General features: G+C 54.8%; 1 protein-coding gene across 11 annotated transcripts; it reads right to left on the reverse strand.

Moving 5' to 3' along the window:
* Positions 1-4,794: 4,794 nt before the first annotated feature.
* Positions 4,795-54,219, reverse strand: Elfn2 (extracellular leucine rich repeat and fibronectin type III domain containing 2). Of its 11 annotated transcripts, none has more exons than XM_041671982.1 (4): positions 53,689-54,219; positions 22,150-22,268; positions 17,469-21,834; positions 4,795-10,981 (listed from the first exon to the last, which is right to left on the reverse strand). In XM_041671982.1, the coding sequence occupies exon 4, from the start codon at positions 10,581-10,583 to the stop codon at positions 8,121-8,123; it is 2,463 nt and encodes an 820-aa protein (XP_041527916.1). In that variant the 5' UTR covers positions 10,584-10,981; positions 17,469-21,834; positions 22,150-22,268; positions 53,689-54,219; the 3' UTR covers positions 4,795-8,120. The 11 variants fall into 11 exon arrangements, with proteins under 11 accessions (XP_041527916.1, XP_041527914.1, XP_041527913.1 ...); XM_041671980.1 differs by lacking the exon at positions 53,689-54,219 and adding an exon at positions 53,268-53,471; XM_041671979.1 differs by lacking the exon at positions 22,150-22,268.
* Between the last annotated feature and the right edge of the window lie 16,452 nt (positions 54,220-70,671).

A 70,671-nucleotide genomic window follows, 5' to 3' on the forward strand; every position in this document is an offset into this window, starting at 1 on the left:
AGAATTGACCTTGATTTCAAGGTCTAGAATCCAAGGCCCAGGGCTGTCACAGACTAGTACTCCTCCACTTGTTGCTGGCCTCCGGATTGGTGCATTCTGTAAGGCCGTCCCCACCGAAAGGGATGCCAGAAAGAAATTATATAGAAGAACAAGAAAAGCCTTAGGGTCAGATGAGGTGGGCTAACTCAAGGAAGCAACCTCTGGCCTAGTGTTGTCTCCCTTCCCCCTCTCAAGGCACAGCAGAACTGAACAACAGGAGGCCTTGCCCCTATCCTGCAAGGGTCCCTGGGACCACAGAGGTTCACAAAACTTGTCCAGACCTGTCACACTCCTCCTAGGGCCAGGGTTGGGGTGTTTTGTCTGTAGATCAGGCGGCCTTTGTAAGACCTGCACTATTAGGCTCTACCCTCGGTCTCTAAGCCACCCAGCTTCTAGATCCTGGCCATCCAGACAGTGTCAGGCATGGGCTGAGTTTGAGCCTCAAGTTAGACCAGTCATTGATTGGCCACACCCACCAGCTCTGAGCCACCATTGTTCCAGCACATCTTGCAGGCAAAACAGGAAAATGTGGCCTACAGAATTAACCAGGCGGGGCTCATAGGGGCTCTCCGAGGCCGAAGAGGCAATCACGAAGCCTGCATGGCCCTCTACATTTGTGCTGTGGTTTTCAGCTTGTGGTTTTTGTTGGACTCCAACAGTGGGGGTGGGGGTATCTCTGACTCTTTTGCCTGCTCCTAGGAGGAACCCTTTCCCTCCTACTGGGTCACCTTGTTTAATCTTGACATGAGTTTGTACCTAGGCTTACTGCATCTTGTTAAGCCATGTTTAGTTGATAATTCCTGGGAGGTCTGCTCTTTTCTGAAGAGAAACGGAGGAGCAGTGGATTTGGGGGAGAGGAAAGTGAGGGGTGACTAGGAGGAAGGAAGGGAAGGGAGGTTGTGGTTAGGATGTATTGTATGAGACAAGAGTAGTGGCAGCCATGACCCTGGTGACAGCAGCCAGGGGCCTCAGGGTGGACTAAAGAGACAGCAGTATCTACTGCAGCCCAGGCATGTGTAAGAGTGACCTCTGTGCGAGTGTCTGCCTCCCAGCCAAACCGTCTACCACCTGGTCTCTTCTGACTCTACTCATGCCAAATCAACTAGAAAAGTTTGCTGGCTGTAACAGAACGGGGGAGTCCCACGGTCGTGTGTGTCCAGGTAGGTCGGGGGGCAGGCTGTAACTCTATGTGCAAAATGCAGGTAAAAGGGGGGTGCCTTCCCAACAGAAGGGCCTGTGGGGGAGGGGAGCTTGCTGGAGCAGGTCGAAGAGGACACTGAAGGTCAGGACACAGAGGACACTGACAAACTGCAGCATCCTGAGTCGCTCTGTGTTTGCTCTAACTGTTAAAACTCATCCTCACGTGAGCCTGGCAGGTCCCCAGGGACCAAAGACAGGCCCCCAGAGTCTGTTTCCTAGGAGTCCAAGACAGGGGACACGGCTGCAGCTGAGCACAATGAGGACTGGTCAGCTGCTGAGGAGACCAGCCCTGGTGTCCTACCCAGGCTGTCGCTTGGACCTCAGGAAGGAGGCCCAGGCCTCTCCTGGAGACCATAGGAACAAGCTTGAGTCCCTTAGGCATTGTGTAGGGGTTAGTAAGGCCAGTTTAAAAAAAAGGGGGGGGGCTCTTCTGAAATGCAAGACCCAAGGACGCATGAGTGGGAATGAGCCAGGAGTTGGAGGGGTAGAGGGCAGCCTATCAGCAAAGACAAAGGCAGGAATGGGAGGGAGTCCAGACCCTTCCTCATTCTGACCTAGGCTCACCTTCCTGTAATCAAAGGACTGGTAAGGCACCAGGTGCTACCTGTAAGAGCAGAAGAGCAGGCTGGGAGCCGCAGACAAGGAAGGGGCAGGGCTTGATTACCAACAATATAGACAAGGTCCAAGAGAGAGCCAGACCCCACAATGGGGAAGAATTTGAAGAAAACGTGAACTGGCAGGTCACCCACAAAGTCATTGTGGAGGAGTAAAATGCTAGACCCTTTCCTGAAGGAGAGAGCCTTTGGGGTCCTGCTCATGGATGGACCTGAGAGAAAGGTGAGCTGGATACAGGGACACCAAAAAGACAAAAGGTAGAGCCTCTCACCAGCCGAGAGAGGAATTTGATGCAATAAAATTTACTGTGAAGATCGTCCATAAAGAGACGATGCTCCAGTCACATATACCCCAAATAAAACCACCAGAACAGGCATGCACGTGGTGCACAGACATAGATGCAGGCAAATAACCATACACGAAATGACACAAAACAGCAACAAGCCATGCTTAAGGCCTAAAGCCTCCCTTCCTCCTCTCCCATGAGAATGGCTTGAGACTCACACAAGCAACATTATGAAGCATGAGTCTCAGCTTCTCTTGTGAACTAGCATGGTAAGGGTTCCCTTGACCCTTATGACCTATGGCTTCACCATATCAGCCTGTTATCCAATACACTGTCCCTCAGAAACCACCAGAGGACCTCATTTACTAAGAGAAGAAAGGTCCTTAGAAACCCTTTGAACAATGTAACTCCGCAACGCACCAAAACTGTATTCATGGTTATTAAGATTTTTAAGTGGGACTCTCGTTGGAAGCCCAGAATATATGTACTATTCTTTTCTGGACTCTTTCTCCCTCAATGTCCTTGCTTAAATGTATACTAAAACCTCCTCCTCCTCCTCCTCCTCCTCCTCCTTCACCTCCTCCTCCTTCTTCTTCTTTTACAAGATCTTGTCTATCCCAGGCTGGCCTTGCACTTCCCATATAGCCAAGGCCTCCACCTACAGAGTGCTGGGATTACAGGCATGTGCTGTCTGTCATGCCTGCTACTAGGGAATGGAACCCAGGCTTCTTGTGTGCTAGGCAAGCACTCTACCAACTGAGCCACATCCACAGGCCCCACAGCCTCAGTAGACTCGGGCTCTGCTTTGTGTGGACACACCGTGATTCTCTTCTGCAGCAATGAGTTGGGGCTGCCCTGAGGCCTGGTCTCTGAGAGACACCTCTGGCTCTAGGCGGCAGACTGTCTTCCAATGGCCACTAGCAACATTCCCATGCAACCGCCCTCACAGGGACTAGCTCAGTCCTGGGAACCCACTTTAAAAAGGTCTTCAGTAATCCAGCCCAAATGGACGTGGGGCACACTTGAGACGGGGGAGTCTGAAGCAGTTGGAGGAATAGGGAGAGCCTGAGGGAGGGGAAGAGCCTCTGGGAGGCAGGGGCTGAGTGTGGGGGGTACTCTGGCCCCAAAGGGTAAGCCTGAGGCTCCACCTAGCATGGTAACCCACATTCTGCCGGACTACAGGAGCCCATAGGAAGCCTTGATTCTTCAAGGCAGGGATGGTTCGCAGCTATTAGGGAAAAGTGGCTGACGGTAAAGAACGTGGAAGAGGAGTGATCAGCGGGTGACCAGGGTCCAGGGATGGGTGCCCAGGCCAGGTCTAGAGGCAGCCTAGGAATCCCACCTTGCAAGAGCAGGGAACATGGCCTGGAACAAACGGGGCTCCGTGATCACTGTCTAGGATGGTTTTCCTTCTGCTGCCCGTGTGCCTCCCCAGGGATGTGCACGAGGGAGGCCAGAACCACAAACAAGGCACCAGGTCACCGGTACTGAGTGACTTCCAGGTTCTTGTGACAGGGTGGGGTGGTGGGAATGCACGACCATCCCACGTTCCCTGCTAGGCACTCCATGATGGCACTACCCACTCAGTTCCGTTAGCCAAGAAGAGAGGACGTGAGACGCTGGGGATGCAGTCAGTGCAAACCTCGGCCCCGTTGTTTTAAATAAGAAATTTATTGCAAATATAGAAATTGATTCTCTCCATACAGGAATCTCCAAGGTGAGGAAAATGATTTCGTGCCATTCAGTTTAAAACAGGAAAATTGGGGGGAGAGGCAAATGGAAGGAGGAAAAATAAATGAAGTTACCCCCTAAAAGAAGACAAGGAGAGGGTCCGAGGCCCCCAGGAGGAGGCAAGTTCCGTACACAGCGAGGGGTCACAGGTTCAGAGTCCAGGGCCCGGAGCCCAGCTCTGCAGAGCTCAAACCAGGTGCCAGGCCACCGTGCCTCCGGGGGCTGACAGCTCCTGAGGAGGGTGGGGGGTGGGAAGCAGGGAGGAGAGGTGGCTATCAATGCCCAGACCTCTACCGCAACCCTGTGCTTGCCTGGCTGAAGAGGGAAGAGGAGGAGGACACCCCTGTGGGAACCTCTGGTCTCCCTGCTGTTCAGCAGGGAGCAGATGGCATCTGGGGGAGGGCACTGGGGCAAGTAGGGGGAGATATTGGTTCTTAGAAGTGGATGTAAAAGTCATGGAAGGTGTCAGTGTGTGACATGAGCAAGGAGACTGGGAGAAGATACCCTCTCCTGGGGCTGAGGGGGGGTCCCAGAGAGCAAGCCTTGTCAAGAGGGAAAAGCATCAAGGGGGTAAGGTCACCCCACAGGTAGCTAGACACCCCATAACTTCCCACACTTTTTCCCACCCACCCACACCCTGAAGAGGCCCCCAACCATGTCAGGATGTGCTGGGGCAGAGTGATAGAGTGGCCAGAGAAGAGGTTGGGGACAGCCAGCAGGTCCAACACCTCTCCCTCCTGTTTCTGTCATCTCCTTGGAGGGATGGGAGACCGCCTGCCCCACCTTCCCCCATCCCTCCCTTCATTCTCTGCAGGGGCCTAGCACTGTTGGGGAGCCTGCATCTCCCCCCCACCCCCGCAGTTTCAGCCCCTCTTGAAATGGGAGGTTGAGAGGGCCGTTGCTTCTGTCCCTGTCTGTTCCCCTCTGGGCCTGTCTAGGGAGTTCCCTTTGCCCACTTTAACTCCTTAAAATTCCTGGATTGTCAGCACAGGTGACTTCTCATCATGAACATGGAGGCCCAAGGGCCAGCCCAGACCACCACCATCACTAGCTGCCTCCTCTGCGCAGCCCAAGTCCTCCTAAGGTGGTCAGGGTTTTCCTCCCGCTCTGCATAGGCTGCCCCAAAGCTTCCTGCTCTGTGCTCAAGAGGGAAGAGAGTCAGAGGGCCGAGGAAGTGGCAAGCTGATACAGGCTCCCCTGTATCCGGCGAAGACTAAGCTTTTTATTTCTGGAAGCCACATGTTCTAACAAAGGCGGCTTCACAGGTTCTTCTCTGCCAGGACTGTCTCCAGATGACTCCGTGAACCCCCTGTGTTTCCCCTCCCTGTGCCCCTAGAACTACAAAGCCAGGGGCTTCACTTGGACCCAGGGAGAAAGTATGTATTTGTCTTTTGTTCCAGAGGGAAACTCCAAGGGCCTTACCCTGGAGGACTGGCCAGGGCCGCTGGAGGGCCAGACCGGTGGAAGTGCCTATGCCTTGGACCCTTGCTCTGTCTCAAAGATCCCTGTGACCTGGGCCCCACTGTTGGAATAGACCCTCTCTTTAAGGTCCTCCTGAGTGGCATCTGAGGTTTTATAAGTTGTCTTCAACCAGGAATGATGGTTGAATAGTGGGAACAGAGCCCAATCCTCGGTGGGGACCCTCCCTGGGCATGACAAGGCCCATTCCCCTCTTGCAGGGCCCCTCCAGGAAGCCCCAAGCTCTTGACCTCCTATATTCAGTATGGCTGATAGTTCCCCATCCTGTGTGGCTGGCTGAGCTGCCGGATAAGGTGCCTTTTTATAGAGGGCCCCAGCTTCATCTCCAAATGGGAACAGGTGGACAAGAATCCTGTAGCCCCTTCCGCAAGAACGTGGCCTTGGGGACACTCTTCCAAGACTGCCTTCCCTGGTGGAGAGGGAGGAAAAGGACCAACAGAGACGGAGTGGGACAGAGAAGGGAAGGGGTGGTGATGGAGGAAGGCAGGCAGCACTTGTGGGCCCAACGCCCAGAAAGATGGGAGAAGGATACGGGACGGGGTGGGGAGGGGGGGTGGGAAGGCAGGGCTAAGTTGGTGGCACCTGTTTTGGGTCTTCTGCAGAGCTGGCCCTCCCTGGATTTCAAGAGCTGCTCGGATCACATGGAGGGCAGTAAGGGTGGGGAGGGGAGTCTGGACAAACTGGCACACACGACAGATGTTTGCTCAGAAAAATACAGTAAAATCGTCATGCAAAGATAACAGGGGTCTGCTCGCTCATACCCCTGGCCTCTCGGCCTGCCTGCTCTTCTTGGGGTGGTGGGTGTAGGGTGGGGTGAGGACAGGTTTGTGGCTGGGGGAGCGCTGCTCTTCACACCCAGGCTGGCCAATCTCCTCCTCTCCCCAGGAGAACAGTTTTTTTTTCTTTTTTTTTTCTTTCTTTTTTGCAAATGTCACCCCTGAGTGAGCCCTGGGCTCGGCCCACCCCAAAGTCGATGTAATAGAGGCGTTCAGTCAAGTCTCCCACCCCAGTCCTTCCCTGTACCCCACCCCCAAGGATAGCCCTAGCTTTCCTGGTCAGAGTCCTCACTGGTCAAATGAGATGCCACCCCCATTCCCCCCCCCCCCCCACTCCACAGTCACACTCTCCATCTCAAGAAACCCAAAAGAGTGACAGGAGTGAGGGTCTTTGGAAGGGTTCGGGTAGAGCCAAGGAGGTTCCTCCCTATCTCAATGGCAAGCCAAAAGGCACACGGGCAGGGGGTAGAACTGCCTAGTGCGACTATCCCCATCCTCCATAGGCCCACTGCCTATTCAAAGGCAAAGGCGGTGCCATAGGCTAGCCTCAGGTCTCCAGAAGAAACTCCAGAGTTTATCTCTAGAAGCTGCTGGCTCTTGAGCGAGCTGCCACCTGGCCAGGCCTCCTTAACCACCCTCTGCTACCATCCACACTGAGAGAACTTCAGAGCCCAACGGTTGGTCAGTTAGTCCCTCTGGGCACCAACTGCCAGGCACTGGGTTGCCGTGGCAACAGACTAGCTAGGAAAGGGGAGGGGCCAGGAACCTGGCCTGCTCCCTGACCAGGGCCGTAGGGGGCACCTCACTGTTTGTGCTTTGATTGGTGTTGGGAGTGGGTCAGAAGAAGGACTGTGGTCATTGCCATGGAAACATGGGAGCCCCTCTAGCCAGGGGGTGAGACAGGGTGGGGTGGAGGCAGATGCCTTCCTAGGCAGGCCAAGATGCTGCACACAGCAGGGGCCAAGCAAGTGAAGGTACAGGGTGCAGGGAGGAATCCCCACATTCCAGATCACCTCCACACTGGCCCCAGGCCTTGCCATTCACTGTTGCCTCTCTGTAGTGGGTAGGGGTCTGGGAGACCCAGAAAAACTAAGGGGCTGTGGCATGGGGGCCTGCACCTGAGATACCAGTGGGGAGCAGGTCGGCCCACCACCCCAACCCCAGGCAGCTCCCTGGGGCTACTTGGAAGACACGTGAAGGGGTTTGGTGGCACCCTTTGCCTCGGCTTCTCTCTGGTCAGCAGGACATTCCTCTCCCCTGACCATCTAGGGCTAGGGACCACAGTCTTTCACTTTGTGGGTGCCCATGAACTTTATAGAGAAGAAAAGCACCTGCCTACCTCAGTCCCTAGACCCCCTGAGACCACAGCTTTGGAAGGAGTAGTTGGTGGAGGGGGCAGGGCCCAGAGGAGCAGCTGGAGGAGGGGCCAGCACTGGGCCAGGAAGCTGTGAGACAAAGCTGTAACCTGGTGGGTGAGACCCCTGGGGCTTTTCCTCTCTGGGCCATCCATAAAGTGGGAGGAGAGGATGCCCAAAATCCACATGCTGCCAGATCTTCAAGGGAAATGTTCCCCAGCTTGGAGGATACCCTCCCTGAACAAGAGGGCTAGCTATGGTTTGCTTCTACCCCAATCTCTTTTTCCATCAAACCCGCCTGAGTCCCAGACCCCACACCTTCTCTGGTCTCTTTCCCCAGCCCCATGAGTCCCTTGGGCAGCACAGTAGAGACAACTGGTTTCGGTAGCAGGTTGTAAACTTTAAGGAAAATATTTGTTTTCCTGCCCGTTATTGTTGGGTGTTGCTTCACAGTCAGGTGGTGGTCAAGTGTATGTATGTGTGTGCGTGCGTGCGGGTGTGCGTGTTCGTCCACTCCTAGGCCCGGGCCCCTTGGTCCGGACCCTTTGGCCTGTCCCCCGCCTCCCGGCCACCCTGGCGGGGCCCATCCCCCGAGTGCCCCTGCCCTCCCCCTCACCTCACCGGTGGGGGAGGAGAGGGTCACAGCTTCTGCTGGGCTGAGACCCCCTTCCAGTAATCAAGGATGTCATGCAGGTCCTCATCCTTGGCGAACTGGACCTTCTTGCGCAGGGCATGGCCAGCAGCCATGTACACCTCCTCACGGTGGTGCTTCTTGTAGGGCCGGAAGCGCTCCCAGATCTTATGTGTGCTCTCAGACGAATACTCAGGGCTGGAGGAATACCCTGAGTAGTAATGTCTGGGGGAGAGCTGAGAATAGGTGGAGTCACGCTTGGAACGGGTCAGTGGCTTGAGGAAGGATACGCGCTGGCTCAGGCTGTCATTGCCCTCCTCGTAGTAGAGAGCAGGAAAGCTGTGCCGGTGCTCGCTGCAGTGGTAGGCCGGCTTTACCTCCAGGTGGTGAATGCCACCACCCCCACCACTGCTACCACTGCTGCTCGTGGGCACCAGTGGAAGCCGGTCCAGCGGGCTGTTGAGTGGGCTGCCTTTTTCTATGTACTTGGAGTCGGCCTTAGTCAGCCCAGGGGTACTTGGATGGTCCGGCACGTCCAGGCTAAAGACCTTGGCACTCTTGATGGAGCCACTGGATGACACGCTGCAGGTCTTGCGGGACACGGCGGCATCAGCGCTCAGCTGGCGCTGCAGCGGGTGGTGGGAACTCTCCTTGTAAGGGGGTGACAGGAAGCTGGGCCGCTCTAGAGCCCCAGGGGTGGCAGCTGAGGGGGCAGCAGTAGCTGCAGGGAGGGACTGGCACTCGAAAGCCAGATCAGAGTCCCCACCACCACTGCCACCCCCTAGGAAAGAGGCTGAGTCAAGCTTGAGGGCATCGATACAATTGTTAATGATCTGGTTGACCTTGTCCACTTCCTTGGCAATGGTGGAGATCTCAGCCGCTGAGCCCTGGCCATTTTCAATGTCTGGGAGATCTTCCTCAGGCCGGGCCAGGCTGTCCCCTGCAGTACCCGTGCGCACCTCAATATAGTTGCCTTTGGTAGCTACCTTGGGCGTTTCTAGCCCGGCCTCCAGCCCTTTGGAAGTGGGCAGCTTCTCCCCGATTATGGAGGGAATAGAGGACATGCGGGCCACAGGCAGCACGGGCGGCTCACCCAGCTTCTGGGCCGCATGCACAATGGAGCCGGCATCCACATCGGCACCATAGCGCATCTCCAAGATAGTCTTCTTGACATTGACAGACTTCTGCTTCTCCTCCTGCATGCGTCGCTTGCGCAGGCAGTAGTAGACTGCCCCCAGCACGATGACCATGCCGAAGAGGCAGCCCAGGATCGTCATGATGTAATGCGTGGTGGTAGAGGTGCTGGGGGCCAGGTCCCCAGGCACGGGGTCCCGCGTGGTGAAGGTCAGACAGGTGTGGTTGAAGCGGCGGCTGTTACGCAGCGAGGTGACGCAGAAGGTGTACTCAGTGTGCGCCCGCAGCTTGTCCAGCGTCACAATCTCTTTCTTGTTCTTGAGCGTCATGACATCAGAGAAGTAGCTGTTGTTGTACTGGACCAGCACGTACATCTTGCTGTAAGGATGCGGGATGATGACAACCAGGGTGGCTGAGGTGAAGGTGACTTGGTGCAGTTTGATGGCAGGTCCAGCAGATGCATCTGTGGTAGACGAGGCCGGCGGCTCCACTGAGAGAATCTCATCAGGATTGAAGCCTGAATTCTCATCGGGCTCCCTCTGGGCATCCGTAGAGTAGGGCGTGGGGTGACTCACAGGCCGGGCAAACAGGGAGCCATTGCGGCACTTGGCCTGCAGGACAGTTATGGCATTGAGGCTATGGTAAGGTCGGGGCACAAGCAATGGGTAACCAGCAAACTCCCTCGGTGACTCACACTGCAGGCGGTCATAGTTCTTGGTGACATTGTTGAAGACCACAAGCCAGGCGAGGAAGCCGAAGAGGTCACACTCACAGTTGAAGGGGTTGCCGGCCAGCTCACACACCATCAGGCTGGCAAGGCTGGCAAAGGTGGCGCCATCAAGACGGCTGAGGCGGTTGGAGGACAGATCGATGCTAATGAGGCTGGGGCACTCGGAGAAGGCGGTGGGCGTCACCACCTCGATGAGGTTGTGCTGGACAAAGAGGAACTGCAGGCGGCTCATGCCACGCAGCATGCCCTCAGTCAGGTTGCTGAGCCGGTTGTAGCCCAGCTGAAGGACCTGCAGGCTCGTCTGGCCCAAGAAGGCACCGTCCTCAATGTAGGAGATCTCATTCTTGGTGAGGTTGAGGTCCGTGAGGTTCCCAAAGCGATTGAGTGAGGAGTAGAGCACAGCCTTGAGCTTGTTCTCGTTGAGCCGCAGGTCGTGCACAGTGCTGTTGATGTGCTGGGGGATGGTCTCATATGGCGGCTGGTTCTGGCTGCAGATGGCCAGCCACACGTAGCCCTTGTCCCCCTCGATGAGCCAGCAGTCAGCATGCACAGCACCCGGCTGGCACACGCACAGCAGCGCCGCTGCACACAGCCCCAGGCGCAGCATGGCCCACGCTTCAGCCCCTTATAGACCCAGCTGGGGTGAAGGGCCAGAGAACAGAAGGACCTAGCGGCTAGAGGACGGGACCGGTAGCACAGTCCTCCCTGGAGCCGCCACCATCTTGGGGGTGACCTCCAGCACAGGAGCCCTGGGCAGGGTGGACACAGCTGGCTCCTGCTGTTGTGAAGGGCTACAAGCAGGCACTAGGCGTTGCTTTGTGGCTCTAGGTCACTGTCAGAAGTGCAGGTTCCCAGGCTTTGACTTCTTCTTGCTCTTCCTCCTCCTTCTCTTTGGGTTCAGGGGTCAGAACTTCAGGCAGTTCCCATAGGAGCCAGAAGTGCAACACTGGGGGACGGTGAGCGAGGTGGAGACAGGGAGGAAGAAGCCCATCTGTCACCTAATTCCTGAAAGGTGGCATCAAGAGAGAATGGCAGGTCAGTGTGGGGGCCCAACCTCTCTTGTTCAGATCAGTGTAGGCTCCCATCCCTCTTTTATCCTCCTTCAGAACCAGGGACTCCGCACCAGCAAGTGCCCCAGGTTCCCTGCTTCCTCAAAGCAAGGGAGGGCTGGGGTTGTCAAGGCAGGGAAGAGAGAATCAAGGAAGAGTTACAGTAGGGATGGGGATAGTCTGAGCACCAAGACAGAGAAGGGAAACTGAGAGGAACGGGTGGGCCCGAGTGCCTTGACCCCCTCCAGGGCACACCCAGCACACGGTGTCCACAGGCAACTGCTGGCCTGCACAACACCTACAAAATCAAAGCTCACATGGGAGGCACGCACACACACACATACACCCCTAACATCTGTGTGCATGACAGGCATGTCCACACATCTTAGTGGGCACCCCCAAATCCAGATGAGAATTAAGAAGCCCAGCAAAATGCCTCATTCTCCAAGCCCAAAGATAAATAATTCATTTGTTGTGTAACTGCTCTTGTTCCAAAAATAATTCCCTTGTCTCAGCTTCCGTGGGGGAGGGGAGCAGAATGTGCTGGTGGTGGGCCTCCCGTGTGGTGGGGTGCAAGGGCCAGGATCTGGCAGCAGGAGGGCTGGTCCTGTTAGCATAACTAAGCTAAAGGAGACGGGTCAAGAGTTAGACACATTACCTAGTCGGGTACTCCCAAGGACAGCATGCCGCCCAAAGGGGGGGTCAGGACTTGGGACCAATACGATTGGATCCCTACATCCCCTTCCAGAATCAGAGACTCAGAGAAGGACAGGGCTTTGTCCCAAGTAACACAGCAAAGCCTGGGCCAGGATCAAGGCTCCTGAGACACTCAGGGTCAGGAGTCAAGAGGCCCTCCCTGCACAGCCTGACTGTGGGTAAATCACTCTGTCTCTTAGCTACTGCTCTTCTGTACAGTGTGGGGGAACCCAGCCCTTTCCTGGGTAATTTGATGGGAAGCAGCATGGTGACTTGACTGCTCACCCTGAGCCACAGAGGACAGGACAACAGCAGGGGTCACAGCCCACAGCCCATCTGATTCATCCTTCCCTTTCCCACGAGGAAACCAAGTCCCAAAGTCTGCCCTGGGGAGATCTGGCTAGGTCCCCTGCAAGCTGGACTCGGCCAGACCTGGCTCGGGCTCACACCCTGTGCTCCAGACTCCAGAAACTGCAGAGGCCCTAGACAGTTGTGTTCCAACAAGGACACAAGATGGTCCGAGAAATGCACATTTGTCAAAGAAAGCCTTGAAATAGTGTCCACAGAGCCACCTCCACCTCGGCTCCTCCCCCAGGGAGACTCCAGGAAAGAGCTTTGAAAAAAAAAATGTCTAGACTTTGTGTTAAAGTGAAGCCAATTTAAAACTGTGACCAGCAGAGGGAAAGAGGGAGGGAGGCGGTGGGGACACATTGAGAGGACGCTCCGGCAGTGCGCGCTGAGGTTTCAACCTGGGTCAGAGGCCAGTCTGACACACCTTTCTCCCTCCCCACTGCAGGGCCAGCGTGGGTGTCACAAGGCTGCCCAGGCAGCCAACAGCTCATCTGTCCTCACCCGTACCACACAAAACTGTCGTAGCTGCAGAGTTTGGCTCCTGTGACACAGGGCCTCAGTTTCCCCTCCCACCAGCAGACAGATTGTCCCAGAGGGGGTAAAGTCCTTCCACTTGCCATCTTGAGAAGCAGGAACCAGTCTGTCTGAGAGCCCTCAGTCTGTAACGCAGGTCCTCCTTGGTCTAGGAACCACATTGGCATGCAGGTGCACACACAGGTGTATGGCTGACTCAGTACGCAGACACAGGGTGCTGATATATATGCACCGAGACAGCATGCAGGCAGGCACATAAGCATGAGTGTGTGTGTTTGTGTGTGTGTGTGTGTTCTTTGTGCACACACACACAGGACATGTGCAGCTATGATCAGCCAAAGGGACCCATGCTGGTGTGTGGAGGAGTGGCAGGCATGCATGTCTGGGGCCTTGGTAAGGCAAGCAATTATCCACCCCCTCAATGCCATTTAAGCACATGTGTATTGCTCATACAAAACCAGCCACACAAAGAGTCCCTCCCCCTGCTTAGATCTGAACTAAACCAATATCACCTTAGCCAAGACCAGGCTGGCTAGAGCTGTGCAAGATACCAGCAAGTAGGGGGTAGGAAGAGGCCGAAGGAATAGGTTTAAGGGGGCCCTGGTTCAGAGAGGTGCTGGCCTCACTCGGCCCTGCCCTTCCAAGACAGGCCAGGGTAGGCAGAAGGCTCATGGTTCCCCAAAACCCACAAGGTGACCCTGCAGTGGCCCTCTCCTGCTTCCCTTCTCCAGGGATGGCTTGGGCTGAGGCCCGGCTCCTACTCTCCCTGTGACGCACAGTGGGGATGAGGTTCCCATCACTGTGTCCCGTGTGTGTTAGTTGCCCTGTCCTCATGCTGGGCTGTCTGCCCACCACCCGTTGAGGCCTCGTACTGGCAGGGATAGGACAAGGCCACAAAGATGCTGACAGCAGCACCTGGCTCCCCGCCCAGTCGTTCACCCAATCAAGGTGCAGGTGTGCAAGGGGTGGGGGTGGGGTCTCAGGGGTCAGACAGGCAAGAGCATCCTCCCCTGCTCCCCATGAGGGTGCTCCTCAAACACACAGACACACCTGGGAGGAAGGAGAGAGAAAACCACAGCAATGGTGAGCAGGGAGACAAATGGAGAGCCCTCCACAGAGGACTGGCCACAGGGCGAGGGGGATGAGTCTGGGCATGACAGTGTGGCACAGGTACCCGCTGCCTACCCCCAAGACTCAAGGGGACACTTGAGACTGGACTCAGCTAAGCCCCGAAACACATCTTAGAGCAAGTCAGAGGGAAGGGCAGCTGCCCAGAGCCTAAGATCATGACAGTGCCGAGTCCCTCGGGAGCCATGCAGCAACACAAGCAAGACCACACCAATCCGTGCAGCATTGGCAAAGAGCCATCCAGCCGACTTCAGGCTGGATGATGTCCCTTCCCATGAATCCTTGGATGGAAAGGAAGGAGAACAGCCAGCAACACCAGTGGGCACCGGCTACTGGGGAGTAGAGGGGGTAGCTCAGAGCTGGTGACCGTCTGAGTCACCTAGGCAGTGCTCTTCTGTCTCAGGCTTAGCTTCAGTGGCCAGGTTGGCCCAGCTGGGGTTATGCCCTGACCTTCAAGGACTCAGAATCCTGGTATCTCCAAACTGAAACGATGAGCCTGGGCTCAGCTGGGTTCCAGGCTTCCCGTGAGGGAAACTGGGCCAGGACGAAAGAGGGAACACGGTCCGAGTCCTACATGGATTCAGGACCCAGGATGTCAAGCCCAAGGCCCCAGTGGGATCCTCTTCTTGGCAAGTCCTCACTCCCTGTAGTGCAGGCATTGGCCTGAACCCTGGTTCTCTCACACAAGAAGCTGAATGGAAGCACCCCACAGGCATGGCTGGGGCAACCCAGGCCTAGCAGTACAGCTGATGTGACTTCTATGGCATCAGCCTGTGGTGGTCTGGATGGGAATGGCCCACCCTGAGACTCTTGGGGAACCTCAGCCTTCTCTGAGCTCAGTTTCTTATGTGGCAAAATGATGAGTGCCCAGGTTTCCAAGACCCTCCAGACACAGAGGGGCATACCTGTCGTGTCAGTGAAGAGTCACCTCAGCCGTGCCAACCCAGGCTTCCACCCCCATGAGGACACCGCTCGGCTCAAGGGACAAGGACAGGACATGGGAACGTGTGGTTCGTGTCCTGGCCACCCATGAGAGATGAGAAAATCAGTGGGGATACATCACTTGTAGCAGTTCAGACCTGGCAGATTCCTCTCAGGGCCAGGCTGGCCCAGCCTCCCCCAACGCCATCGTAATAACCACTCAAGACCATGCTGGTACTCTGGATGAGGAAGACAGGGATGCCTTAGGCCAGCCAGAGCTCCCAGCGCTCACCACCATTCCTTTCTAGAAGCTAGCACTGGGCCACCAGGCCACTACCCATGCTTCCGCCTTCAGGAACAAACCTGGCTACTTTCTGGGGCCAAGGCTCGGACCTCAGGATCGGACCCTAGGGCTTGCTGCTGCCTTCATCATCCAGGTCTTCTAGGGCAAACTGCCCCAGGTCTTTGCTCCTCCTCTATAGCGTGGGACATTGTGCTATCACCACTGAACTACCTGGTAAGTTACCTGGGTTTCAAGGGTGACGTGTCTGCCCCAAGGGAGACGGAAGTGTGCAGGCACTGGAAATAAGAGCTTCTGGGGTCAACACGGAGCTATATGACATAGGCAGGCTCATTCCCTCTCTGGGCTCCAGTCTTTTCACCTCAACCCTGTATGACGGATGCCTCCGCTAACAAGACTGGAAGGCTATTCTCAGGGCAGTGGGACGGACACACACTGACCATCTTGTGGGTTTCCTGACCCCCATTTACCTCCACCTAAGAGAAGGAGCTGTCCCCAACTCCCCAACCCCCGGGAGGCTAACTTATCTGTCAATCAAGAAGTCCTTAGTTAAGACCACTGTGTGTCTCAACCTCAGAACCTTTGCACGTGAGTCTACCTGGTACCTACTTCCTCAGCATGCCACAGCCCCTCTGCCTTACCTTAGATCTCTCCTGAACTGCTCCCTACCCTCACCCCTGCTTTGTCCCGAAACCTGAGAGAACCCCCCTTGTTGCCCAGCCTAGCTTTTGCCCCCTTGCTGTACTCACCCATGACATCTGACTCTCCCCCCCTCCCTCCCCCACCACCAGCACAGCACAGCCGGGCTCTGTCTTTCTCACTGGTGTAACCCCCAAGCTTGCTGCAGGCTCGGACACACCAGGTGCTGGGGTTGCCATGTGCAGGAGAGATGGGGAGTAGCAGCAGGAAGAGGGGCCAGGGTGTCAGAGGTCAGAGCTCACCACCAGTAGGCTCACCATGTGTCAGGAAATGCCCTGAGCCTCCTGGCCTTATAACTCCTTACACTTCCCATTTCAGACAAAGAGACAGAGGCTCAGAGAGGTGTAGCACTCTGTCCAAGGTCACACAGCCAGGAACCTAGGCCTGCCTGAGTGCCTGTGTCCACCACAGGACTCTCAGTCGGTGCCTGTCGCTGTGTTCTCTCCATCTCTCCCTGAACCAGGGTGCCAGCTCTTTCCTGCCCTAGGTTCAGCCACTCCAGGTCACTCCTATAGCTGGGCTACCTGGAACCCAGCATCAAGGCCAGTGTCATCTGAGCCACCGCATCTACCATGCTTTGCTTCTTATGCCTGCCTGCATGCGTCAGTGTCGTCCTCACTTTGTCCTAGATGTCACCCAGGGCCCCGGGCCCCGTGTGTTCATTGCCGGACACCCTCAGATCATCCAGGACAGCTGGGGGCCATTCCATCTCCATCCCACCCGAGGTGCTGGGTTTCATCTACCCCGTTCAATCACGTCTCATTAATCTCAGCCCACATGCCAGCTGCTCAGAGTCCCCAGGGAGCTGGCCTCAGCACCCACTCCGCGTTACCCCATGCTGGGAGCAGTCATGGCTTGTGCCATGCCACCGGGAGCACTGCAGCCACAGTCAGGCACCATGTCTCCAACACCCTGCAGGGGTTCTTCTGGTACCTGTCCTGCCACGGTAGACACACTTGCCATCTCTGAGCTTTGGTGGGCCTCCAGAGCCTAGAAAGACCCACATACATTCGGAATATGGAGCTCTTGGCCAGAGACATAACCAAGAAGGAGTTGCCATAATCGGAGCTGGCATAGAAGAGTCTTGGCAATGAGGCCATGAGGCCCGGTGGGTGGGGTCCTCAGGCAAAGCCTGCAGTCCAGGGCCTTTCGTCTCTGGGCCTCAGTTCCTGTTGAACTCAGAGAACAGCAGTGTGCATGGGTCTCTTGGGCTCTGCCACTGTCACCCCCCGAGCTCATAGGTCTTCTACATCTCTGTCCCCAAGGCACCCCAGCACAAACCACAACTAATCCTCCACGCAGGAAGTCAAGGACCTCTATAAGGCCTTGGTCATTGCTGCTGCCCACAGCCTGCCAGCGAGGCCCATCCCTGGGTTGTAAGCGGTTCTGTAATACCTGGCCTGGCCCAGCTCCTTCCCACCTGAGCCTCAACCAACTTAAGACGCCGGGCCCAAGGGCCCTTAGGTGCCCACCTCAAGGAAGCTCTGAAGGGAAGTCCATCCTAGCACTGACTCTTACAGAACCCCCCTACTCAAGGAACTGTCTTTGTTTTCCCCCCTCCTCGTAATATCTCTCCTCCCCTGGACCCACTTCTGGGACTGACTCTACCCCCCACCACTGTACGCTACCCTCTCCCCACCTAGCCTCTCCTCCCCCCTTCTCTACTCATCCCTTCCCCACCAGCCTTTCCTCTCTCCCCACCTGGTCTCTTCCTCCTATCATTCCTGACCTCTCCATCCCTGCTGCCCCTGCCCTCTCCTGCCTGGCTCTCCTCCCCCACTTGGCTCAGCGGCAGTCCCTGGGCGCTACTCACCGGTCTCCACTGGACCCGCTCTTGCACAGTGCCTGCGCGCGCACGCTGCCTCTGCCTGCATGGCCTCCATTCATTCATTCAATAAACATTTATGGAACACCTACTATGTACCAGGCACCGGCTAGGCCCACCCTCTCGGTTCTGCCTGCACAGCCTGCTCCTCCTCCAGGGTCCCAAGGGTGGGCATTTTCCTGCCTTCCAGTATCCTTAGGCTTGTCCCAAGGTAGGGCACTGTAGCAGGGGACCTCTGGGGAGAGGCGGAGGCTCCAGGTCGGAGCATACAGCCCACTGGAGCAGCCTGGCCTGTCAGGGGAATACAGGGGCAGAAAAGGCATCGGTTGGGCCTGGGAGCTTCCTGGGAAGCAGCCTCTGGGCCTGCGCTGTTCCAACCACCACTATACAGAGGCAGAGACTAGGCCTCCAGCTGCTATGCGGTGGCTTTCTCCTCCTCGGCCCCAGGCTCTGACTCATGCAATGCCAAGGGGCCCTGCTTCATCTGGACAGTAATTAAATTTTGTTTTTAGCTGGCTGGCAATGTGGAAAGCTTGGGAGGCTTTTATCTTTAAAGCATTCCTGTTTCTGGAACCCAGGAGCACCCACAGACAGATGGGGTAGCAGTGGTACTATCCTCCCTGACTATCACCCTGACCCCTACCTGGGCACTGAAATTTACAAGGCAAGCAAGTCAGGGACTCTCAAAAGTGGGGGCAGTCACGCCAGCTTGCATGGGGACCCACAGGCAGACTGCTCCTGGCCCACATACTCAACCCTTGCCTCCGTCCCTACCCCCAGTGATTCTGGGTCTCAGAACTCTAGGACGTTAGCAGCATGGGTCTGTCAGGTTGGGAGTCTCCAATGATGAGTCTAGGGTTGTGGCTCTTTGGTCCCACCAGTCTGCAGCTTTTAGGTCTGGGCTATGAGTCGTCCATTCTCCAGGACTTTCAACTGCCCCAGCCTCCCTGGGCCTCCCCTTGGCTTTCAGCTGGGGAATCCTCAGAGTTTCCCATACCTGCTGCCCCTCCGTACACCCCCAACTTCTTTCCTGCCCTCCAACAATGCTACCTAGATCTTTGGGTCACACTGGGAGTTCCAGCTGACTTTCCGGAATAAGCCCTCTTTCCTGCCCCCTGGCCTCTGCTGAGTTCCTAGTCAAGGTTGCATGGACATCAAGCCCAAGGCTGACTCCTGAACCAAGTTTGAACCAAATGTATGCGGGGTCCTGAGCAGCCAGACTTCAGGATACTATGCCATGACTCACTGCCTCTCACCTGCCTCTCCCAGGCCCCAGCACCCAAGGTCCCTGATACACACCTCCCCACCAAGGCTGGGCTGAGGATTCCTCCCAGGGCTGAGCCAGCTGTCTGGATCCTTCCTACCTCCAAGCAGGTGGTCGCAAACAACAGCATGGGGGCCACCCAAGATCACGTGAAACGCCCTCTCCTGGCCCTGAGGGCAGTTGTTCTGGGGGCTGGGGGCCAGACTGAAGGCTGCCTTGGAGGCCGCAGGGGGCCTGCAGCTGCAGCCCAGAGAACAAGGAGGCTCTGTCCGCACCCAGGGCCCCCGGAAACACCACTGGGGGAGGGCCACCCGTGACCGCGGTGATGCCTAAAACCATGGAGGCTCCTGTGTCTACCCCACTCAGTGGGTCCTGTCTTCCTGGCTGTCCTGGAAGTTGAGGGTTGTACTCAGATCACATGGGGCCCTGACATCTATCTCACCCACTGGTCCTGGCAAACTACCTTCCTGTGTGTTTCCTCTGCTGGAAAAAAGAGAGAGAGAGAGACCAGAAGGGCTCTGGCTATAGGTAACAGCTAGGGGGAGCAGGGTCTGGCACATAGTAACTGCTCAATAAAGTTAACTGCTCTGGAAGGTTCCAGCAACTGGCTCCAGGAGCACAGTGCCAGCTGGCAAGTTGACCTTATCACCTCCATGCTGGCAGTGGCTGTGCAGAGGCTGCGGCCTGGTCCCTGCCCTGCTCTTTCCTCTGGTGCTGAGAGCCCAGTACCCCTCTCTGCCTCTCTCCCTGGACCCTCAAAGGCCATTTCCCACCCCAGCCTCAGCCTGTACCCAGCCTCGGTTTCTCTCCCATTGCCAGAGCACAATGGCTGTTATAATTAACGGATTATCTCAGCGCGACAGCTGTGCCCCTTTGAAAATTAGGTTGAATAACAAGATCCTGATGTATGGTAATTTCCTCTCCTCGCCCAGCCCTGTTACGCATGCAAATATTTTACTCCACTCCCAAACACCTTCCCTTCACCGCAGCTTCCCCTTCCTAGGGCTGTGAGCAAGGGTTCTGCCTTCCCTGCACCTCCCGGCTCTCCTGCCACCCATGACTTGGCATCCATTATGCCTCCCTCTGGGGAAACACAGCCATCCCAGCCTGAGGACCCGCATGGCTGCCTTTCCCTGTGCCCCTATTCCTCAGAACCCTTCCTGGGGTCCCATGCCAGCTCTTGGGTGCTCTCAAGCCTACTTGCAGTCCCAGAGCACATCTTGGTCCTCTCCGTGGTTCCTATAGATGGCTTTGTGCTGCCCACCATCACCTAACCCCCCCCCCCAGCCCTGTCCCAGCTGCCTGTCTCCTCCCTGCCACCTAGAAGGACCCTCTTCCCCCCTCACACCCTGTCTGGCTTCTCTCCAGCTTCCCACCCTAGGGAAATGTGTGCCCACCAGCTCCACTGGGCCTGCTGAGTTCTGCTCCTTCAGCATCCTCTCTGATCTGTCTTCAGGATTAGCAACCTATTACAGCTATCCTCCATCTGGCAGAGGAAGAACTTGCTAGAACATAAATCTGAGCATGGCTTCCCCTAACAGAAAGGCTTCCCAAGCTCCTGGATGATCTGGGGAAATTCCAGCACACCTACAGCCCAGCCCCCGTGGTTCCTTGGGAGCCCGGAAACTGCTTTCCTCACCTGGTTGGGGTGCCCCTTGTAGGTCCCTATAGCCCCTGGGCTTTGTCCTTCTCCAGTTCTACTAGGATCCTAACCGCCACTGGCTTTTCCCCTTAGACTCAGTTCTCCAAGGAAGGCCCAAGTCTGAGCCTCCCCACCAACCCAGCCAACACCAGGCCTCAGTAGATGCTCAATAAATATCTCCCACTGCTAAGTGGATAGGAAAGCCAGCCCTCCCCGAAACAAAGAAACCGAGGCTCAGAGTGGCTAATGGTCTCCTACCATCACACAGTCATGCCAGGCAACACCAGGACTTGAACCCAGATCCGAGGTCTGAGTCCTTCTCCCTCCCTGATGAGGCTGTTTGGGAGCAGCTCCTCCACAGTCAGAAGTGGGGCAGCGTCAGCATCTCCAAAGCCTCAGCTGCCACTAAAGAGACAGGATCTCAGCACGGGCTGTCCCTCCCTGCATCTAACCTTGGATCCAAGCCTCAGGGTACTCACTCGTGAAGCAGGGAAGGAGCCACCTCTACTAGGCTGGTCTCTAAGGATGGCTGCCAAGCCCACAGTCTAACTAGAGGCTTCTGGGTGTCTTCCTGCCATGGCTCTTGGGAATACCTTGGGACGTTGATATAGACAGGACAGGAGAAGTCACACAGCGCAGACCCCTTCAACGAGAAGTAGTGGTAGGAGCATAGGCAGGTGGGGGTCAGATCAGACCTTGGACGAGAAGCTTCCCCCTCTGGGCCCAGTGTGCTAGCTTGGGAGCTGGGCCCATGAATACCCACCTCCGGGGCAGTAGTAAAGACTAACAGAGATGTGCCCAGCACAGCAGAGATGCCACACTAACTACATGGCTGCTGGTTCTAGAGGAGTTCCAAGGACAGGAGGAGGAGAGGGGTGAGGCCAAGCAAGATGCATCCCTGACTCCCTCAACATCCTGGCAAGACTGCCACTGCCCCCACACAGAGCTCACACCCTCAAACCTCACCTTCTCTGAGCTCACACCCTGCTGTGTCTTTTGCTAGCCCCCCATGTCCTCCAGGTCTTTGTCCATGGTGTTCCTGAGCCTGGGGAGCTGTTCCCCCCACCCACATACACACCCTGGGGCCAGAACTTTGCCCCTTCTCTGAGGAGCCTGCAGGAGAAGGATGGCCTCCCTGTTCTACCCCACCCCCAATGAGTGGCCCATGGATTCCTGGAAAAGCCTCACCCCACTTTGCCCTCCCATGTTACCGGTGGGGAAATTGAAGCATAGACAGACAGTAGCCCTCCCATGGTGCACTCGAACCCCAGGTTCTGCTGCTCAACCCTCCACGGGGCTTCTCTCTTGGTACCCGAACTATCTGAGAATGGGACCCACACTTTCCTCTCTGTGCTCCCCAGTGCCTAGCCTAAGGCCTGGCGCATAGTAGGCACTCAGTAAATGTCTGTTGAATTGAATTGCACTCAGGGCGGCCAGTCGTCTCTGCTCTGGAAGAGAAGCATAAAGTTAGTGGAGCTGTTTCCATGGCAACCAGGGACTGGACCACGCCGTTGGGGGAGGAGTTCAGTCACCCCCCACACACACACACACCAAGGACCCCATGGGCCCTGGAGAGGCTCCTGGGGAGAGAGAACATTCAGACTTAGGTGAGTCTGAATTCAAGTCATGCTTGCCCCTAGGGCCTCGTAGGTCCCATCTAGAGGTGACACTTTGGTCCCTCCAAGCACGTGACAAGGACCGCAAGAGATGTAGAAGGCATGCACGTAGTGGCCTCCAGCTTAGGAGCTGTGAGTGTTTCGCACCTGATGCCTATAAACTGCCTGGGAATCATGCCCATTCTACAGCTGTGAGGACTGAGGCCTGGGAGCTGCCCTGTGGGGCTGCCCTGGATCCACGCTGTATAGGCAGTCTCCCTGTAGAGCTGGAAGAAGCAAGGCACGACAATTCTCAGACAAAGATACCAACCCCCCAAACCCGCCGAGGGTGGCCCCAGCCCAGCCCAAGCAGCTAAAGACTGTGCAAGCCAAGGACCCAGCAGGAACTCCCAGGCGCAGAAGGGTAAGGTGAGAAGGGGGCTCACCCCTGTTTGCCTCTCCCCAGGGGGTGAGCTCAGATACAGCAGCCCCCCCAGAGGGTTCAAAGGAGTCCTCAGATCCCAGGCTGCCAAAGCCTGAGCAGGCCCAGAGTTAATATAGATCAGTGGGGTCTATAAATACACAGCTAAGTGGGCCCCACGGGACCCCAACCCCAGCCCAGCCCCATAGCTGCCTTCCTTCTTTCCATGTCTGTCCCAGCAAGCTACACCAGGACAGGGACCACCAAGGTCAACCGTTCTACCCCAGCAGGACTGGCCGGGAGAGGCCCTTGGGGCCAAGGCCAGAGCCCCCAGGAAGCAGAAGAGAGAAATGAGGCTTCCCTGGCCTCCTCGCTCTCTCGAAGCCTAAGGTGTCCAGGCTTTTACTCGCTCATTGCCTAGCAGTGTGCAGCCATAGTGAAAGAGGCCTGGGGACCAGAGCTCTGGTCTTCTCTCCAGCAGCCTTTACAGCCAGGAGTCACAAGGGCTAGTCTGGGTGGGCCAAGTCCTGGGCTGCCCTTTGTCCTCTGGGTCCACCCCGACTTTGTGAGGAGGAGGTAGGGCTTTATAGGGAATGAAGCCAAGGGGACGGTCTGAACCACCCTACAAAACCCAGGGTGCAACAGTACCCAGTGTGGCCTCCATGCCCCTCTGGATTCGAAGGATGAAAAAGGCTCCACTGGCTCGTGCCAAGGGCTCCGTCCCCACAGGCAGACGTGGGTCAGGGAAGGAGATGCACCTCCTGGCACTAGGTCCTGCATGCTCAGGATATCAGCCACACTAATAGGAATATTTGAAGGGGAAAACAAGCAAGGCTGAGCAGGAATCGCAAAGTCCACACCCACCACTTCTGGGATCTGAGACAAATGCATACGAACTCATAAACATGGTTCTGAGTAGCAATGGCTACAGAGTCTAGGAGTCACGCATGGGGAAGGAGCAGGGTCTCACGGAAATCTCAACGCAGATGGACGGACTCACACAGCAGACAGAAAAGCTGAGGAGCCCAAAGACTACTCACGGCCCCCTCATTCCCTAGGCCCAGACACTGAAGGCCCTTCTGGGTTCTGTCTTCATGTACCCTGAGTCACAGGATGGCAGTGCAAGCCTGCCTCTCACTCTCTACTCCTTGCTGCCAGCAGCCTGGACAGTAACCAGACCTCTCTGGACCTAGGCATTTCAGCATCCCCAAGGCCACCTCAGCCCCATGCAGCTGCTACAGGAAGCAAAGTGTAGACAGAGGGCCCCTGCCTGTTTATAAACTGTGAAGTGCTGTTCTTCGCTGGTTTCTGTAATCTAGTCTACAGTCTGTAATCCAGCCTAATAAATCCTAAACTTTTCCCCTTGCTCAGGTTTGAACCCAGGGCCTCACAGGTGCCTGCTTATCTCCCCTCACAAAATCCTGTATCAGTTTGGATCAGCTAGGCCTCCTAAGCCTGCCTCAGCCCACAAGGCTTGCCTCAATTGGTCTTCTGGATCCTGGGAACCAGTCACTAGTGTGTTTGCTTGTCTCATCCTACATCAAAGACGGAGAGACCCCCAAAGGTTAACTAACTTGCTCAAGCCAACTGTGCACGACCGTGAGACGGCTTAGCCACGCCTCTGCGGGCCTGCCTGGGGGGTCTCCAGTGCTCTGGCCACTGCGGTCCCCCAGTTCGCTCATGCCCACCTGCTCCCAGGTTACACATTTTCCCAGATGTGTGCAATATTCATGTTTCCGCCAGCAACAGCTCGACACCTCCTCTCCGAGGCCTTCGGGAGTCCCATTAATCATCCAGACACACCTGCATATTCATTAACTTCTGAATTAATACAGGGTCCTTTATTACCTCGGGCCTGCTGCCTGCATTAGAGACACTTCGACTTCATTCATTATTAAACTCCCCTGATAAATGATCACCTCTCTTCTTCACAAAGGAGGGGCACAGCACCCAGACCCCCCCCCCCCCCAGCCAACAGGTTCTGCTCTCATCACCAGCTGCTGTGTGACCTTGAACAAAGCCCTTACCCTCTCTGGGCTTCCCACCTGTTGACCCGGTAGAATCAGACAAGGTCAGTCTCCACTGGCCAGCTTGGTCAAGGTGGTCCTGCCCTGCCCTTTGCCCCTGCTCTGTCAGTTTCTTGGAGGCACTCCTTTCCTGTTTTCTAGAAATGGAGAGACCCTGCCGATCACCCACAGTGGGCTGTCACATAATAATAAGGGCATAAATAATGATATCCCGCAGCACCTCCTGAGCCCTTCCCAGCCCTGGATCTTATGCTAAGTCCAGCACTGTCCCTAGCCTCACAACAACGTATACTTTTCATGACGTGGGGAGGCAGATGTGGGATGACAGGGGCCAGCGAGGTCAAGGTCGTCTCCGCAGAAAGGCCAGAGCTGGCTGTGAGCCCAGGTCTCCACAAACCACCTGGTTCCGGCCTGATCCATCCAGTGCCTCCCTCCCTGCCAATTCCTTCCACATCCACACTTTTGCCGGAGCTGCACGTCCACCGGCTTCCCAGCAGACATCACATTAGTCTCCATTATGCCCAGTGCCCAGAGAACCCTCCAATGAAGCGTGAGGATACCTCAGTCTACGTCTCCCCCACCCCACTGGCTACACCCGCTTTCAGCCTCCACTGTGCGTGCACCCCAGGCATCTCCAGGCTGGGGGTCACCAACATCAGCGAGGCCAGTTGTCCTCCCCTCACTCCCGCCCCAAACTGAGATGCAGCCTGAAGCTTTGCTCCCACCCTCTGGCTGTATCGCCGTGGGCTCCTTCCCAAACCTCTGGTGCCTCCGCTCCACCATCATCCTCATGCATGGCTTTGACCTCTCCCTCGTCCCTCATCCCCAATCTGTCTTGACACCTGCCCAGGCCTCACACCTGCTGCCCCGCCATTCAAACCAGAAGCAGCCCTTTTGTAGATAGCAGCAAGACCGCCAGCATCCCCTGTCTCTCCCCCTCCCTCTGCTGGGCTGCCCAAGGACCACCCATCATGGCCTCAGAGCTGTCTCAGGTCTCGGGTTGAAGCCAGGAGCCATCCTGATGGTCACAGCTCCCCTCCCCCACATTGCAAACAGACCTAACCCGTAGCTCCAATAACAGGCAGCTCTGTTTCCTGGGGTCATTCCAGGGGCCATCCCCTGCCAACAGGATCCCTGCTTAACCAGAGACCGCTTCTCAGACGAGACAAGGTCTAGAAAGACAAAGTGGCCTAGCCAGGACAGCAGCCACAGGATGCAAGCCCTGCCCTGTAAGAATCTGGTTATAAGATCAAAACCAGGCCCTGACCACACACCGTATCATTCAGTCACTCGCACCCTAAGGGGTGGACCTGGTTGCTCTACCCATTGCAGAGATGAGGAAAGAGGCCCAGAGCAGTGAAGTCACTTGTCCAAGGACACACAGCTAAGAACAGGAACAGGAACGAGGTTCCCCAAGTTGGACCTCTGCTCAGCTTGCTGGTTGGCAGAAGGGGAGGTCGTCACAAACACAGCAGAGACCTGAGCATGGCCCTCCCTCGGCAGACATCAGCTTTCTCCTTCTTCTGTGAGTGCAGGGCAAGACAGCCCGGGGACACTTCATAAAAGAGACCTTCTCCACCCACTCGCCACAGACCCTAAGCTACAACAGTGGAAGGAATAGGGGGAAAGCATGTAGACCATCGCCGAGGGATGGGGGACTCAGGGAATCAGTGACAAGGAGCTCATGGGACAAGCAGGGCACAGGCCCTGCACCACAGGGCCACCAGGAGGCTAGAAGAGAGGCAGGAGCCGGTGAATCTGAGAAGTTAGGTACCTCAGAGGCAGACAGTCCACAGGAAACAGTACCTGCCAAGCTCAGCAGCCGCCTGGCCGAGGACATGGACAAACAGAAGAGAGGAGGAGAAGGCAGGAGCTTAGAACGCCTTTGAGGCCCAGGCAAATCAAAACCCTCACAAACACGCCCAAGTTTGGGAGTCTAAAGATACCTTCCTGGAAGTTATTTTGTAAAGAATCCTAAGTCCTCTTGTGAAAAGCCACCATTTCAGACTGGGTTTGGATAAAGCAAGGTGGCCCTCCTGGCTTCTTGGGTGCATCTGTGTTGTACCCCCTGCTGTGACCACTACAGAGGTGGTGGATGCAGCTGTAGCTCCCCAGCCCCCAGCACAAGGCAGGTATACAGTAGGTGGTCAGTAAATGCAGCAGCCAAGGCCAACTGTCAGCGCTCGTGTCCCCAAGTCCAAGATCAGGCAGCAGGCACTTTCTGCAGCCATCTTCAGACCTGAGGAACCTCAGGGAAGGTCAGAGCCATCAGTGGCCACAACCCTGAGGGGAGAAAACTGGAGCCAGAGAAGGCGATGGCCTGGACCAAGGCATCAGCACACACCCCATTGCCTTCTACCTAGGCTCAATGACCCCTGCAGGTCCCCAGGTCCCTCAGCAGCACAGCACCTTCCTCTGCCCCCTCCTCTCCATGGTCTGACATGTGCCATTCTCCAAGCCCAGGGGTTCTTGACCTTCTTAACACTGAGACCCTTCATGCTGTGGCGACCCCAGCCATAAAATTATTTTTGTTGCTACTTCATGACAGTAATCTTGCTACTGCTCTGAATCCTCACTCAAATATCTGATATGTGACCCCTGTCAGGCCAGGTGAGTACAAAGGGACAGGGAAAGGGAAGGATGTGGACAGAGCCTCTGATGTGAGCCTTGTCGGCCATAGGCAGCTGACACAGCTGGCCGTGTCGGAGCACACAGCTGCCCTCTTCTCCATGGGCCCCCACTTATACACAGGCAAGCAGCTGGCCTAGCGCTAACCCTTGCCTGCATCTGCTTCCGAGAGGCACCAGGGCCTCTGGACAGAAGAGGGAAAGAAGACCCAGTTGCATCCTGGGAGCCACGGGCTCCAGGGCAAGGACAACAAGCAGGCCCCTGCAGCCTGGACCCACACTCTTCTGAAGTCCCCAGCTGTGTGACCTTGGGCTGCCTGTGCGGCTTCTCAGAGCTGGCTTCCTCGTGGGTCTCTAGGGATAAAATGTTAGATGAGATCAGAGCAGCACGCACTGCGGAGCACCTCGTGAATCAGGCCCTTTCAGGGTCTTCATCACAAAAGCCTGCTCAGAGCCCAGCGGCCGGAACTGGGGCACCAGACCTGTTTGCCTGTGCAATGCCGCGCACGGTGACTTCAAGCCTTGCACAATGACCTCGCTCTACAGGTTCCCTCTGACTGCCCTTGCCTTTCACCCTTCAAAGGCAGCTGGGACACTCGGCTTCTAGCCCAACTGTTTGTGCCTGTGAGCTTTCCAACCAGCAGCTGCTCCAACCACCGACTGCAGCTCCTTCCACCTGGAAAGCAAGCCCTCATCTTTCCTGGATCTAACCCACCTTCCCTCCCTGTGTGCCGTGCCACCTAACAGTTACGCAGACAGCTACAGCAGCTGCCCCCTCCTGACCGCCAACCTCAGCCTATCTCCCCTCAGCCACCTGACCCCATCCCTGGCTCCCTGGGGATCTGACAAACCCCCCGTGACTTGAACCGGGAAGAACTGCATGCTCTCAGCACAAACTTCTTCCTGCCACACAAAGAGGAGCACACACACATATACACATTATGTTTATTACCATGAATACATGTATACATGCCACACAAACATAGACATGCAAGCCTGTGTGTGCTGCACTCATGCATATGCGTACCCATGTATACAGACATGCAAGCCTGTGTGTGCTGTGCACATGCATAGCATACCCATGTATACAGACGTGCAAGCCTGTGTGTGCTGTGCACATGCATAGCATACCCATGTACATAGACATGCAAGCCTGTGTGTGCTGTGCACATGCATAGCATACCCATGTACATAGACATGCAAGCCTGTGTGTGCTGTGCACATGCATATGTGTACCCATGTGCACATACATGTCACACATGTACAGGAATGCCACATACACATGTGCTCACCTCTACCTACAGGAACACCATCTCCCTTCTCTTGCTGGGCCCTCTGGATATATCCCTTGCTTTGACCCCTCTCCTGACCCTGTCCCTCCCGACCATTCTCCCTCTCTTCCTCTCCTCTGCTTTTCCCACCACACCAACAGCTCAGCTCAGCATGCCTGCTATGTTCCCCACTGCTAGAAGACCTGAATCCAGGCTTCTCCCAGGAACTTCCTCAGGCTTCCCTCCTGTCCCTGACCCTAGGGTCTTTTCGCACCTCTTGGCCTACCCAGAGAATCCTGCAGTCCAATGGCGACCTTGCCCCATTGTACTGGTAACTGCTATTTCCCACCAGGGACGCCAAGCCGCCTCCTGCAGGAAGTCCTCCAGCCCGACAGGCACCAGTCAGTCCGGAAGGCTTGGTCTCTGAGTCTGCCCTCCTCCTTGGCCTTGAGACTCCTAGTCTCACAGGCTGTGTGACTCGGCCTGCAGACCCAGCTCCCTGCACTATCTCCTTCCACATAGAACCCCCATAGCTGTGTCTCTCATGCTGCCCTAAGCTTTGAGGGGGCTGCTCTGTCTACAGTGAGCGTCTTAGCCATCGTTTCCTCCATCCCCAGGAGCCCCCAGAGTCACACACCTAAGCTCCTGCCCTGCCCTTGGAGCCACTGGCTAAAATAAAAGCCTCCTCCCATCTAGACTCATTACCTCACCTTTCCCTGGTCCCAGTCACTCCCAAGGCCTTCCTTGGCGGAGCAAAAATATAAGGGTTTAAAGACACTACTGAATCCTCAAAGAAGCCCCGGGGGTACAGATAGGGAAACTGAGGCAGAGAAGCATTCTTCCAAGTGCTCAGAGCAAGTCACTGAGGACCAGGACTGCCTCCCTGCCTACTAAAGCTAGACCCTGGGGGTGGGGGGCAGAACCCAGCAGGTCCCTGACAGGCACATGGAAGGAAGGGTGGGGAGGGCAGGGATGGTAAGAGGGGAGGGTCATTGGCCTCCCTGGCCAGCAACCTTGACCTATCCCCAGGGGGCCCCCATGTGGAAACCCAGAGGAAGGCCCGTGGTTGGCTGGCACTGGCAGGAACCCTGCTTTCTTCCTCCCTGGAGACCTGGGCTCTTGAGACTGAACCCCCTGGACAGGTCAGGGCCTCTTGTGATAAAGTCTGAGCTGCCCTCAGCCCAGAGGCAACAGAAATGACTCTAACTTTTGAGTGGCTATCATTTCACAGACTTTCAGGAAAGTGAGGCCCATGGTCCTGTCACATCTCCCCAAAAGGGTCCAGTGTCCTGTTCCTCTGGGGCTGCCCCTGGGAGAAAGAACACCCATTCGTGGGAAGCCATGAGCCTCACACCTAACCAGAGCAGACGGCAGAGAGGGCTGGCTGCAAAACCACCGTCTCCCGCCACCTTGCCCATCTCTAGGCCTGTCACCATGGCTTCCAGCCCCTACCTGGCTTCTTCCTATCTTGAGACGATCCAGTGAGGGCTAAGACTGAGTCGCTCTCAACTCATAAACCACCATACTTGCAAGGAACTTCTGGTTCCAAAAGCGAAAGTCCTCGTGGTAAGTCACTCGTGGCTTCAGCCTGCTCCTCTGGGCCCTATTCTAGGCCACACCTTGGAGCAGGAGTGAGGGACCCATAGAGAACAGACAGGCATGGTGCTACCCTGAAGAAGCTCACAGCTTCTGGGGAGACCTGCAGGAGACCAGACACTGTGAGTGGGACATGACGGGTGGGGGTGGGAGTGGGGGTGGGGCTATGGCGCCTTGGGCTTCAGGACAGCATCCTAGACCAGGCCAGAATGAGGCTCCAGAGCAAGGGTCACCTTCTTCTCCAGCTCACAGAAGACAAAGGTTGCAGAAGACATGAATCAGCCAGCAAAGGAGGGAGGGGGGCATGGTTGTCCAACAAGCCAGTGTCATCTCTACGTTCTTCACAGAGCTAGGAGGCGTGCACTGTCATTGCCCCCATTCTAAAGATGAGGAAACTGAGGCTCAGAGACCTCAAGCTACCACCTCAGACCCTTTCGCTCGCAGGCAGCAAAGCTGGTGGCCTATAGGCTTTTCCTCTATGTCCTAGGGTCTCTGAAGTGGCTGGTGACAGTTACCAGTACATACTCTCTGATCTAAGGGCCAAGTCACTGCTGGTAGCATTGAAGCCAAAGGCTTGCAGAACCAGCAGAGCAGGAGGAGGTCCAGCCACAGTGAGGGAGTACCGGGCCCAATGGGTACTCAGAAGCCGTGGCCACACCTGAAATCAGCCAAAGCAAGGCAGCACTGGGCAAGAGCACAGACCAGCCTTACCCAGAGGCACAGGGAGGGTGTTTCTGTGTCCCTGTGTCCCCTTGACACATGCAAACAAGGGGTATGCATTTCTGAGCACTTAACTTGCCGAATGTTAACAAGCTCCTAAAAAATCAAATATCTTTCCTTCGCCCCACAGCACCCTGAGTCAGTTTAATTTAGTTTCTCCTCCCTCCCCCAGCATCCGCGAGCAACAGTGAGACACACGAAAAGCTGCAGACTCCAGTGTTTCCCTGCCAAGTGGGTCTGCCATTCCCTCCCCAGCCCCTGCCCTGGGAGGGTACAGGGGAGAACCCTCCCAACACACACACACACACACACACACACACACACGGAATCAGAAGGCCCCAGGGGCTGGTGCTACCACCTCCCTGCTGCTGTGTGATCTCGGCCCCCAGACTTAACCTCTCTGTGGTATAATTGCCTCCACGACAAAGTATGAACAGTGGTTGCACCCTGCCCGCCTCAGGGTGGGTGTGAGGATCAAGGCAGATAATCCCAGTAAAGTGCTTAGTAGTCTCCTGGCCCAGAGCAAGCCCTCGATAAATGTTAGCCCTTGTTATTATGTAAAGGATAGCTAAATACCTCCCCCAGTTAATCCATTTGTAGAGTTTGCCTTCTGGGGCAGGCTGGCAGCTCCAAACACAGCCCAGCCCGCAGTTTGGTGGTGCTGGCTAGCTCTGTGGATTTAAATTCCAGCTTCCACGCCGTCAGGCAGAGCTGGCTGGCTGCTGGAGTTGGCTACAAGCCCCACCACACCCTACTGCCTGACTCAGGCCCCACGGGCAGTCGCACATGGCACAGCCTCTATGGACAGCAGTGTTTGTCACTCACTGATGTATCTCAAAAGGTTGTTCAGAGCCAGGTGCCAGTGTGCATGCATGCCATGTAATCCTAGAACCCGGGTGTAGAAACAGGAGAATCAGGAGTTCAAGGCTAGCACAGGCTACATAGCAAGTTCAAGGTCAGCCTGGGCTACATGAGACCTCTACTTCAAGAGAAAAAAAATTAAAGATCAAAATGGTAGCCCATACCTGTGATGTATGTCAGCACTCAGGATGCTGAGGCAGGGGAATTGACATTTGAGTCTAGCCTGGGCTACAATAGAGAGAGAAAGGAAGAAGCAAGGGAGGAAGGGAAAGAGGAAAAAAAGGGAAGGAGGAAGAGAGGGAGGGAGTGATATGTGTGTTCATCTTGGTAATTTCATTGTCACAGAATGCAAGCTTACAGCTGAGCATGGTGGCCCACTCCTGTGGACCTAGGACTCAGGAAGCTGAGGCAGGAGGATTGCCTGAAGTGCAAGGCTACACAATAAGTTTTGAAGTCAGAAAAAAAAAAGCAAAAACAAAAACCACAGGAAGCCCAGAAGGATGAGGAAAACAGGGCTCAGAAGGGAGATGGTAACCAATCCACAGGTCCCAAGGGAGGGGATGAAGGGGAGAGTATGGTCACCAGACCTGGCTCATTTTCTCCCTGTCCCACCAGGCCAGGTGGAAAGGTGCCTCCCTGTACCCAGAGGAGCTAGGCAGGCAACAAGATATGGTCTGTGGTCACCAGCAGCTCAGAGTATTTGGGGCCAGAAGGGTGGCTAAGAAGAAACCAGCCCTGCCAGCTCAAGGTGACATTTGTATGCCCAGACCACCACTAGGGACTTAGCAGGTAAGAGCAATGGGTAAAGGTGGCCCCTTTACTAGGGTCCCCACAGCCTCAGCACTGAGTGGACTTCTACAAACAGCCCACGACAGCAACCACCCACAGCGCCTGCTTCCTCGCAGCCTGGTCTGTTTCTGTTACTCCAACAACAATCCTCCTCCATCTTCTAGACCTCAGGAGAAGCTACAGGTCCAGACAGATTAACAGAGCCACTGAGAGGACCCAGGAGCCTGGCCCTCAAAGTCTTGGCTGGGTACTTCGAACCTGCACCTTCCAGCAAGGGGAACAGTGGATGAGGGGTAGCTGACTATGATATGTCTCAGCTTCTCCAGGGCCCCTCTCCTGGAGTACCCACCCCTTGATTGGGCACAAGAAATATCCATTGTCCTTAGTAGGGACTAAGGTCAGGACTGGGTGACTCACTGCGACCCTGCAAGGTGACCAGAGGGAGAATCAGAGCTGGGCACACCATGGGAAGAGATGAAGAATACAGCCTGAGGACTAGAGTCCAGAGAGGTTCCGGGGAAAGCGGGGAAAGAGGAAGGAGGTGGGCTCCTCCACGGAGAAGGAGCGAGGTCTGGATAGACGAACATAGTGAGAGCCAGTAGGTAGGGATAAGGGCATCCCAGAATTGTCACAGACCACGATGATGCTAGCCCCTGAGAAGTACCCATCATGGCCTGCTGCCTGGGTGTCACTGTAGAACCTACTGTATCCCGTGATACCTCAAACGTAGGCCACTTCCACTATTCCCGTCCATCAGTCAGTGCCATGACACTTGCCACCCCCAAGCAGACTCAGCTTTTTCATCATATTCCCTACCAAACCAAATATGGCTGACAGCTGTCCATGAATCTGCCCAAGGTCCCACCAAACCAAGAGCAACTCCAAGCAGGAACTCCAAGACTGTTCATAGACACCCTCACCATTGCCTCCATGACTTTGGAAGAGGTCCCTAGGTCACCCCAGTTACTGCAGGGCTGAGGACCAGAGCCAGGGCTACAAGGGGTGGAAACATGAGAAGGGTCTGGGGAGGGAGGGGCGGGCCCAGGGAGAAGACTGGATCCCAGTCCAGGTCCCTGTTGCCTTGGCAACAGGACTAATTAATTCCAACTTGGGCTCCATCTGTGCCTTGGCTGGATGGGCGGTTTGGGCTGGCGGGTGTTTGTTTTGAAGAGAAGGGGAAAAGCGAGAGAAGCTGGGAGGCTGTGGTCCCAAGGGCTCCTGGGGGGCTGTGACACTCCCCCAGGTTCTCACACAGCATCCCCACCAACCACAGGAAAGGCAGGCTGGGTCCCCAGAGACAGCCCCAATCCTCCTTTCCTGGAGGAGGCTCAGCAATTCAGCCCAAACATGGCCTTGTGTAGACTGCAGCCCGAACCTCCCCCGCCACCACCACACGAATGCACACGTGTACACGTACCCAAGGAGAACTCAGGACAAAACGGCAAAGGCTTGCGTCCCTGTGCTCAGATACCTGAGCCTCAGTTTCTCCATCTGCAGAGTGGGCAGATACAGCCTGCCAAAAGAAGCCTCTTCAGGGTCACTTGTGAGCATTGTCCACCCTAGGGTCAGGGAGGATGTCACCCAGGAGGAATCCGGCCCGGGAACCATGGCTATCATAGTACCCAGAAGGTGAGAATTTGGGCGAGCTAGTAGGCCATACTAGATAGCACATATGAGAGGAGAAAGGCACAGGCTGGGCCAAACCCTGGCAGGTCTCAGAAGCTGCAGCTAGACATCTGGGTCTTGGCCCAGAAGCAGTCAAAACCCAGTGAGATGCTGGCGAGTAGGCACTGAGGAAGGGTGCAGGGGGGTGTGGGGACTGCTGTGAAGATACAGGAAAGATGGGGTGAAATGCCAGCAAAGGCAGCGGAGAGGATGTGAGGGCAGGGATTGGATGTTTGCCAGGGTGCAGGCCAGAAACTGCAGTGCCCTCCCTTGAGTCACAGGCCTCAGGAAGGGGCAAAGGACAGGGTGCAGAGGGAAAGGCCAGCAAGAGATGTGTTGATGTGTGGGGGTGTCAGAGACACCTCCCCAGAGGTCACTTTCAATCAGCAGGTGGCCACAACTTTGCCTGACAGCCAGAGGCAGATCCCGGATAAAGAATGGAGATTTGGGTGTCCCCAACACTCTGCTGTAAGAAACTCTAGGGATACAGCATGGAGCAGTGCCTAGGCAGTGGCTGAGGATGGGGACTAGGCTAGGGGAGGGCTCTTAGAGACAGGCACAGCAACAGAGCACACTGGTGTCCTCGCGCCTGTTATGTAACAGTTCTTCGAGCCAGACCCCTCCTGCTCGCGTTCCCAGCCTCCCCCAACCCTTGTGGAGCGTCCTGATGTTGAGCTCTGCCTTCCCCAGTGTCACAAGCAAGGAAAAGTGGCACTGGGGGCTGGGATGGCTCACAGGCTCTATCGCAGTTCCCCAGGCAGCTCCAGGTGCCTCGTGATCAGTGAAAAGGCAAGATACTAAACTTCGGTGAGCGCCTATTGTGTACCAGGCACCTGCCATGTGCTGAACACCTACTGTGTACCAGGCACCTGCCATGTGCTGAACACCTACTGTGTACCAGGCACCTGCCATGTGCTGAGCACCTACTGTGTACCAGGCACCTGCCATGTCCTGAACACCTACTCTGTGCCAGGCCCCTCGCCTGTATCCCAGACCTGACCACAGGAAGCATAGAAGAAAAAATGGCCAGAGCTCATCAATAACTCCCTCATCTCCCTGAACCACTCGCCACTCGGTAAACACCAGGTGGAGAAAGCAAAGGCGTGGCGCACAGGGCTCACAGGGTCACTGTGAGCATGAAATAAAGCATGCGAGTCACGAGCGGTAGTGCACACTGGTGGCCTCAGCACTCAGGAGGAAGAGGCAAGAGGAGGGCTGTAAATTTAAGGCCAGCCTGGGCTACACAGTAAGTTCCAGACCATGGTCTCAAAAAAGCCTGTCCCCTGTCTTGTACACAGCAAGCGCTAACTCACTCTACAGTCGCGAGTTTCACCTTGATGTCTCCTCCTGGCAGCTCACAGGATGAGGCTACGAGGCTGCAGAGATCTGAGCTCTGCCCTGCCTCTTAGCTGTGTGACTTGGACAGGTCACCTTCCCTCTCTGAGTCCCACACCATCGTCCTGAAGACTGGGTGATACCCAAAACCCTTCTCAGTGCACACAGTAAGAACTCAATAAGTGATAGCAGTTATAATCAATAATAGGCCATGGAGACAGGAACAAATGAATGCACAATCGTGGGGCTGATGGTGCCCCCCAGAAGCACCTGACTCAGGATCTCACCACCAGGAACAGGGCAGATTGCTCAGGGTCCTGGGATCACGCTCCCATCCATGCCTGCCCTCCCCTGACTGCCTTCAGACACACTCAGCCACACCCCCAGCCCAGTTCCCTACCTCAGGGACCAACCACAGTTCCTCTTCTCCCCTCTGCATCTGCTCAGGGGATGGGAGAGAGAGGGAAACAAAGACTTGATTTCTGCCTTCCATGTTTATTAATTTCCTCCCTGGCATCAGAAATGCTGTCCTCGGTCATGGTGAAGGGGCACTGGTCCTGGGGAATATCATCGCGCCCCCCCCACCCCTGAAAAAGATGCTTATGAGGGGCAGAGGTGGCAGGGTAGAGATGAGGAGCAAGCAGTGAGTCTGGGCCAGTGGGATTTCTGGATAATGTGGCCAGGACAAAGACAGAAACTGTCAGGCACCCAAGAGATTATGGGTGAGGGTGAGGGTTCCTCTGCTCCACCTTCCCAGACCCCCCCCCCCAGGATTCCTGCCCCATCCCCAGAAAGTCACAGGCCGCAGGGGAGGCAGGTACCACAGCTGGTACCCAGCCCATGGACTTGGCAGAGAGATGAATCCTTTTAGGCTAATAAAACGAGGGAAGCCCTCCCGTCAGCACAGTGTGTGAGCATTCTCTTCTGCATGCACATTCACGTTTGTACTGGACAAAGATGAGGGACATGTCCCAGGTCAACCCCTGCTGGCACTCTGGGAAGCCCCTGCTCTTCTAAACCAGCTCTGCCAGGAGGGAGTTGAAGGTAAAATCACTTGACATGTGGCCTTAAGAGTACCGTTTGTTCACTTATTTATTTTGAGACAGGGTCACATGTACCCCAGGCTAGCCTGGAACTTTCTATGTAGCTGAGAGTGACCTTGAACTTTTGATCTTCCTGCCTAACCTCCCAAGTTCTGGAGTTAGAGTCCTCCCCCACCCTATCTGGTCTATGCAGTGCTGCGGGCAGAACTCGGGACTTCCTGTGTTCTCTGCAACTGTTCTACCAGCTGAGCGATATCCCCAACCCTGGGTCACTTCTTTATCTACAACTGCTAGTGGAATACCTACATCACAAACAGCAGGCTATGCTCCAGGCCAAGCCTCGGCAGAGGCACAGGTGGGCAGGTGGGCAGCCCTGAGGAGGAGTTGCCAGTGTGTCCACTAGCCTCCCCCTACTCCTAGCTGCAGCCCTATGTCTAATACTGCAGCGCATGCTCAATTCTGCCGTGTGCACCTCACCCTGTCACAGAACCATCACAGTGCCCACTATGCGCTGAGCACCTACTGTGTGCCTGGGGGGCCGCAGGCCTCTTTGTGCCAGATTTACATAACAGCCCTACTAAAGGACCACTGTTACCCCATTTTACACATGGGGAAACTCAGGCTCCACTAAGTTGGTAAATGGTAAGCTAAGGACTCAAACACAACCTGGTTGCAAGCAGCCATTCCCACCCATGGTAGGGCCTTCTTCCCAGACATTTAAAGCTTGGGTCATGGCCTGGGCTGGCCTCTCAGCTCTCAAGATCACCAAGAGTACTTAGAACAGAAGGTGGTTAGGCAGCAGCTGGAGATTTAGGTTGTTAAAATCCTAATTCCACCATTCATTCATTCACTGTGTGGTGATGGGCAGGATCCTTAACCTCTCTGTGCCTTGGCTTCCCCTCCTATAAAGTAGGGCTATAATAGTATCTATTTTGTTGGGATATTGAAGGCTTAATGAACACCTGGGACCTTCTTAGATTAGCGCCTGGCACAGGTATTATTGAAGAGGTTTTATTCTTTTTTTATTTTTTTAAAGATTCATTCAATTATTATGTATACAGTATTCTCAGTACTCTGCCTGCAGGCCAGAAGAGGGCACCAGATCTCATTACAGATGGTTGTGAGCCACCATGTGGTTGCTGGGAATTGAACTCAGGACCTTTGGAAGAGTAGGCAGTGCTCTTAACCACTGAGCCATCTCTCCAGCCCTGAAGAGGTTTTAATAATAATAGATCCCCTCTGACTCTTGGGTGACCCGAGGACTGGGTCCCACAGGGGGTGAGAGCCAGTGTGACAACTCAAATCCTGGCTCTGGCTTCCCTGCCCAGAGCAAATTCCCAGGAACCCACCCATTCAGACCCCAAGAAGAAAGGAAAACCTAAGGACAGTTGTGGTAGACAAGGCAGGGAACAGCATGGGGCTAAAGTCCCTAGACCCTCTCCAGCCTCCTGCACTCCCTCCTCTGGGACTGTCACTTACCTTCCCTAATCCCACCTCAACTGTGGAAGACCACAACACATTTCTAGGCACACCCTGTCGCCACCACACAAAAGCTCCCCTGGGCACCCATGAGCCTATGTCAGGCAGGCAGGGACTGCGAGGGACATCCAGCACTCGGGAGCTCTCCGCTTCTACGCTGTTACCCTTCTGCAGAAGCAGACAGGTTGAAACCCCATCTAGAATGGGCTCCTGCATATGCTCAGCCAAAAGGTACCAGGGAGCCCAGATGCCCACACTCAGACCTGGAAGCCAATCTCCACAAACCACCACCTTGGTCTCAGGGTGCACCCAGGAAGCCTGCTCTATGAAGGAAGCAATGCCTGGCTACCTGCTGCAGAGAGAGAAACAGGCCCACGAAAGTTGGGGGTGCGGAAGCTCTTGCTATGCCTGAGGGGAACAGGAACCCTGCCAGACTCGCTGTGCAGGTACCCAGCCAGCTTTGTGGTGTGTCGCAGCCAGAAAAAAGGCTGTTGTGCACGTGTTTGGAGGGACTGAAGACAGGTGGGTCTTGGGGACAGCAGCCTGGTCCTTTCTATTCACATTCCATGAGCAGGTGTCAACCCTTAAACGGGGTTGTAAACCCATACATTCTTTGGTCAGGATACCCTCCAACCCAAGCCTGCCCCATGACAAAACTGCCCAGGCCACACTTGCATCACAGATCAACCCAGCTCCCTCCAGGCCAAGAGCCAGAGAGAAGGCTGTGGGGCCCAGAGGGGCTGAGGCAGAGAGCTGGAGACCAGATATAGCAGGAAGGAGAACCCAGGAGAAAAGTTCTGCTCAGGCCCCCGTAGCCCAGCTCAGAAACTGCTCAAGGCCTCTTCCATCACCAAATCAGAAAGGGGAGAAGCAGGCAGTCACAGGGAATGGCAGGTGAGTGTCCAGCTTGTGCCCAGCGGACAAAGCAGAGGTCATCAGTCCAAACAACACTAATCCCCTTTACAAGTGGAGAAACTGAGGCTGGGAGCTTGATCTTCTCTGAGCCACAGAGGGGCACAAAGCTAGAACAGACCCCCACATGTCTATTCCAAAGGCAGAACCTTTGTAGGCCCTGTTCCAAAGGCAGTGAGGCGGGTGGGAGGAGCTACAGAGGCAGACGTGCCCGCCCACATTTCCCGGCCCTGGCCACCAGAGACTATGCCCATCTCCAACAACCTCAGAGCCTTACTTACCCCCCGCAACAGGAATCTGGGTACAGAGCTGGCATTCGGGAGGACTTATTGGGTCAGGGGTGGGGCTGGGCACTGAAGAGCATCCCCTCGGGCTAGCGAGGAACGGAACCGGGCAGCCTGCTACGGGTAGAACAGGAAATTGACTTGTGGGCCCACGTGCTTAACTCCTCCTGCATCATCGCACGTCATAGCACAGGAGTTTCTCAGCTCTAATCTGTCACCCCTGCCAGCCCTCCTGAGTGTCTGGCAGGACAGAAAAGGCTCACCCGTGGCGGCTCTGCTTGTATCCGGGGCTCCAGAGCCATCATCTCTCATCTACTGTCAATCATCTGCGATGGGGCTGTTCCGGGAGAGCTCTGCCTCCCCACCCAATCCCCAAAGCTCAGCCCTTGGGTAAGAGGGGAAGGTCCATGTCTACCCATTCACTTCAGCCCCTGTTCTCAAGGGCAGGAGCTGGGTCTCATGTTGAGGTCCAGAGACACTGGGGCTAGCCAGGGTCACACCACAAGGTGGAAGAGGAGGCCTACAGTCCCTCCCCACTCTCTCGATGCCTATGCTTATTAAAGCAGAATTAACTGGGCTGTGACTCAGTGTGGCCACCAGGTGGGTGGGAGGGTAGAGCTGCAGCAGCTTCTAGAAGCCGCCAGATGCAGGCCCTGGCAGCCCTGTGGACCGTGTGTGTGTGTGTGTGTGTGTGTGTGTGTGTGTGTATGTGTGTGGTCTCCCTCCAACTCTACCTCTGTTTATCCCATCCAGGGCAAGTCAGGCCCCCATTTCCCAGATGAGCAAACTAAGGCATGTGACATCTCTAAAGTGGACCTAATGTATGGTGTCTTATTCCTAATGCAGAAAATCTACCCATGGCCTTTCTTACACCACCCCTTCCGGTCCCTAGGGCCCACTTCTTGCAAGGAATCTTCCCAGAATCCAGCAAGCCTACAGGCAAGGGGGCCAGCCTCTCCTACACACAGAGAGCGGCCTAGCTCAGAACACCCCCAGCACCTCCGCCTTCAGACTAGGGATCCTAGAAGAGGAAGCCCTACCCCCTCACACTGGGAACTCCCTTTCCTCAGACGAGAAAGCCAGAGTGGGACGCCCACCTCTTGCCTGGGCCCTCTGTGCACATGGCCCCCTCCTTGAGTGCAGTATGCCACACCCAGTTCCCTCGTCTCTCGGCCTCCCTACTGGCATTCCTCCAGGCCAGGCCAGTACCAGGCAGGCCACCCTCCTTGCCAGGCCCCATCCATGAATCCCACCTCTGTTGGGTACCACAGACCCCCCTTTCTCCTCCCCAAACAAATGGGGTCTTGAGCAAGACACTAGGATGCTGCACACAAGGCCAGATCTATTCCCTGCCCAGCGTGGCTGCCAGTGGGGTGGGCAGCCAAGCCAGGGAGCCATCTGTCTATCTCAGCACCCCTTGTCCGGCTCTAAAATGGGGCTAGATGCTCAACAACCCATACTAACAGCACTAACCTCATATCCCATGGCCCAGGTGAGCAGGATAGACCTCTCCTTGGCCCAGGTGAGCAGGATAGACTTCTCCTTGGCCCAGGTGAGCAGGATAGACTTCTCCATGGCCTAGGTGAGCAGGAAAGGCCTTTCCCATACCTGGGTTGTTCTCTCCTCTTCCTATAGAAGCTCTGAGCATTGTTCAACTCCATGCCCTAGTAAAGAAGTGCTCAGACCTCAGTGGCTCAGATGCTTCCCCTGTGCTGTTTGGGATGTGATAGCCATGGGAGGGACTCAGGGGAAGGTCCCTGGCATGCAGCAGCAGCTCAGTTAAACCAGCCTCCTACTGGACGATGGTGGTCTGCACACCTTTAATCCCAGCACTCAGGAGGCAGAGGCAGATGGATCTCTACAAGTTCCAGGACAGCCAGGGATGCACAGAGAAACCATGTCTCAGAAGACAAAACAATAATAATTAAAACAAAATAAACCCGCCTCCTTCTTTCTCTTCTTTAAAATTCTCTCACCTCCTCCCCATCATGACGTGATGAGGTGCAACTGAGCACAAGCTGGCAGGGGAGAGTGTGGCCTGTCCCGTACACTTACAATGTCCCTTTTCAGAAATCAACACCTTAGGCTGGGGGAATAGTTCATCTGGTAACATGCTTGCTGCCGGAGGATCTGCATTCAATGCCCAGAACCCTCCCAAAAAGCCAAGCATGGTGACTCTGGCTTATGATTTCGGGGCTGGGAATGAGGAGACAGGCAGATCTCTGGGGCTCCTTTCTGTCTAACCTAGTTGAAGTAGTGGGACTCCAGGTACAAGTGAGAGAACCCTTCTAAAAACCAAGGTGGATGGTACCTGAGGAATGATACAAGATATTGCCTTCTGGCACCCGCATGTGCACACGCATGCTCTCTCTCTCTCTCTCTCTCTCTCTCACACACACACACACACACACACACACACACACACACACGTGCACACACAAGAAATCAAAGCTTCAGTTCCATGCAAGCTAACTGTGAAGGCGGCTAGACTGGGTGGCTCACAGATACTATCTTTTCGCTTTGGGAAGGTGGTCTCATAGCCAAACCTGCACATTAAAGATTAAAGCCAAAAGTAGTTGTGCCCTGAAGATTTTGAGAGAGGATTCCCATTTTACAGTCACATAGGCTGAGGGCACAGAATGGTTCCATAATTTGCCTACAGTCACCCAGCTAATGGACTGCTGACTTGACTGCTTTTGACTGTTCCAATTGCTACCACCAACTCTCCCTCTCGTCTTAAGCCTTCTTCATCCAAGAGCTTTCTGTGATCTTACCTCTGGAGCTTGGATCAAGTCCTAACCCTGGGACATAAAGGTTCTCAGCAAGACTCTGCTGCAGTGTAGCAGACAAAAGCCCATCAGCCCAGGGCTCAAACACAGGACCCGTCACCAACTGCCCAGGCCCAGTCAGCGTCACTCCTGCCCTGTGTAAAATGGGATTGGAAAGCCTGAGCTGCCTTCCCATGTGTTCATCACACAGTTAATGGTGTTCTGTGTGCCAGATCCCCCACAGGCCCTGGGACAGGGCAGTAACTTGTTCTGGGGAGTCCATACACCACAGGGTTAGGAGGTCTGAGAGTAAACAGATAAATAAAAAGGTACCAAAGGGTACTGGAGAGATGGCTCAGTGGCTAAGAGCACTGGCTGCTCTTCCTAGAGGACCCAGGTTCAATTCTAAGTACCCACATGGCAGCTCACAACTTTCTATAACTCCAGTTACAGGAGACACCCTAACGTGGACATACATGTGGGCAAAATACTAATGGACATAAAATAAGAATAAATAAATAATTTTTTAAGAAAAAAAGGTATCAAAGCTGGGCAGCACACACCCATGACCCCAGTACTGAGGAGATGATGGCAGGGGGATTTGGAGTTCAAGGTCATCCTCACCTTCATGGTAAACCTGAACTACACAAGACCCTACCACAGTCAGTGTCTCAGGCTAGAGAGACAACTCAGAGGGAGACATTTGCCTCCAAGCAGGAAGACATAAGTTCAACCCCCAGGACATACATTTCTTTAAAATTTCAGATTAAAAGGTGCTTAATTGCAATCTCACTGCTATTGAAGTAAAGATAGATGGAGCCTGGACTTCATGAGCCAGCCGGTTTAGCCTACATGGTGAGCTCTAGGCCAGTGAGAGACCACGTCTTGAAAGAAAGAGGAAGGAAAGAAGGAAGGAAGGAAGGAAGGAAGGAAGGAAAGAAGGAGGGAAGGAGGAAGGGAGGGAGGAAGAGAGAGAGGGAGGGGGAAGGAAGGAGGGGGAGGGAAGGAGAAGGAAGGGAAATGAAATTGAACAGTGTCTGAGAAATGACAACCAGGGATATCCTCTGTTCTCCACACATATGCCCACACCAGAACACACATGTGTGCAGTGCGCATGCACACACACACACACACACACACACACACACACAAACAGGCACATTCACACACACAAAAAAAAAAGACAAATTAATAGGCACTAGAGGGATGAGTCCGCAGTTGGGTACTAGCTGCCCTTCCAAAGAAGCAGGGATTAATTCTCAGCACCACCAATTATCGATGGTGGCTCACAACCATCTATAATTCCAGTTCCAAGTGATTCAACGCCCCCTTCTGGCCTCCTCAGGCATCAGGCACACATATGGTACACATACATACATGCAGACATACACATGTAATAAGGACTTTAAAAAATAAAAAAGCGCCAGACGGTGGTGGCGCACTCCTTTAATCCCAGCACTTGGGAAGCAGAGGCAGGCAGATCTCTGTGAGTTCAAGGCCAGCCTGGTCTACAAGAGCTAGTTCCAGGACAGGCTCCAAAGCTACAGAGAAACCCTGTCTCGAAAAAAAGAAAGAAAGAAAGAAAGAAAGAAAGAAAGAAAGAAAGAAAGAAAAATAAAAAAGCACTATTAGTTGTGATCAAAGCCATGAGTAGAAAGAGAGTGAGGAGGTTCAGAGAGACAAACCGGGCTGTAGGGAGACCTTTCCCAAAGAAGTGACAACTGGAATAGCCAGCCAGGAAGCAGCAATGACAAAAGGACCAGCCATTAAAGTCCAGGAATGAGATGAGACTCAGAACCCAGAGACATGGGACAGTAGGTGCTCAACACCCAGGAGCTAGGTCACCGGCCCCATCAGTTGGGAATGTCTTCCTTGTACCCTAGTTCATTTAAAGTTCTCCACATTGCACTATCCTGGCTCCTGTTTTACAGGCAAGAAAACTGCAGCTCCCAAAATCCTATAGAGGGGGACCATGTGAGCCTGACTGTCTCCAGCTCTGGGCTCCTGCAGGTCCCCCTGCCCACCTCACATCTGCTGAACCCTGTCTGGTATTGTGCCCAGCTAAAGTCGAGGGGTGCTTTGACCTCTTAAAACCAGCTAAGGTCACCCACAATAGTCCTCTGTCCCCTCCCCCAGGCAATGCAAAGAAGGCTGAAAGGGTGAGAAGGTAAGGGGCAAGGGACTCTTCACTGTCGAGGTCACCCTTCTAGACCAGAGCCTGAACCAAGATCCTTGTTCCTTGAAGACAGTCATCTTGCCTGTTCCTCAAGTATGTTCAGTGTTGCCTTTAGTACCCCCTCGCAGTCCCTTACCTTAGTACCCTGTGGTGCCACAAAAGTAGACAGGATAGACATTCCTTAAGTGAGTTAGGTGGGCAGTGCCCCAGGCCATGACTGGTTTAGAAGTCTAAGAACACAGAACCCCAAGAAGGAAGGCAGAAAACAGGGATTTGGGCAATAGCTGGGACCCCTTGGGGACAGTGCACATGAAGCAGGCAGCAGAAGACCCGATTGCAGAGCCTACAAACACACAGAGTTCCATGCTGATTGGCCACCAAGAAACCTTGCTCCCATTCCTAGAGAACTGGGGAAAAGGGACACAAGGAGGCAGATCTCTAGGGACAAGACAACTGGCCTCCTACGAATAGCAGGAAATCACATTGAAGTCACCTTTAAGAGGACAGTAATGGTGTCACCTGCTGTGAGTCAGCTATGACCCAGAAACATGCTAGGTATCCATGTCGTGTCTCAAACACAGCCACCCTGGGAGACAGAAACCTCTTTCCCATTGTACAGAGCAGGAAACCAAGGCACAGAGTCACAGGACTCAAACCCAGAAGTTCAGCATTTTTCTCAACTACTTCCTGTTATTATTTCAAGAAAATGTTGCTTTCAGGGAATTCCAGGGAGTGGGAGAGACAAAGGCAGATTCCTCAGGGAAAGAGGGTGCTAGAAAACTGGGTGTTCAGCAGCCAGGGGCCTGGACTTCTTGGGTGACCTCAGACAATGAACTGCCTCAGCTCGGACCTCAAAGGCAGAAATAATGCCAGATGCCCAGAGCACTGCACTGGATTGGCGGGTCTCCAGTATGCACAGGAACAAGAAATGAACATGTGTCCAGATGGGGACCTGGAAGAGAAAAGGCCCTGAGGGGAAAGGGTTAAGAGAGTCCCAGACAGACCATGGTCCCCTCAGAAAACAAAAGAAAGCTTTGAAAGGGCAGTAGAAGGGACAAGAAGCTCAGGCCTACCCACGGGAAAGCACCCTCCCCCCAAAAAAAACATCCATTTCACCCCATAACAACAACGTTGAGTTCCCTGAAGCCTCCTCCCTGCTACCCTCCACCACATCTTCCCTCTGCAGAAGCCCCTTCTGGGACCTGCACATCTCAGTAGCCTCGGCCCTCCACGTGGAGACCACCACACCTTAGAGACAGCATCTCTCTCTGCTTAGCAACCACCAACACTGAGCCCAGCCAACCAGCCTCCTCACTGTCTCCTCCTCTCTCCATGGAGACCACAATGCCACAGCAACTGCCATCACTCAGCGCCCGCCCGCTTGCCTGGACAACAGCTCCCTCCACGTGGCCACCACCAACACAGTCTTGCTGACAGTGACAGCCTCTCCTCTCTGGGGCAGCCACCAACCATAGCTCGACTGGAACAGTGCCGGCTGCCTGCCTGCCTGCCTGCAGGCTCCTGGAGTCGGGCTGCTCTCCCTGCCACCTCTAAAATTCAATGACGGGGGATCAGACCCCACATGCATACAGGAAGCATCTTCTGCAGTCAGCTCTCACCTAGACCCTCCATAAGCCTGCTCTTTGGTAAAAAGCCCCCATTGGAGGGAAACAGGGCCGTGTTTTCCCAGGCTGGCCCCCCACTCCTAGCAAATGTAGACATCCCCTGTACAGGCCAGGGAGTGTCAGCCTCTAAGCTAGGCAAAGAGGATGGAAGTGGGGGTTTCCTTCTCACCCACAGTGAAGGACTGTCCCAGCCCCCAACAGCCTGCCACTTTGCCAGGAGCCTCTGAGGCCTTAGGGAAAGGGAGCCAGGAAGAGGCAAGGTTGGGGTGCCCATGGCTGGGGGCAGGGCCTGGGACTGGCAGGAAGGGACCTCAGCAGGCTGAAGCTGGGCTACATCACAGGTTTGCAAGGCCAGGTCATATGAGCTGTGCTCACAAACAGCCACACACTCACAGTCATAAGGACCCTGTCCTTACCAGATGTCTGCCGGCAAAGGGGGCCCCTGCAGCCAGTGAGGCTTTGTCCCTGACCCGGGTCTCAAGGAGGTCCCCTAGGCAGCCCCAGCAGCAGCGGTGGCAATAGGGTCTTGGGTCCTGGCCCAGTGCAGCAGCAGCTCCTCAGTCCTCTGCTCTGCCAGGAGGCGAGGGGGAGAGAAGGAGGGAGGAGAGGAGGAAGAGAGGGAGGGGACAGCAGGAGGAGGGAGGAGGGAAAATGCTGAAGTCTTGAAGGGTACACTCACTTCTTTCTTAGGTTTCCCATGGCAACAGCATATACCACAAATGATATCAGTGTGAGAGAGAAGAGGCCGAGGGAAGGGAGGGGTGGAGGGAAAGGGAGAGAGATGGAGACAGATCTAGAGACAGAGATGGAGGAAGGTGGTGTCTGAGACACGGGGAGAGACAGAGATAGAGAGATGCGGAGAGAGACAGATGAGGAGAGAGATGGAGAGAGGCGGGGAGGGAAAGGGAGTGGGGAGGATGGGGAGAGGAGAAAGAGATGAAGAGAGATGAGGAGAGATGGGTGAGATAGTAAGATAAAGAGAGAAGTCAGAGATGAGATGAGAAAGATGAAGGGATGAAGACAAGAGACATATGGGAAGAGATGGCAAGAGACAGAGATAGAGGCATGGGGAGAGAGATGGAGAGATACTGAGAAATCGCACGGAAGACAGGAAAGGGGGCGAGAGCAGGGACAAGAGATGGGGGATTAAAGATGGATCATATGGCAAACCGGTTAGAGACAGAAGTAGAAAGAGTGCCAGTGGGGGGGAAGCACCGGAGGGGAAGGGCCTCGAAACACAGAAGGCGGGCTGGGGACTCCCCAAGGCATACCACGGGGTTCAGGGATGTAGCCAGAGTCCAGGAGCCCCCAGACATTTTCGAAGCCCTATGGCAGAAGAGTGATCAACAGATGGGAAGATTTTCTGAGAACAGAGGGTCTCCAACTCTGCTGCTCAATTCCTGACTCCCGATAGGCACCCGAGTCTGAATGGACCTCTCAAATCCCCTCATCCACAGTTGCGGCCGCACACTGGACATACTCACCTAATGCCCACTGCCCACACATCCAGCCTTCACCTCATCTCAGTGCCCACCTGTGTCTCCTTCCTGTCAGCCATCCAAATCACCAGCAATGCCTAGCCCCTCTCATGGACTGCAGCCAGTAAGGACAAGCCCCCTGACCCTGCATGCCCCCTCTCATTCAGAACTTCACATGACTGACACACACCCTTTGCCCAGTCCTGCCCTGCCAGCCTCTCACCACAGGCTGACATACCTGTCTGCCCCTCACCTGCACAAACATACTTGGGACAGGGATGACGGAGGCCAAGCTCAGTCTCCAAATGTATACACACGTGCTGTGCACACACACGGGCCCCTCGCCTGTCTGGTCCTACATCCTCCATCAGCCCAGATGGCACTCCCAGACCTCCCCCGCAGGCAGGGGCTCACACCCCACCCCGTCGCCAGTGCCATTCACAAACATATGTAGACCCACCCAGCACTGGCAGCCAGCGCACCCAGAACATAAACACTGAGGCCCTGCCTGCCTGGGTTCCTTCACCCCCACCCAGAGGCAGGAAGGGTGAGCAAGACTGGGGGTTTACAGAAAGGCTCCCAGTCCTAGCGGAGAGCCCACTGAGACCCTTGGCCAGCAGGGCTGCATCCCATGGAACACACTCTAGACACACACCCACACAGTGCACCCAGACAGAACCAACACGCCCACAGAGCCTGGACTGGGGGGGAGGGGGCTATATAGGCACAAGTCCTAACACACAGCCCCACAGCTGTGTCAACACTCCCGGGAACACTGCAGAGACACACATCAGCACACCCACAGACACACACACTAGCCCCCTACTGTGGACTGCTCGCACATTCAAACTTGCCAAAGGCACCCAGACAAACACGCCCCCGTACACAGGACACCCTACAGAGTTTCACACGCCAACACATACATGTCCGCAAGCCTGCCTACACACGGAACCCCTCCCAGGCACAGGGACCAAAGCACTCCTGCCACCCAACCCCAGGACTCACGACCATGCCTGCACCCTCTGCAGTGCTCCCAGGGTATGCGCATTGGATCCCAGTCTGACTAGGGCACGCTCCTGCCCCACCACCTTGCGGGCCTCACTGTGTCCCCACCCCCACTCCGACCCGCCCCCGCCGGCTGCTATCCATCCTGCGCACCGAACCGAGCCCAGAGCCCGTGAAATTGGCTGCGAGAGCGTCAGCGGCTGCGGCTGCAAATTCTAAGCACAGGGAAGTAAGGCGGAAAGCGGCGGCCGAATCGGGGGCGGGCGACGCCAGGCGGGGACGAGAAGCCGCAGGATGTGTCTGGGGCGGCGGCGACCCGTGAGACCAGCCCGGGCCCATAGAATACGTGCCTCCTCTGGGATGCCTTCCTGGCTCAGCACCCTCCGATGCGCAGCCTCAGGCCCAGCTCCGTGGAGGAACTGGTACTCTGTCCAAGGTGCTGGGCAGTTCCTCTCCAGCTCTTTGCCTCTGAGACCTAGCCTTACCAGCTGTGCTCACCTCTAATCGGGACTGCAGACTGTCTCCTCTTGATCATCTGTGCCAAGGAGTGCTACCAAGTGGCATCTAGGGGCTGTGTAAGGGGCTCTCAGAATCCATGTAGGATAGCAACCAAAGCACGCTAAAGATCGCCGGTCCATATCCACCTGCGTCACATGTGGCAGGGTTCTGCTCTTAGTTCAGGTCCCTCAGGAAGACCAGGATAGCCTTTCTGCCTCCTCATAGTGTGGGAATAGTCTCAGAAACCCGAAGGAACATGTAACATACTCCCCATACACTTCACTGTCATCCAACCACAAACATGAATGAGTTGATCATCAAGGAAAGTGTTGAAGTGAGGTTCCTGAACCCTCACCCTACCCCATGTGAACTGAACTCACACCAAGCATTCAAAACTTGCATTTTAACAGGCCCGAGAGATCTGCATGCTCCAAACCACATGGATTATGCATGACTCCCGGCTTCCCTGCCTCCATGGCCCTGGCCTACACTGCTCTCTCCACCTGGCCGAGCCCCCAGCTTCCACCACCAGACGTCGGCAGCCAAAATTAAACAAGCAAAAGAGTCTCTCATGCCTCTCTGGCATAGAGCAGGTGCTGGCTCAAGGGAGTTCCATGTTGCCCAGAACAGAAGGCAACCCAGCCTCCCCCAGCCAGCAAGGGACTGCACAACACCTTCCCCCAGCCTGCAGCTCCAGCCCTTCCTGATCAGAAGACTCACTAATGAAGACTGCCTGTCAAGCAAGACCTACTGTGTGCCAGAGGCTTAGACCTCGTCTCCAGAGGCGCTTGTCTGAGCCCTGGGGCCTGCTGCTCTCCCTGGGTGAACAGTGCACAGATGTGTGCACTGTCTGAATGAGAACAACATCAACCATCCTCAGAGAGATGAAAGCAATGTGAGTTTGATGAGTGTTTTCTGAGAACCTACGGAGTTTGGCAGGCAGTGGGAGACAGACAGCAAATAAGCAAGCCTGTGAAATCCCTCCCAGGTGGTGAAAAGGGCAGAGAGGACAGGCAAATGGGCCCCACATCTGTGTCTCCAAGTACCCACGAAGACTGTAGTGGGAAAGAGAAAACAGTCAAGAGGGAAACTGAGTCAAGTCTGAGTCTTGGAGCTGGCTTAGAACAGACAGACCAGCAACCCTTGGGAGTCACTTCCCACATCCCCTAGAGAGAGGGGGTGACAGGGAGGATGTGCCTTACCCTCTCCCAGCTCACGACATAACCCTGGGGGGTAGAACGTAACTCCCAGACCCTTCTCCACTTCCTGAACTGGTTCCTGTGCAGTTCAGGGGATGAGAAGTACAGGCTGGAAAGGGCAGGATGTACACACACACACACACACACACACACCACCAAGTACCCACTAACACAATGCTGGAGACATCATAGAAGGCCAGAATCAGAGAACAGCCTTCAGGAATGACACAGGCCTGGGGTGGAGATAGAGAAAGAAATGTTGAAAGAGTTGAGACCTGGGGGCTGGCCCCACTGTCCCTACAACCATCACACAAGGTCCCTCCACCTACTGCTTCCCATACGGCCAGATCCCAGTGCCCATTTACAACTGAGTGCCACAAGGCCCAGAGAGGGCGCTAGTAACAGGCCAAGATGAAAGGACCCAGGCCCACTTGGCAAAGGTGTTTAGCAATGAATAGAACCTGGTTTCAGAGTCTACCTGTAAAGTTCCAGTCTGGATTCCACTGCTTTGTGGCCCTGAGCTGGTCTGCAATCTCCCTGTGTTCTGTCTGTGAAATGAGGAATAACAGTTGCTCTTACTACACAAGGATTCTGTGGGATGAAACAAGAGCCATAGATTATATCTACGAGTTATAGATTGTATCTCAAACCAGGGCCTAGGCAGGGGCTGGAGAGACCTTCACTGATAGACTTCTCTGAATTACCACTGTGTTGGTCAATGCTCTCTGAAGCCAACCCCTTCCTCTGGCCTGCCTAGGTGGCTCTCCAGTCCTCAGGGCCCCTCGAGGGCTTCCCCAGGAACTTTGTGCAAGGCTGGGCTGAAGGAAAGGGAGCTCTGTTATCCCAAGCCCAGACATGATGCCCAGGAACGGTGTCAGAGCCTCTGCCCTGGGTGTTCATTGAGCCAGGAGGAGGTTAATTTGATCAGGGATCAGCTGGGACAGCTGGAGGCAGACAACTGTGTTAGCCTTCTTAACTGTTCTCACCCAAGCAGCCTGATGGGTACGGAGTGTCAAACTTAGAAGCAGTGGACTTGGCTAGCACAGCGCAGGGGGAAGGGAGAGGTTTGGGGCAAGGGAAGGACCTGGACTCTAGAATCTTAGCAGAGGCAAGTGATGTGCAGGGCCCGACCTCACTTGTCAAATCCTAAGGTTAAGCAGTCAGTCCTTTCTACTTACAGAATGCCACACAACCAGGCAGAGGTGGTCCTAGCACTCCAATCTGCTTCTAGAACAGTACTGGGGTGACAAAGAGGCCATGTGGAGAAGAAAGCATAGGGTATCAAAGACCCTAGGCCCTCCCCACCAGAGAAGGATCAGCAGCTGGGTGTGCCTGTCTTTTTGCAAATCTGTGAAAGCCACAGGCAACCTCCACTATAGCCAGTAACCTTTCAACCCAGCTGCCACCCTGACTCACCTCACCCCCTGTGGCACAAAAGGTCCCCTTCCCTGCTGATCTGATGTGTCCCTGCAGCCACCCTGCAGAGGAAAGAATTCATTGACCTCAGTTTGCCTAAGCACAGCCCTGTGAGCAGCAGCCAGTAGTCCACCCATCTATGGGAAGGGAGCGAGGACCCCGGGAAAGAAAAGAATAAAATTCTTTGCAAAGTTCAAGCAGGAGTTGCCGGGGGTGGGTGGTGTCGGGGGAGAAGGGGGACTAGTCTAGGAAATGGAAGATAGAGTTGGCATGGTTGAGCTCCACCCCACTGCCAGGCACCAAAGGGCCCACTGTAGTTCCTGTGACCCTATCCTTCACCTCCAACCTCCTCCACAAGTGACAGGTGAAAGACCTGACAGGGAAGTGGGGAGAGACTGCCCAAATCCCAAAAGTCAAAAACTGGCCAACTGAGATTAGAACCCAAGGCCCCAGGCACCTTCAACATATGCCCATGCACCTACATGGACAAATGCAAACATGGGTGCCCACAGTGCCTGAGCTTCTGGGACAAGGCCAACACAGACCTGAGAGGCTCAGAGGCTAGCAAGTGGCATGGAGATCCTCCTGCCTCTGCCTCCTGAGAGCTGGGAGGGGTCTTAAGAAAAGGAAGATCACCGGGAAATGGGGGCTCCTTGAGAGAGACTGCTTCCTCTGAGGCTCCATCCCCTTCCTTTCTTCTTCCCCCTCCCAGGGGACAGGACTACACTCAGTCCCACATACACAGTGATATCAAATGCCCAGGCCCATGAGGGTAGCCCTCACACTGCTGTCCCAGTGACGTCACCCAGCCAGAAGCTGATGTCACAGCCCAAGGTTCTCACTGACATCACACACACTTCTTTCTCCCCAGTGTCTTCCTACTCTTCTTTTCCTGCTGAAGGGATATTGGTCCAGAGGTCCCCCTATTCACCATGTATAACAGTAGTGCCCATAGGTAGCTGAGACCGTGTGTTCCCCCAGTGTGCTTTCACCCACATACCAGACAACATGTACAGGCATGTGCAAGCTCACATGCCCTGCTGTGGATCTAGACATGACATGTCCCACAGGTGTCCACAGGCTACAGAAACAGCATGAGCCAAAGCAACACATACACATGCAAACATGCCCAGCCCCCACGGTGCAGCTCCTGGTGTTGAGATGCCCCTCCTCCCTCACTGAAGCCAACAGCCAGGGCTGCAGCTTCCACCACATTCCTCCAGGTACCGCCAGCAGCTGCCCCTTCCCCCCAGCTTCTCCTCCCACAGCCTGGCCTGCTGACAGTGACATCCGCAGCCGGACACAAGAGCACGCATGCACACAAACATGCATGAGCACTCAAACACCCAAACACACACACACAATCAGTTCAACACCTGTATCTCTCAACAACTCAACAAGGGATCAGTGCCTCTGCAGCAACTGCAAGGCAGGAAGAGTCCAGAGCCCTGGAAAGTGCCCTTAGTACCACATATCTCCAAAACTGACTGAGATTCCCAGCAATGTTCCCGGCTCATTCTCCTTGGTCATGCCTGACACACCGAGGCCTGGCAGCCTACATCCTCCATACAGTCTCCCCAAGTGCGCAGATTCACACACAGGGAGACATGCAGACACACACACATCCCAGTTCTCCAAACATTCTGAGGAGGCCCTGCTGGGCCACAGACTGTGTGTGTGTGTGTGTGTGTGTGTGTGTGTGGTGGGGGGGTCTATCCTGAGTCAATACACACCCCTTCCCACGTGCATATACCACCCCACCAGCCAACACACCCACCCTCTGCCCCCTCCTAGCCAGTTGCAGTCTGAACATACACACACACAAACACGCGAACACACACACACACATCATCCGGCAGTGGCGGGGCCCAGTCAGAGCTGCAGTATGTCGGTTTATGCTGGTGCCTCCAGGCTTGTCCCACACCAGCCCTTCTGAGGAAAAAATCCAGCCCCCTGCAAGGGTCCCCCCATGTACCTAACTCTGGTCCACCTACTAAATTCATAGTGCTCCCAAGGAGAAGGGGGACAAGCCGCACCCAGGCCCCCTCACCCTGAGCCAGCCACCTAGCCGCCCCGTCAACCCCCCCTTACCAGTGAGAAAATGAATTCCTTGACCCGCCAGGACTCAGTGAAAGGGAGATCAGAGCCTCTGATTTGCCAAAATGGGGGCCAGAGAGGTGCGGTGTGGCACTGGCCAGCAAAACCATCTTCCATCAAGCTTCTGCACCACCACTCCGAAAATGCTCACCTCGACGCTGGTCCTCCCTGCCCTCTCACCACGCCTCCGCCCAGCCTCACCCCCACCACCTCATGCAGGGTGGTCCCCTGGGGGTCTCACAGGGATCCCCAGACCAGGAGGAACCCGGAGTGACTCTCCCTGGCTCATCCTCCCCTCCCGAGTCCCTTTTCAAGCCCCACCCCCGCTGGCGGCCAGGGCGCTCTCAGCTCAGCCCGAATTCCCGGGGTCTCCGCCAGCCTTGGGCAGCTCTCGGATCTAGAGGAATTCACTTACCTCCAGTCCCGGCTGGGATCCGAGCAGGATGCCACCGCCTCCGGGCAGCGGCTGCTGCGGGGCCTGCGCCGGAGAGCGAGCGTGAGCGCGGGTGCGAGTGTGCGCAGCGGCCGGCCGTGGCTCTGTGCGTGTCGTGTGTCTGTGGCGTGGCCCGGGCGTGTGTGTCTGTGAACGTGCGTGTGCGCGCAGACACTGCCACCCCCGCCTCCCGCCGCGCAGGGCTGCCGCCCGCAGAGGGCCCGGGCACGGGGCGGGGTGCCTCAGGGGCTGGAGATCACTGTGTCTGTCTGTCGGTCCGGCCCTTCAGCCGGCTCCCCGGCTCCCTTCACAGGCCTTTCTGCTGCAGACCCTCCAGCCCCTCCGCCGGCTGCTTCCACGACCACAAGCGCGCTCCCAGACACACGCCACCGGGCGGGGGCCGTGCTGGGCTCCGGCGCTGCTGCAGCTGTGGCGCCCTGTGAGGCGGAGGCACCGCGGACCGCCAAGCCCCGGGCACCCGCCGAGCGCGCCCCCCGGCCCCGCCCCGCCTCGGCACCTCGCACCCGGCTGTGTCTCGGTCCACCCCACCACCGCCTCCGCCAGCTCATTCAACAGCTGGAGGCAAAGTTGCCCCGGGTGCAGCGCCCATTAGAGGACAATCCCATCCTTGACCCTCCTCCCCCAGGTGCACCCCTTTCTGCCTGCGCCCTGATCTGGGGTCTCGTGCGTAACTGCTGGCGAGCCCTGTGGTGGGGCTTCTGCGTTCCCATTTTGCAGGCCGGACAGCAGAGTGCTTGCCCCAAGGTAACCCAGCGAGTTCGCAAAGTCTCCAATTCAATTCTCTCTGCCTCCAACCAGGGCACTGACTCTCTCTCTCTCTCTCTCTCTCTCTCTCTCTCTCTCTCTCTCTCTCTCTCTCTCTGTGTGTGTGTGTGTGTGTGTGTGTGTGTGTGTGTGTGTGCCCTAACCCATATTCCCTGGAGGATACTGAACTCTGCGGCTACCCTAAGAAACTTCCTAAAGCCTTCCTGGCCCCATTTCAAGCTGTGCTTCCTACGCACACACACACACACACACACCACCTGCAAAGGGTCTCCCTGCACGGCTGAGGGGGATGGGGCTCTGCGCCCAGAACTGGGTACATGAGTAGCTGATGGGGAGTCTGGGCTGGTGTCAGGAGCCTCCTCCAGCCGCTGTGACCGGCAAACCCAGACAGTTGAGTTCTACCGCCGCCGCCAGGCTTTGTGCTTCGCAATCACTTTTCCGGCGGCATTTCCCAGTGCCTGTCCTCAGGTGGTGCACAACGGCTCATCTTGGCGGCTGGAACTCCTAACAAGGGCATCTCATGCAGGCCTGGGCTGAGTCTGAGTGGATGAATGGAGATTGATGGATAGGAGTTGCTCAGCTGAAGAAATGGAGAAGGGTATCCCAGGCTGTGGGAACAACACGTGCAAACGTCGCAGAGGCGGAAAGCATCCTGGAGTATTAAGTACGCAGGGACCCACGGAGTTGGGTATTACTAGAGCAGAAAAAATTGCTTCTCAGAAACACGTCCCTCTTGCCATCTGAGGACAGGAAAGCGGCTCAGGATAGGATAGGACCAGAAAGGTAGGCAAGCGCTGAGATACAGGGCACCTGTTTATTGTGGTACAGAGAAACTGTTGGATGTCTCACCTCTGGGTCTCCAAATCTGTATCTTTGGTTGACAGGCACACTCCTACCCACCTATCCTCAGGTCCCTCCTTGCATACCAAGGAAGCCATTATGCTGCCTCCACCCTCTAACCAAATCCCTTCCCCGAAGAGGGAGCTGAAGAGCTCAGTCAGGGTCCCCCACCACCGGGGAACTGGGCGCCAAGCTGGGTCCAGCTCCAGTAGAGCGGTCCCCGACACCAGCCCGGCTTCTGACAGAGACAGCTGCCCCTGCGCCCTCTGGCGGATCTCACGCGCAACTGCCGAGAACACGTGTGCTCTGGGGTGGGCACTGGGAGAGGCCTACTAAATCCGCTCTGGCCCAAGAGACTGAGCAATGCACCAGGGAGCACCAGGCATCGAACGGCAAAGTAACATTTCTGGTTCCATCTGTTTGAATTTCCCAGAGTGAGAGCTACCCCTCCCCTGCCGCCTCGCCACCCCTCCCCCGCCGCCTCAGTTTCCTCCTGTAGGAAACAGATAAGTCCTGGCCAGTCCTGAAGGCAATGGGTCCTTAACTTGGACACTCCCTTCTTTCCTGGGGCTGCAGAGCCAGCTAGACTCACTCAGCGGTAGTTTTGAGCTTTTATTATTCCCATGTTCCCCTTGAAGACCGGCCGCTGCAGAGCAGAGAAACTGTGGCCGGTTTCCCTCGCTGAGCTCAGGTGCTGCTCCACACAGCAGATGATGGTGTTGGCCTGGACTGGGGGGGGGGGGGTCACTGCAGACCACACCAGCTGGCCCCTTGACTGGGCTTTCTCTACACCAGCACTGTTCCACTCTACCTTTCTGCCATCGTGGGAATGATTTAAGGAGCCACTAACCTCATGTGGCTATTGTGTGGTTAAAACCAGGTCTTCTACAAGTGCAGACTTATCTGTTTTATTTTGATTGATCTAGGCTTAAACGGCCACGTGTGGCTTGTGGCTACCATGTTAGTGAAGATCTGGGTACACAGCAACCTCCTAGCTCAGTGCGTGTGTGCACACCAGGATCCTGAATACTGGGACATGGGGATGGGGTGAGGCAAAGGTGGACCTCAGCATGTCCCGGGTCTAGGCCAGGCCTTTCCATTCTACACCTGGTCTCCTGTAACGGCCCCTTCTCCTATCTGTTTACACCCTCCAGAGGTGGCCCGGAGCCCAGGCAGGTGTGGGACTGACTTCTCACAGCAAGGTCAGGGGGTGGCATCAGCTGCCTAGGTGCTCCATAAGATCCATTAGCAATTTCTTTAGTGGTTGTTGGGGGCAGGCCCAGCCCATTGTGGGCGGGGGCCACCCCTGGGCTGGTGATCAGGGTTCTGGAAAGCAGGCTGAACAAACCATATGGAGCAAGTCAGTAAGCCCCTCCATGGCCTCTGCTTCAGTTCCTGCCTCTAGCGTCCTGCCCTCACTGCTACTGCTGCTGCTGGATTGTTTTGTTGAAATGTGATCAAAATAATAAACGCTTCCCTCCCCAACTTTCTTTTGGTCATGGTGTTTCATCCCAGCAATAGAAGCCCTAACTAAGATATCCTCATTGGTCCTTCGCAGTTGGCCCTGGCAACCCTTCAGCATCTCTCCCAACACCCGCACATGCTCTAGAAGCCAGCAGCACAAGGTCAGCCCTTCCCAGAACATGCCAGGAATCTCTCATTCCAGACTTCTTCTTTGCCTGAGAGAACTTCCCTCCCCCTAGAAGCCTTCCTCCCTGCCTCCTGCCAGACTGTCAAGGCCCACCTCCCCCAGGAACCCTGATAACCTCTACTGAGCTGACTCTGCTACTTCCCCCTTCTTCAGGTCCCAGAACGTTCCGGAGGCCATAGTGACAGCACACAGCACACCATGCTGTCATTCGCTCCTGTCGTGCCCGCTGGAGAGGCCTTCCCTGTTATGATCATCGTCCGTGGCCCTTCCCCAATTCACTTCTCTCCAGGAGCCCAACACTCTTTTTTATGTCACTGTGTTTAACAGGCTATAAAAATGGCCATTAAGGGCTCGTCTTTTAGGCATCCAGCCTCTCTCCCGCTTCCCAAAACACCCTCATTCCTTCCCTCCTCACAGCCATGGGCAGTCTTAATGGGATATGAATAAAGGCGCCCCTCCCCCAAGCTAATAGCTCACAGGTGGAGTGATATGTGGGCAGAAGGAACAGCTGTATGAGAATCATCCCAAAATCCCAATGTCCGAGATAACACGGTAGACACTTCCAGCTGCCTGGATCCCCGTCTTACATCCCAGACCTCCACCCACCTTGGGGTCTTCTCAAGACGCTGAGGAGTGGTCCCCACAGCCCACCAGCAAAGTGCCCTCCATTCCTGAGCTGACTGAATGTGGCTCACATTCTAATGACCCCACTAGCTTAGCCATATCATGAGGCCATTTCCCCCCAGAAGGTCTTCTTTTGGGGGCCTGGGAAACAGTGAGAAGGGAATCACGGGAATGCCAATGGCCAGGTGCACTTAGTTGCATCACAAGACACACCCTTTAGACATACATGACTTTTCTGTCACTGGTCTTCATGCCATTTTGGGTTGAGAAATTAGGTTAGGCGATTCTCAAATCACAGATATGTGTACACAGAGCAGAAGGTGTCACAGTCCTGCCGGGCCTCTGTTCCGGTGCTGGGGCAGAACGCTTCGCTCACTGGAGACGGACCCACCATGAAGGGTGGAGTCTAGGGAGCACGTGTGAGCGTAGGAGACTACCCTGCCCTGTGCCCAACATGGGTGCCCTCCCGCAAGAGTCACAGAGCAGAAGGAGGTGAGTCCAGGGGACAGGAAAGCCTTCTCAGCAAGGGGCCTTCAGATCAGAGCTGTCTTGTTTTCCTGGATACTGTAGCTGGTCCAGGAAGCAAGATTGAAGACCAGGATCAGGTATCAAATGCTTCTGGGTCCTAAGAAGGGTGAGAGACCTTGAGGGTGGGCTGGGGAGAGTCACTAGGAGGAAGAGAATAAAGATGGGAGCCCCCCAGGAAGTTAAGGCCCTCTCCATTCCCACCCTCTCCTACCCGCTCCCCACCTTCTCTGCCCTACTTCCTTCAGGAAAGCCTGCATGTTTGCCATATCCATCATCTGGTGTTGTGTAATGAATCACCTCCCAACTCCATAGCCGAATCAGCGAAAAACAAAAATCAAGCTTGCCACTCAGGTGTTGGGGTCCAGAGGAGGAGGGAGGAGTGTTCTCACAAGGCCATCCCTGCCCTCTGAGGCCAAGACTGGGGACGTATTTCATGATGCTGACTGTAGATGGCAAGTAAGTGTAGGCTGAGGGGTGGGGGGCTCAGCCCCTTGTCCCTATAAGACCACCTGTGTACCCTCCAGGCACAGTGACTGCTTCTCCTACAGCCAGACAACGGCAGAAGCCAGGATGGCTCTTGTAACCTATCCCTAGATGACACCACAGTTAGAGCCACACTGGCCTTATACAGAGTGTGGGTTCTAAAAAGGCCCCATCAGGCTGCCCCAAGGCCAGTGGGTCTGAAGGCTGACACCAGGGGGAACCCAAGGAAGTTCTAAGTTCTGTGCCAAGAGAGCAAGACGATAGCAAGAAGATACAGATGCTGAACCAGTCATCATCTGATCTCCATCACAGAAGAGGTGAATTCTGGGAATCTGTGCTCTCTGGTTCAAGAGCAGCCTTGGGGCTGACCAGACAGGAGGAATGATCATTGAACTAGCAAGAGTGAAGGAGGTCAGGGACATGGCCCCAAGGGACGGTACTAAGGACAGAGGCCAGCACCACATTCTGGTGTCTCCTGGAGCGAGCCATCTGACCCAAAGAGACTGTTGCAGAGGGAACCCCAATAGGGGTGTAGGTGGCCCCCTGCTTGCCTGGATTGAGGCTGAAGTTACTAGATATCAAGGCTGCCAAGCTGCTTCCCCGCAACAAGCCCCAGGACAGGGAGGGCATAGGAGTGTCCTTGGTGGTGCATACAGAATGCAAGTGAGTCCGAACGCAACAGAGGCCAGTGCCCTAGCCAGACACAGAGGAGGGACCGAGGGAAAGAGCACCCTGGTGAGAGGCCTCCTGACGGTGCACATGGTAGGTTGAGACTGTCCATCAGCCCTCCCCTGAACACTCCCACAGAAGGGACGTCTGCATGGCCCCATAGCAACCCACTTCTCCCTCAAGACCTCCCAGGAAGAACTGGCTGAGGGGACAGGAAGTTGGGCTCTGAACTGGCCTGCTCTGTGCTGCCTGAGAGCCAAGGCTGTCCATCCTGGTATCAGGTACTTGCCACCATGCCTGAGCCCTGTGCACAGGGCTCTACAACGCTGCTGTCCTGGGTCCCATGGGAGGTCCAGCCACTGAATGAGCTTCTTCGAACCAGGTCACAGGTCCAGCCTGCCCGTGTTATTAGACCATCTATCTGCCTGGAGGGAGGCTGGGAGTGGAAGCACTCCCCACTTTTCTCTCTGGTCAGGAACTGGGGCGGCCAAGGTCTCCAGGGAGCTGGAGGTCACTGGCTTTGTGGCCAGGCTTGTGACCACTGACCCACTGCTGGCACCGGCTCCAGGTGCTGCGGGGACCTGAAAGCTGCTGAGCAACTAATTTCTTCATCTTCTTTCTCTGCTGAAGAACACGCAAACTCGGGCTGACCAGATGGCTCAGCAAATAAAATCATTTGCAGCCAATCCCGATGACTGGAGTTCAATCCTCAGGGCTCACGTGGTAGGAGAGGACCGACGACTGCCACATTTGACCTCTGACCTCCGCACTCCACACACTGTAGCACACATATACACACACGGTCCAATTAAATAAAATGCAATAATTTATATAAATAAATAAATAAATAAATAAATAAATAAAAAAAACCTTCCCAGGCTCCTAGTAAATCCTTGCAATAAAGTACCCACTCCTGTACTTGGTGCCGGGAACCTCCTGCAGCCTGGCCACACTTCACCTCAGCCAGTAACACCAGTAATGGAGGCAGCCCCTATCTTTCAGGCTCTGGGCCAAGCACGCCGCAAGAATGAATGTCTCTGTGAACAACAATAAGCATCCTATGAGGACTGCAGAATTGGTCCCACTTTTTTCAAGGGGATCTGCGATGTTAAGTGATTCTGCCAAGTCATATGGGGGAGGGGCAGCATGATTCATACAGGGCTTTTTGCTGACAGCCAGAGTGTGGCCCAAGGCCTCATGCTTCACCCGAGTCTCATCCCTGGCCCTGCTCATACCCAGTCATTTCCCAGGGCCTTGGCTTTCCAGCCTTTCCTCCATCTAGAATTGCGTGTCTGAAGGTCCCTGTAGGTGACAGAGTAGCTGAGCATCCCCCCAGCTAGAGATGTGCCTCTGTGGCTGCCACCAAATTAGTCAGTGACTGGACGCCTGTCCCTGCCATCCATCGAAATGTCCACTCCTACACCACTGATAACCATTCGCTACTATTCTGACACCTCCCATTGTCCCAGTGCCTGTTTTCCATTCCAGATCTGACCCAAGACACCACACTGTGTTTAGTCACCCTGTCTCCTGGGCCCTATGGCAGTTTCTTGTCCTACCTTATTTTTTATGGCCTTGAAGTTGTGAAGGACTGACCAGGTAATGCGTGGAATGTCCCTCCATCGGTGTTTATCAACCTTCTTCATCATCTATCTGGATTGCAGAGGACAGAGAAGAGCTGGGGGTCATGATGGCCACACAACATGGGTCTGTGGGTGACTAGTGTTCCTCATTGCTATCAACCTTGATCACCTGGCTAAGGGAGGCCTCCGTCTACTTGATAGGGAAACTGGACATGGAGAGAGTTAGTTCTTGGCTTCAGAGGAGCGTTTGAGGCAGGGAAAGTGAGGTGAGTCCCCAGTAGGATTGGGAGGGTGACACGGTGTGTCATGGCGTGTTCATAAAGACTGAGCCCAAACTTCTTAGAGAGCAAGACCCTGTAGAGATTGACCCGAGCACTAGAAAGCCACAGAAGATCTTGCCAAGCTTAGCTGGGAGAGGAGACAAAAGCCGACACAAGGGTCTTGGGAAGGAAACTGGAGGAAGGAGGGACCAGCAAGCAGAACTGAGCTGGAGGAAGGGGGCACAGTGCAGGAAGGGGGCACAGTGCAGGAGCCGCGAGGCCCCACGGGAGACAACAGTCCAGTGTCTGTGATCTCAGGCTCCAGTGTGCTCCAGTCTGGGTTCAAATCCCCAAGCTCCTACTTCCCAACACAGTGATCTCAACAAGTCATTACTCCCCAAACTCACTGCAGGCTTCCAGGTCCAAGCTTGGCCACCCTGTGCCCACATGCAATACTATTCTAAGTCAGCACCACCTCCCAGCCTGTCCCCCCTGCAGACTGTGAGGCCAAGTGAAACTGAAACTATAGGATCCCCTGTCCACAGCATTAAGAACGCAGGACATCAATAGCTAAGCACTCACCCAAGCATGGGGCCTCCAGGCTGGGAGCTGGAGAACTCTACACAAGGCACAGGGCTTGTCTATGCTTCCCCGCCCAGCCTTAGGACCCGCCTACTCCTGTGGTCCTAAGCCTTGCTACCCCGCATCCCCATTGGCCTCCATCACCATTCCCAGGCCCACTCTGTTGCTGCAGCCGCCATGCCCAGTGGCTACCACTTTCACGCAGCTGTTTCTCATCCTGCCCCAGGCGGCAGGCAGCACGAGAGCAGCTCAAGGTGCTGCCTACAATTAAACTGAACGTCCTTCAAGTTTATGGCTCTAATATCTTTGCCAGGAAGCTCTGAGCACCGAGGTTCAAGATGTTAAGAGGTCAGCGGTCGGGCTTCCCCAAAGGCTCTCAAGCCTGCTGTCCGCCCACAGTTTGGAAGTTATATATGAGAGGAGAAGCCTCGTTAGAATTTCATCCACTTGTTTCTTTATTTTTCCAAACTTGAAATGAAAAATTAGAAACAGTGTCATTTTCTCTTTCTTTTGTGTGTGTGTGCCTGTGAGCACATAGATAGATGATAGATAGATAGATAGATAGATAGATAGATAGATAGATAATAGATAGAACCAACCATTTTATTCCACTTCCCCATTTTGGGTCTCCATGACTTCTGAAGAGTTTAACTTGGTGATTTTCATGTGTGACCTCAGGCTGTCTACTGGAGTAGCCGCTAGTTGGGCTGGGCATCCAAGATGGCTCAGCCACACAATAGCATTAGGTGCCCACTGCTGACTAGTGGGTTTGCCAGACAATGTCCTACCGATAGGATGGCAGAGAGAGAAATGAGGTTTTGACAGGAGGCAGAGGAGAGCAGACTAAGAAGCCTGGCTTCAGAGGCTTTAGAAGACACTTCCACTATGGTTTTGGTTGTTTTGTTTTTGGGGGACCCATGTAGCCCAGTCTAGCCTCTAACTCATGGCAATTCTCCAGCCTCAGGCTCCTGTGTCAGGCTCCAGTTGCAAGCCACCATGCCTGGTACTTCTTCTGCTTTCTATTGGCTATGTAGGCAGAAGTAAAGGGAAGGGACAGAGACCCATTCCTCAACAGGAAGTTTGGTTTTAAAATTGGGGGATTGGGGCTAAGGCCCAGGGATAGAGTACCCAGCATCACAGGCATGTCCTGAGCCTAGTTTTTTCAGGTTTTATACAAGCAAAGAGAAAACACAGAATAGAAAGCAATCCTAAACCACTGAGGAAGAGTCATGGTATCTGAAGCTGGTTTAGACCCCTATGTCATATGTCTGATAACCTTTGAATTTTTATCTTTCCTCAAAAAAAAAAAACAGGTGTCCCACAGGAGACTTTTACAGAAACTATAGAATGATGGTCTCAAATGTAATACTGACAATCTCTGTGATTGATGGCAGAAAAGAGACCGAACCAGAGGTGTACATCCAAGTGGCTTGATGTGTAGGAAAGTCAGACACAGAAATCTACTCCAGGGACACACCGGAGTGAGCAGGTTATGCAAGTGGCAAAACTGTGTGTGTGTGCCCGTGTGTGTGCATGTATGTGTGAGTGTGTGTGTGTGTGTGTGTGTGTGTGTGTGACAGAGGAGGACATCAGGGGTCCTCTACCACTCTCCACCTTATTCCCTTGAGGCAGGGTCTCTCACTGAATGTGGCACTAGGCTGACAGCCAGCAATCCTCCTGTTCCCACCCTCCACCCCCACCACAGTGCTGAGTGACAGATATATGCCACCATACCAGCTTTTCACGTGGGTGCTGGGCATCTGAACTCAGGCCCCTCACGCCCACACAGAGAGCACTCCTACCCACAGAGCCGTTTCCCCAGCCGCAGGTTTTCCTTTTCTACCAAGTCAGAAGCCCATACAGGTGAAGAACATTCCCCCATCATCTCCTGGTCTCCCCTCCAGCCGAGTGTTGTGGCCAGTTGTACAACCACACAATCCCACCTGCTCTTTCTAGTCCTGTGGAGAAAACAGCCTCCAGCAGGAGCAACACACCTCGGCACCCAAGCCTTTCACCTTGGCTCCCATCTTCACACGAGCCCTGGATGACCTTGCACCGTGGCAACAACAGGAGCAGGCACGAGAAAGCCACCTCGCCTTGTGGTAGCTAAAAGGCAGAAGAAAAAAGAGGAAAGGGCGGGGACAAGGTGCATCCTTCAAAGACACGCCCCAGTGACCTACTTCCCCTAACTAGGCTCCACCTCTGCCTCCCACCACCCCAATAATGCTGTCAAATTATAAAGATGTTAGAGTACAGCCTGGAGACAAAGACTGAGTCCTCAGGATGCAGCAGTTCCCGCAAAGGCCACCTCAGAACGGTGCTGCATCTAGAGCCTAGCCTTTCAGGGGTGCCTCGTAACAAATGAACCACCACAGGACTGCCGAACGTTTGTGCCTTTCGACACGGAGGAGGATCAGCTTAAGAAACCCTTCTCTGTGACACAGAAAAGCCATGGAAAGCCACTTTGATTTGGAGCAGTGCGCCTCGGCACACCGTCCTCTCGGCACCTTGAACAATCTGCGTGTCTCCTTGGATCCAGGATATAATCCTCACATTCCATAAAACGATGCCAGGATGTCATGAAACCAGACCATGGGGCAAACTTCTTGATCCCCGCGAGGCCGGCTCTGAACTGCTGCTTGATGTTTTTCTCCACTGCTCAGAGAGAGAAATCGATGACACAGTGACGAGCATATTAAAAACCACAGCTGAGTGCCAACCGCAGCCAACAAGCAGGCATTCTCTCTACTGTGAAAGCAACCCAAGTGAGGCTTCCCCGTGGCCTGCCACGTGCCAGCTCCTGGGAACACTGCACACAATGAAGGAGGCCACCCTGAGAAATCCCTTCTATTCCATCCCAGTCCCCAAAGCCTAGGATGCCAAACACTATTTGCAGGCACCTGCAGGTGCCCAGCCACAGCGACATCCCCTTGACCTGGTGAGATAAGAGGTGAAGGGAGGAGCTGGAGAGACGGCTCAGTGGTTAAGAGTATTTGCTGTTCATAGAGAAGACCCAAGTTTGGTTCCCAGTACCCACAGGCCCACAGCCATCCAGAGCTCCATTTCCAGGGATTCGGATCCCTCTTTTCACCTCCACAGAGACCAGATACACACATGCATGTGCACACACACACACACAATACTTATATGCGCAAAATTACATAAATACATTTATTGTTTTAATCTTATAAGAGGTAAAAAGAGGCATCTGGCATGAGGAGACACACGGTCCCCAAGTTCAAATCTCAGCATTGACACCCTGTAGATCATTCTGTAAAGGAAAGAGGGCCTACTATGTGCCTCCCACTGGCTCCAGGAAGCTTAGTGGGCAGCAGACAACAGCAACAGCAAACAAAACGATTAGAAACAAATTCACCCCTTTGAGGGCTTGGCAGTTGGTTCAGGGGGTAAAGTACTTATCATACAAGTATGAGAACCAGGGTCCAGTCAGCACCCCATCCAGCCCTGGGGTGATGGAAACAGAAGATCTCTGGAGTTCCGTGACCAGCCAGCCTATGCTATTTGGTAGTTCCAGGTCAATAAGAGACCCTGCTTTAAAAAGAAGAAAAGGCGCCTAAAGAACAGCAGCTAAGGACATCTGACCTCCACACATGTGCACCCATGAACATGTGTGTCCATATGAGTACATGTAACATACACATATGTAAAAGAAGCATCCATCTTGAGTCCTACAAAACTATTTTGTGCCGGGCAGTGGTGGTGCACACCTTTAATCCCAGCACTCAGGAGGCAGAGGCAGGTGGATCTCTGTGAGTTTGAAGTCAGCCTGGTCTACAAGAGCTAGTTCCAGGACATACTACAAAGTTATACAGAGAAAATCTGTCTTGGAAAACCAAAAAACAAAAACCAAACAAACAAACAAACAATTTTTTGTGTGTGTGTGGTTATAGGTGTACTCACATCTGTGTGCACATAAAGACTCTTTGGTCACTCCCCACCTTGTGTTTTGAGGCAAGGTCTCTCCCTGAAACTGGGGCTCCCCCATTCAGCTAGACTGCCCAGTCAATGAGCCCCAGCAATATTCCTATTCCTCCTCTCAGGACTGGGATGACAAGCACACCAAACAGCAGGGGTGCCAAGGATCCAAACTTGGGTCCTCAAGCGTGTACGGCACACGCATTACTGAAGCACCTCTCTCTGGCCCCTGCAGAGCCACACGTGAAACCATGGCACAATGTGAACAGGAGTCCACTGGTCTAGTCATTTGTAAGTCTTCAGCACGGTGTCACGAGGCTCACTCACATCACCACCAGCTACCGTCTCCACTGTCATTCCCCCAGCTTTGTGTAAAGCCTATGCCCACCAAATAAGAGCCCCAGGTCCCATCTCTCAGCCCCCAGGCACAGCAATTCTCTCCATTTGTGAATTTGACCTTCCTGGGGACCTTCTGTGAGTGGAAATGCACATTTGTCCTCCTGTGGGTCCTCTCGTTCAACGTGTTTAAGGTTCACCAGGATTGCACACGTTAGCATCTCTCTCTTCCTCGAGGGTGACAACTGTGTAGCTGCTTGCTTTCCTCCTGGATTTGGCTGTTGTGACTGAGGCTGGACTCTGTAGAGCTCTGTTCAGGTCCTCTCGAGGTGTGTGTGAGTGTGTGCACATATGCACAGATATGCACGCCATGGTGCATAGATAGGAGTCAGTTCTCTCCTTCCACCACGTGAGTCCCAGGGATCAAACTCGGGTCTTCATGCTTGGCAGTAAGTGCCTTTGCCTGCTGAGCCACCTCACCAGCCCTCTACATTCAGCTTCTCTTATTTTCTAATTTATCTTTTACTTTACGTGTATGAGTATGAGTGTGTACCATGTGCATGCCTGGTGCCTGCAGAGGTCAGAAGAGGGCATCAGATCATACCCTGGAACTGGAGGTACAGATGGCTGTGAGCCACCAGTGAGTGCTGGGAACTGAACCTAGGTCAGTGCTCAATGTCTTTAGGGAATGCCAAGTTGTCTTCTCAGCACCCACACCATCTTAGTCTGTGATTCATCTTAAACATTCAACTTGAGGGTTTTCGGTTTTTGTTTGTTTGTTTCAGACAAACAGCTTCTCGTATACCAGGCTGGTCTTGAAATCACTATGTTGCTGAGAATGGCCTTGAACTTCTGATCCTCCTGTCCCTATCTCACTGGTGAGAAGATTGCTACTGTTCCCCCAGATAATGTCAATTTATTTTACCTCATTTTGTTTTGTTTTGGATTTTTTTCTATGCAAATCTCTTCCTTGGAAGCTTATGTGGGACCCCTGTGTTTTCGGGCAGTTGACCCCAGGTTGGAGGCTCATGTGGGGAGTCTCTGTGTTTTCGGGCAGTTGGAGATGTCACAGGTTGTAAATACACTACTATGGAGGTTTTGGTCCTAGAATTCTCAGACTGAGTACTGAAGGTCCAAGGCAACTTTAACACCAACACAGACTCATGACATTGCTTGCTAAAGTCCCATGGGATGGGGCTGTGAGTTCACAATTGAGGCCTCAATGGTAAATATGGGGTCAGGTAGCTATGACCCCCAGAAAACTGGAGAGGGTGAAACAACTGGAAGGGCCAGAAATTCCTGCCAAGGAGTATGGTTTGGGCAGCAGAAGTGGAGAGGAAGAGGGGGACAGGCGGTCAGAGGTGGGGTAAAGAGCAAGAATTAGGAGCCCATAGGAAGAAGTTTGTGAGTTCTAGGCCCCTACCTGACTGGCTGGGATGGGCTCTGAAAGGAAAAAGAGACATTCCTTCATCCAACTAACATTCCCTGCTCTGCACCAAGTCAGGCACAGACCCAGAGGAGACAGGAAGTCCAGCTTCCTTGTGCTCATGCCTATATGTCTGACCAGCTTTCCCCAGAAAGACAGAAGTGCTGGAGCCGACCCCCAGCTCCCTTGCTGCAGTTGGAAAGTTGCCTGGCTGTGGACAGCACCTCAGACATGTGGGTCACAGTGAGACAGGGACATAAGTTGCTTCAGGCCTGGCAGGGAGGAAACCAGGTGAAATCACTGGCTCTTCCCTTAGTCAAGTGTCCCCACAGGTGACCTTTTAGCGTCAGAAGACCCAAGACTCCACCCTCAGAGCAAGACAACTTCACCGATTTCTGAATATGCAGCTTCGGAAGAGAGACAGGAAGTTTAAGTCTGCAGGCACAGACCTGACATTATGTCATTTCCTCCTACTCCAGTGGCTTCTCACATACACCACCATCTACCCCCTAAACACCCCAAAACTTGACCCTCAGGAGATGATCTGAGCCTCCCACCTCCTTCAGTTTGGTCAGTTCATGAATAAGCCCTCTTCTGCAAAGCCTGTCCTTTTAGTGACTGGTTTACAGCACAGCGAACAAATGGGGTCCCCCCACAAAGTCTCCCTGCCACTTAGTAACAGCCGCCATTCATTAGGGGTTCCCAGGGAATGACTGCACACTGAGCCCTTTCCGTGATTAGCACTGAATCCTTACAACAGCCTCTCCCTTATAGCCCAGAGAGGCTGAGCAGCTTCCCCCAGAACACACACCTGGGAAGCAGAAGAATCCACACTCAGGACCCCAAGTTGTGTCTCTAAATTCCAGACCCTTCTCCAAGGTCACTGAAGGAGACCTGGGGTGGGGGTGGGGGTTGACATCACACAGGCACAGGATCTGAGGTCTCTCCAAGTCCCAGGGTGTCTCTGAGGAGTCCCACCGTCGCCTCCCCAGCCCTGTGAAAGACAAATGTCCCCTATGTGGCAGCAGTGGCTGGCGTCCCCAGTAGCTGCAGAAAGCTGCGCCCAGGATTGCAGCCCCGCCTTGCCGGAGCCCGGAGCTCGGCAGCAGCTAAAAGCAAACGTGTCTCCTCTTTGTCACAGAGTAATAGACTCTTGAAAAATCACATCCTGGGAGGATCGCCGCTGAATCTGATACTCCGGGTCTCTCTGTCAGAGAGCCACGGAACCATAGACTAACGATCTCCATGCCGGAGCCCTGAGTGCCACCTCTCTCCATTAGGGCTGGGCTGTGGCTGGAAGGCTGGGGACTTGGTGTGACCAGGAGGCCTAGGGGTGCAGAGAGAGGGGTGCGGGGGTGGGGGCTCAGCCTGTCATTGTGCTAGAGCACTCGGTTGGTGGGTGAAGCCTGGCTCTGTTACTGATGGTTTTTAATTATGTAAATCAGCCGAGGGCCTGCGCCTGGCACAGGCTCGGCATCCATCAGCTGGCAGCAGAATTAATCAATAAATAACCAGCTGGATGGGGCCTGGGCACGAGAACCAGCCACTCCCCACCCCCACCCAGCTAGAAGGAACGGAGAGCACATGGGAGCCACGAAGGGCTGTGAACACAGGTGCACACCCGTGTGCTGAAGGGCTCGCCATGCTCACAAAGGGAGTGGCTACTATAGACTTGTACATTAGCACAGGTTAGACACGCTTGTGCAACACAGAGGCATGAAACGCAACACACACACAGAGCCTTCTAGTACCCTGGCACACCCAGGATCACAACAGTAAGAGGCAAGGTCCCCATTCCAACCTCACACCTGTTCGCCCAACTGTGCTCACAACACTCTGGGAAGACGGCCGGGCCAAGCGTGGCCTGCATCTAGCAAGCTGAATTGCAGAGAGAGATGCCCAAGGTCATGCCCAGGGTCCTCCCTCCTCACCCCCAGCATTGCTAATAGCTACAAGCTCAAGGAAACTGAAGAAGAGATGGGGATGTCAGAAAGGGGCTGAAGAAAGACCCAATCAAGCTGGCAGGGTGGTGGCCTGGTGGGGGGTGCAGGCAGGACAGGCAGAGAAACTGGTGTCGGCCTCCGTGCTCTCCAGCGAGCCCTGATGGATGGCTTCTCCCATTGCTGTGCTGGCTCCCTGGCACGGTCCATAAATCAGACCCTCATCCCAGCCATGGCTGCTCCTTTGATCACTTTCCAGCGTTTAGGGAATGGGGCTCGGCATCCCTGGTGGCAGGAGGGGTTGGCAGAGGGGACAGTTAAATTGATGGACAGGTCTCCTCTCCCTCTGTTCCTCCTCTCTGCGCCCAGCTGTCTGCCAGTCTCTGCGCTCTGCAGAAATCATTAAATTGTGAGGGAGAAATAAACCGAGATGTGGGCATGTCTCTCCTCGATGGGTCTCTGCCCCTGGGCCGTAGAACTGCTCAGCAGCAAACAGCCCCCAGGCCAGGTTCTGTACAGCAGCCCAGGGAGTTCCCAGCAGTGCCGTGGGTGCAGCAGAAGGTAAGGTGCCCTTCATGGCCATTGCAAGTTTCACAGGGTCCTGGAAAAGGCTTTGAGAACCCTGTGCCCTGAGCAGTCAGTCTTGGCCCATACCGTGGAACAGCTGACGGCGTGGGGACTTGGAAGCCTTACAGAGCAGCCATGGATGGTGACTCAGCCTCAAGTTCTAGCTGTGTCCCTTGGTAGCTGTGTCACCCTGAGCAAGCAGCTCTACCTCTCTGGTTCCCATGTGCCCTATGTTCAGAGTAGGGTAACAGGTCCTGTGTGGCCAATGAGTGCAGGCATCACGGTGAGCAGGGAGTCAAAGACTCCAGAACATAACCACTGTCACCATTAGAAAATACACAGGCTCTCACAAGTCAGCATCTCTTGGAGCCTTTAAAACCCAGGTGCTGCCCCTACCCCTTCCCCAGCACACCCCAGAATCCCTGGCTGATGCTGGTAATAGGGCCACACTCTGAGAGCCTCTAAAGCCCACACACGGGCTTGCAGAGCCAGCTCAGCTCCCACCCACTCTCCAACCCGAAAATAGGAAGCTATACCCAAGGCCATGCAGGGTGAGGGTGGTGGCCCCGGGCCTCAGCCTCCCAGGGCAGAGCTTTTCAGCTGGTAGGGGGAGGTTTTGCAGTGGGTGGGGCTCCATGCCCACCCCCACCTCACCTCCCCTGCCCCCAGGAGCAAAAGGGCAGAATCTGCCTTCCCAGCCTAAGGTAATCTTTTAATCTCTTTGGCTTTAATCTTGCAGCCCAGCATAAACCCA

Source organism: Microtus oregoni, unplaced genomic scaffold (assembly GCF_018167655.1).
Source record: "Microtus oregoni isolate MIOR12 unplaced genomic scaffold, Mior012 000022F_ref0000154, whole genome shotgun sequence".
Lineage (NCBI taxonomy): Eukaryota > Metazoa > Chordata > Mammalia > Rodentia > Cricetidae > Microtus > Microtus oregoni.

Bases quoted from the DNA above. Each gene is read 5' to 3' on its own strand.
- Elfn2 (XM_041671984.1), bottom strand. From the start codon at position 10,583: ATGCTGCGCCTGGGGCTGTGTGCAGCGGCGCTGCTGTGCGTGTGCCAG.